This window comes from Symphodus melops, assembly GCF_947650265.1.
Source record: "Symphodus melops genome assembly, chromosome: 8".
NCBI classification, from domain to species: Eukaryota; Metazoa; Chordata; class Actinopteri; order Labriformes; family Labridae; genus Symphodus; species Symphodus melops.
Window position 1 is genome coordinate 3,576,838 of NC_136698.1, and position 70,955 is coordinate 3,647,792.

General features: G+C 40.5%; 6 protein-coding genes and 1 long non-coding RNA gene across 9 annotated transcripts in view; 5 read left to right on the top strand and 2 right to left on the bottom strand.

Annotated features, from left to right (window-relative positions):
- Positions 1-8,111, top strand: part of LOC306827661 (regulator of G-protein signaling 5-like) — a 12,084-nt gene extending 3,973 nt beyond the window's left edge. Inside the window, exons 3-5 of the mRNA XM_079349615.1 lie at positions 1-44; positions 4,400-4,566; positions 5,874-8,111. The exon at positions 1-44 is cut by the window's left edge and continues 18 nt beyond it. Coding sequence (XP_079205741.1) covers positions 1-44; positions 4,400-4,566; positions 5,874-6,038 — 376 coding nt within the window. The 3' untranslated portion in view covers positions 6,039-8,111. The remainder of the gene's footprint in view (positions 45-4,399; positions 4,567-5,873) is intronic.
- An 11,818-nt stretch (positions 8,112-19,929) lies between these two features.
- On the bottom strand, positions 19,930-27,219 carry LOC306828336 (regulator of G-protein signaling 5-like). The gene is made up of 5 exons (XM_079350717.1): positions 27,078-27,219; positions 26,702-26,824; positions 25,150-25,214; positions 22,394-22,557; positions 19,930-21,745 (listed from the first exon to the last, which is right to left on the bottom strand). Exons 1-5 carry the CDS (start codon positions 27,119-27,121, stop codon positions 21,497-21,499), a joined length of 645 nt encoding a protein of 214 aa, XP_079206843.1. The 5' UTR covers positions 27,122-27,219; the 3' UTR covers positions 19,930-21,496.
- A 9,421-nt stretch (positions 27,220-36,640) lies between these two features.
- On the top strand, positions 36,641-41,509 carry LOC306828785 (fetuin-B-like). Of its 2 annotated transcripts, none has more exons than XM_079351439.1 (7): positions 36,641-36,959; positions 37,618-37,731; positions 37,926-38,013; positions 38,102-38,285; positions 38,685-38,775; positions 39,151-39,237; positions 40,148-41,509. In XM_079351439.1, exons 1-7 carry the CDS (start codon positions 36,744-36,746, stop codon positions 40,817-40,819), a joined length of 1,452 nt encoding a protein of 483 aa, XP_079207565.1. In that variant the 5' UTR covers positions 36,641-36,743; the 3' UTR covers positions 40,820-41,509. The 2 variants fall into 2 exon arrangements, with proteins under 2 accessions (XP_079207565.1, XP_079207566.1); XM_079351440.1 differs by having other exon boundaries at positions 38,102-38,268; positions 38,671-38,775.
- A 3,294-nt stretch (positions 41,510-44,803) lies between these two features.
- On the bottom strand, positions 44,804-45,469 carry LOC306828312. Its single transcript, XR_013779721.1, has 2 exons — positions 45,321-45,469; positions 44,804-45,109 (listed from the first exon to the last, which is right to left on the bottom strand). It is a non-coding gene; the product is annotated as an uncharacterized lncRNA (long non-coding RNA).
- Positions 45,470-45,743: 274 nt separating this feature from the next.
- LOC306828201 (fetuin-B-like) lies at positions 45,744-50,596 on the top strand. The gene is made up of 7 exons (XM_079350503.1): positions 45,744-45,982; positions 46,610-46,723; positions 46,893-46,980; positions 47,060-47,226; positions 47,629-47,733; positions 48,118-48,204; positions 49,116-50,596. The coding sequence occupies exons 1-7, from the start codon at positions 45,767-45,769 to the stop codon at positions 49,803-49,805; spliced, it is 1,467 nt and encodes a 488-aa protein (XP_079206629.1). The 5' UTR covers positions 45,744-45,766; the 3' UTR covers positions 49,806-50,596.
- Positions 50,597-52,083: 1,487 nt separating this feature from the next.
- Positions 52,084-55,949, top strand: LOC306828601 (fetuin-B). Its single transcript, XM_079351123.1, has 7 exons — positions 52,084-52,432; positions 52,932-53,045; positions 53,447-53,525; positions 53,721-53,887; positions 54,301-54,414; positions 54,766-54,894; positions 55,184-55,949. Exons 1-7 carry the CDS (start codon positions 52,235-52,237, stop codon positions 55,439-55,441), a joined length of 1,059 nt encoding a protein of 352 aa, XP_079207249.1. The 5' UTR covers positions 52,084-52,234; the 3' UTR covers positions 55,442-55,949.
- Positions 55,950-64,360: 8,411 nt separating this feature from the next.
- The window catches only part of LOC306828782 (carboxyl-terminal PDZ ligand of neuronal nitric oxide synthase protein-like), a 155,103-nt gene continuing 148,508 nt past the window's right edge, over positions 64,361-70,955 (top strand). For both annotated transcript variants that reach the window (XM_079351435.1, XM_079351436.1), the window contains exons 1-2: positions 64,361-64,833; positions 65,157-65,228. In XM_079351435.1, coding sequence (XP_079207561.1) covers positions 64,729-64,833; positions 65,157-65,228 — 177 coding nt within the window. In that variant the 5' untranslated portion in view covers positions 64,361-64,728. The remainder of the gene's footprint in view (positions 64,834-65,156; positions 65,229-70,955) is intronic.

Genomic DNA, 70,955 nt, shown 5'->3' on the forward strand with positions numbered 1-70,955 from the left:
AGCTCAGTGGCGTGAGAGTCTGGACCGAGTCCTGAACAATGGCTGTAAGTCTGCCCTTTCTTCTTTCCTTTCTCCTACTCACTACATCTTAACACATCACTTTTTATCTAAGGGGCCTTTTTTTTTTTTTTTTTTTTTAAAGTGCAACACAAAGTTCACTTAAGGTGAAGGTGGGGACGATCGATCCAACAAGTCTTCTAAGTGAACTGCATTGTCAAGTCGTTGTTGCCAAAGTTAAGTTAGGTTACATAACAGAGTTCATGGAGCTCCTGAGAGAATTTCTGTTTCAATCTTTACAACCTCGTTGATGGCGCTCGGTTGGTAGAGATCGGTTAGTGACAGTTTTTAGGCCTTAAAACTACAGCTCAGAAAAAAACATCTGTGGTTTTTTTTCAGTTTGACCAAGCGGACCTCAGGTGAATGAAGCTAATGCTGAAGTGCAAAAATATACATCATCGAGTGTCCACATGAGGCTGGCTGCAGAAGACATGGCGGTCACATATGCGACCATTCCAAAATGCAAATTTTTTAATGCGGAAATCAACATGTTTACAGCCTGGTTGTTTTTTTCTAACTTATCTGTTTCGATTTTATGAAGGATAACAGTTATTCATATGGTAATTGACTGCTCGGCTGACAGTAGAATTAAAACCCGCCTCATCTCCAGCTCTTAGCCTGTCATTATTTTTGATTGAAAGTTAGGGGGAGACAACATTTCCAGCATGTGCAACACCATCAACGGGCTTCTAAAGCCCCCTCTCACTCAGGCTTCACCAGTGATGATCTACAGTCCATGTCTTTTATCTACAACAATTATATGGTGTACATACATACATGTACAAAACATATTGTAAACCTATCAAGAAACCTCCCTGAACAAAAAAATGTGCTCACCGTGACAACCAAGGTCAGGATAGAAGGTCATCTGACACGTCTTTTCCTGCACGTCTCAATTCTTTCCTGCATACCAGAAGTCGTAAGAAGCATCCTGATCCGATGAGGAAAACATTTAGCAGATATCAATTGTTTCACTCAACCTACTCCTCGGTGAATAAAATAACAGAGGAGACATTTTTTGTTTTGTTTTATAGCCTGCTATCTTGTGTTACAGATGGCCTTTTTCCATCTCAGTATTAGTGAAGTTTAAAAACATTTTCCGTTTCTGAAGGTCCACATTAGTTCCACCAACGTTTTCCCCTCACTGAAATCTAAATACAGGACATCTTTCACATGTTAGTGAGGGCCACGTTGAAACTGTGCAGTGTCTGCACTGTTTGGATCGTCACAACCAGAGAGCGAGAGCACCGCTTCGTCATACTCAGAGCTCTTGTCTCTGTTATGTAGCACTTTCACTGTAAGTGTACCAAAAGGAGAACACAAGTCTTCCCTGAGCTCTGCACTCTGCACAGATTAGCTTGCAGGGTCTGGTTTCCATAATAACAGCTCAGTTTGTTGTATTCACAAAGGACATCATTTCATCAACTAAAGCCTGGAATACAGCAGAACATAAGCTCACACCGTGCGACTGAATCGTTTATGACACAACCTAACTTTACACACTCTATGACCCGATTGTCAACCTGAGAGCTCACACTATACGAGTACAATTGTGGACAGTGCATTCACAAATTCGCACAGACTGAGGTTGATTTGTTTGTGTCTCATATGCACAGCCCTATACTGGGCAAAACTCTTCCCCCTCGCTCCCTCTCACGTCACACGTGCACACACAAAATCAGCATCATCAATAAACAAGAAGATATTCTAAATCACATTTCTACAAAGAAAAAAAAAAGAAACTGATACATGATCATATTTTGACTTCAGCTGTAAAGTGAGAAAAATATAGTGTTTCCTATAGTGTAGTGCAGTTCTAAGTCATCCAGGTCATGGTGAATTCAAAGCTTGATCCAAATGCAACTGTACTGGTTTAAGATTTCACCTCAAGCCTCATAGTGAGAAAAATGTAAATGTGAAGTGAAACACATTTCAAACACAACACAAAGCAGACAGCGGCTCCTGGCTCCACTGTTTACTTCACTGAGAGCACGGAGAGGCTGAAGACTGATGATTAACTCTAACTGTTGATGCTTGTTCAGCCGTATGTTTAAACTCCAATGCTAACGAGTCACTTCAGTTTCCCTTTTGCATCAAAAGTAAAGCACGTACGGATGTTACTGACCTGCTGCTACATGTGTGCAGAGAAACATTTTCCTCTGCACAGCTCAGTGGGTGGCTTCGTTAAGAAGCTCCGTCAGCTCAGGCACATATACAATTCTAATGTAAGCACGCCTGTATGATTGTGTGTGTGTGTTTGTACTGGACCTTAGAGGTCACTATACTGTATGTGTGTTATGTTTACATCTCCAGGGAGACGTGGAAATGACTCCACTTGCATTGATTTATAGTATAGTCCTGTAAGTGCTGCAGCATAATCATTTCTCTACATGAACATTATTCTTTGGAGCAGCTCCCTGGTTCATTCCCAAAGGGTTCTCACTGAGTTATTGCCTCGTAGATGTTAATATTAGCCCCGACTTCAACCCTTGTTTGTCATGATGTTAAAGAATTGCATCATGTTAATGTATATTATGCAACAGGAAAGACAACAGTGCTTTCTTTCTCGATAAGAAGATTGCACTTCCACTGCAGAAAGTCAGCTCTTTCTTTCTGGGCAGCTTGTTCTGAATGTCAGATACAGTAAGATGAATTAAAAACTTGTGAAACTAAGTTAATTATAAAGGCAGATTTAGCTTGTTGCAATTTGAAAACGCAAAGGTAAAAAATGTCATGGAAACTAAACGGCTTCAGTTTGATGTGTTTTTGCATCTCTAACACACCCACAGCTTGTAATCAGTGCATGGCTGAGCAACTGTTTTTGTGTCCTTGTGCTGCACAAAAAAAAAGCTGCAGCTTGATTGCGTCTCAGTGCTATTTTGAACCAAACCAGCCGTTCAGATTGTAGATAAAAACCTGAGTGCTTATCAACTGCAGCACAGGCTCCCTCGGACAATGGGAGTCCTTACAGCCTTTATGTTTGATTACAATAGTCCTCACTGAAATGACTGGTTCTTTTATCAAACCTTGTTTTTAGGATCCTTATCTTCGGGGGATTTCTGAGCTTAAACACATTTTTAACTTGTAAAATATAATCAGTTTAACACTTTATTGGCATTTTCTTTTTAAAAAGTTACATACCTGTGCACCAAGGTCTGGTTCTATTAGTCTCTTTAATTGCATTCATACAAACATATTTGAGGTATTACTATACAGCTTTGAGTCAGTGGTAGAGTTGGTCATCTCTTCGAGAAAGGTCGAGGGTTCGATTCCCAGCTTACGCAGCCATTTGGGAAATACACTTAACGCCAAGTTGAGTGGGTCAGTTAACTCCGAGAATCTCTGCCGTCAGCGTGTGAATGTGTAGGTGTGACATGCGGTGTAAAAGTGCTTTAAGTATTCAGATCACAAGAAAAAAGCTGAAGTCCATTGAACTATTTCCAGATAAGTTACGTTGGTTTTAACTTTCCCTATTTCCTGATCTGACATCACAGATATACACTCCACAAAAATCAATGAAAAGGACTTCAAATATAACATGATCTCATTATGCTTTCATCAATGCACACATCAACCTCTTTGTAGTACATCACCGTTTTAGAATGGTAATTTGACTTTCTATTTATTCCGCAATACGTCACTTTTTCAAATGATGGCATAACGAGCTTTTAGACACGGAGCCATATCAATTCCCCCTTCTCTGTTAAAATGATTACTCTTCAATTATTTAATGATCCGTAATGATATTCAGACGAAATGGCATCGTTATTTTAAGAGCTGTGATGCTGATGCTGTTTTTGACATTTGGTACACAAGAGACTGCTTTGTCCCAGATTTAGAAATAGGTATGACGTGGAAATGATGCTTAAGAAGTGTGAGTGTTCCCCCAGTTCTCCATCAGGCTGATGTGTTTCAAACTTAATGTGTCCCCGTCATCTATGGTTCAGGAGAGATACGGGCAGAGATGAAAAAAGAACAATCATGTAACTGTGGCTGATTATTTCTTCCATTTTGCTTCTGTGCTGGACATTAAGCTTGTGCTGTGTAATTTCTGGCTGGTGCGGATGAAAGCAGTTAATTAAGACCTGATGGCTCAGAGTTTCTTTAATAAGCTCTCAAAATCAATTTCCTCTGTCATCATGACATCAGAATAGGCTGAAAATGAGAAATACGACATCTTGACTACTTTGTAAATGACTAATACACTGTGGTTTGTCACTAATATTTGGGGGGGTCTCTTGAGGTCAGGGGTTCAACCCTTAGATCCTGAAGCCACATGTCTAATGTGTCCTTACTTGGTTAAGGACACGTCTGACAGTCTCTGTCCTTCTCCCTCCTTTAGATGGTCTGAACGCTTTCCGCAGCTTCCTGCAGTCTGAGTTCAGCGATGAGAATATCGAGTTCTGGATGGCCTGCGAGGACTTCAAGAAGACCAAGAACCCAGTGAAGATGTCTGCCAAGGCCAAGAAGATCTATGAGGACTTCATCCAGTCTGAGGGGCCCAGAGAGGTTAGTGACATTAACTCATGCAGCAGGCTTTGCGTAATGGATACCTCAGGTTTCAATTAGGAGCTTACAGGAGCTTCAGTGCAAGATACTCTTAAATTCAGAGTCGAATTCAAACAGTAAGAAAAGGGTTTAATGTATTCATAAATGTGGCTGCCCTGATAGTTTACGTCTGTGAAGAGTTTTACTGACTTAAACTTAAACCACAAAATGTTTGCAATGCATGAAAGCAGCAATTATGTTAGGAATAGATAAATAAAATACATAATACACTTCACTATACCATGTTTTTGTATCGCTAATATTTGGCACTATCTGTCTACAAACCCCCCAGTGAAGAGAAAATTCCATTAAGTTGACCTTAAGTTGTTAAGTTAAGCTCTATTAATTTTTTACATAGCCCAAGAATACACCACAAACAATACTTCGGATCGCACCTTGATTGACCAATACTTCACATTTTACTCCTACAAAATGTTTTCTTTTACTTCAGTTAAAAGTTGGGATGAAAGTCTGGTTCATCCCCATCAGCATTTTCTTGCTATTTGGATCCGCCTCTCTTTGTAAACATCAGGTCTCAAGTTTGTGTTTTTCTTGGAATGAGCTTGATCTGCATGGGACTTAGCTGTTTATGTTTATAACTCATTTTGAATAAACACAGTGTCTTACATAAGCACAGAATAAGTGCTAATAAATAACATAATTATTTCAAGCCTAAAATGGTCCTACAATAATGTGGAATCATTTAAGTCCTTTTCCCTTGCCCAATACCGGTCTCCACAGATGAACCAACACGTGTGTGATACAGACTTTAACGTGACTCCACTTTTCTACAGACTTTCCAAACAGATCAGTGAAGAATTGGTCTTGTAAAGGACCAGAAAAAAAACTGCAAATAATTTACTTTAAAATTCAACTCGTCATGTTTTTATAGAGATGTTTGTGTTTTTTAGTGAAATATTTACTAAAAGGTAAAAATTAGTGCCTAACGGACTTTTGATTTTTTACTAAAATACATGTGACACACGAATATATACTGTGGGTGTCATCTAGTTTCTTAGTTTGGAAATGATGTAATCATAGTGTCCCATTCTTCAGTTTTATACCATCTTAAGTCCTTGCAGACTTCCAAACTCACTCACTATATGACGCCATTTAAATCTGCTAAGGCTTCAGTGCCAGGCTTCTATGGGGGAGATTGGGATTGGCCAACTGAGTCTTGTGTAACAGGCATTATCACATCTCTGCATTTACATTAATTCCATTTTTTTGTTTAATTGTAAGTATCAACACTATATTTTCTTTCATAGGTGAACATTGACCACTTCACCAAGGACGTCACCCTGAGGAACCTGGTGGACCTCTCCCCTGCCACCTTCGACCTGGCTCAGAAGAGAATCTTCGCCCTGATGGAGAAAGACTCCTTCGGCCGTTTCCTGCGCTCCGAGCAGTACCAGGAGCTCCTGGTCAACTAAGCAGGAAGAGCAGGAATCTGAGGGTTGGGGAGGTGGGGATGTTTCAAACAGCAGTTACGAAATATGACCACAACAGCTTCTTAAATTAAATATTTCTAATAAACGACTTTTTGTGTAAGATCGCTTGCAAAGAAAAGACTTGTTTTTCTCCAAAAAAAATCCAAAACAAGAAGGTAAAATATTGTTTTTTAACTTCAATTGGAGATTTGCTAAAATAAAAGACTGCCTATGACACAGCCCCGCCTCCCCAACAGCAACAACACACATCCACAGAAACGTACAAAAATGCTCACGCTAGTGAGGACCTAATATTGACAACAATCAATAATATTCATTATCAAAATGATTTAAGGGTCTCCTAAAATGACCCTACTAAGCTGAAATTTCCTCAAATTGATTGGCTCGCACACCTGCAGACTCAAAATCCAACTCCAACAGGTGCCAACGTGTTTCTATAAAGAACAAAGGATGTAATTGACAAAACAGCCAAAAACTCAACTTTATGACGTATTCAAAACGACAAATGTCGTAAATGTAGTCTTGTGTGAAATCGTTTTTAAAACAGTTCACTTAGGCTCCCTGTATTCTGTCTCAGACAGGGTGACCTATGACTGCTTTGTGGTCTTTTTAGGAACATTTAAAGATATGCAGCTATTCCGAGTGCCGAAAAGGCGATGACATTTTACAATTTCTGTCTATGGAGACACCCGAAGAGAAAGACTGAATAGAACAACAGTCATAGTCACCAGTGATTGAAAGATTGTCTACAAGAAGCAATGATTTGTATTTGTAATAAAAGATAACATATAGCCTTGATAACCCTTTTCTAGTATCAACACATGATACATGATTATCACACATTACCATTTGCTCTTCCATGTTCTCACACTCACATAGAGTTAAGTCTGGATTCCACCAAACTGCCACTTTTTTTAGGAAGCATCCTGCATGTGAGAGTCATCCCTGAGAACAGTGCTGGCTGGTTGGCTCAGTGGTCGAGCTCCTTGGCTACCACTTAACTGCAAGTTGCTAAGATGGGAAAACCGAGTAGGAGGGAATCTTATAAACAGAAAGGAAAAAGCAAAGGATTAAACAGAGAGAGGTCTTTCTTTCCATGTGATTAATACTCAAGTTGGATGCAGGCATGCAGACAGATATATATACACTGCTAAAGCCATGGGAGACAGCAGGCAATGCTAATAGTAGCTTTAGATAATTAGTTATTGTGTTCATTTTATGACCAGCCAATGAGAAAGTCTAATGTTGAATCTGAAAAAGAGCTCAAAGCCAAAAGGGAAATTTAAGGAATATGCAATCATATAGTTGTAGTCATTATAGACCTTATTCTTAGAAGTACTGTTTTACTGCTCAACAAGAATTATTTTTTCACTACAACACACTGAAATGAAAACTGGTATTTACATGATTTACACCAAGCGGGCATAACGTTTAGCACCAATGTGTTGGTGGAGTTTGTGATGGTGTGCAAGTACATAACCTTAAGCTGAATGTAGCAACCATAACGTGTGATAATATTTACTTTTTAACTGCTTATTTTTTTTATATCAAACACAAGCTGAAATGTCTTACACAACAAATGAGTATTGTTATATAGATATTCAGCACTTTAGAAGTCCTTATTGTTCACTCGAGTGAAATGACACCAAGCAAATCCAAACTGAAATTAGCAAATTATAAAATCAAGAATATTTCCTTATTAAGCAACATTGACCAGGGTTTCTAATGACACAGATTGGCCAGTCTGCTGTCAGGACCTTGAAATGACAAATTAACCATCGACTTACTGAACAATCAATGAAGGCTTTATCAGTGCTGAGTACGCATGGTTTGATGTAGCCTTGCATGTAAGTGTTGGGAGTGGTCACATAAAAATATATATGCATACAAGTCCTGAAGATGTATTTATTTTTACTTGTAAATATCAACCACTTACAAACAACTGTGTCTGAAGATATTCTTAAATTGACTATGGAGCTCGTGTTTCTTTGGGAGGACTCGTTGCCAGATCTCCATTCAGTGTTTTAACTATTATAAAAGAGGAAATAATTTCAATTGTCACCTTGTGTTTCTTTGATAATTCACAAGATATGTTTCTGTTGTAAATGTAAAGAAAAAAAAAACTAGACAGTACTCCAAGGAATATATGGAAACACCAGCAACAACGGCCTAATGAAGTTGTTTTTAAATTAAGTGTATGAAGTTTTGTTCTGTTCACCGTTTAGCTGTAGCAACTATACCAAATGCATTTCATTCCACTTACAGCCACTTGATTTTTAGACTTTTTTTTAAATCCTGCACTTTATTCCAGCATTTGATTTTCTTTAAACATTCTTCTTCTCCATCAGTAGCTCTTTTCAGAGTAAGCTCAGCAGTCATTATGTTTTTACATATTTGCATATTATTGGTGTCTTAGTTGGTGCCTTGGTCTGTTAATTAATATTGGGTTACAACGTTTTGTAAGGACGACATTCAGAGGGAGCTCCACATACACACCCGGACATGCACAAACACACAGTGCTGCTCACCCACTGCTGGCTCCGGCGATCCTTTCTACCCTCCGATGCTCTTCTCTAACGCCTCGTCTGTTTCACTTCTTCCCCCCATTACACCTCCTCGATGGTCTCTGTTCATGTGAACCATCACTTTATTGTACATATAGCACCTTACACAGGAAGTCTGAATAGTGCCATTAATGGGGGGTATCCTATTTTATATGTCTCCATCATGCTTTTTAAATGTCTTCAGGTCGATTTCTTCATTTAGGTACAATATTGATAAAATTGGTTTAACCAAAGGTTTTGTTGGCCTTGTGTAATATTTACCAAGTTATTTCCGCTTTTCCTGGAATTATCTTTGAAACTATCACAACAGATAAAGATAAGGCAATATCCCTCAGACTCTCAGGGGAAAAGTTTGTAAAGAACAGGACTTACGAGATAAATCAGTTTCCTCTTTTGGGAATTTGCCTCAAAGTTAATTTCATTTAACAACAAAGCATTGTGCAAGGATTACGGCACTAAAACAGGTCATTGAAAAATGAGAGAAAAACAGAACGGAAACAGATGCAGCTGAGGAACGGGCTGCCAACACAAACAGTGTCATGAGGCTCGCTCGGACGCATCCATTACGGCAGTTTCCTTGAAATGGATGGAAAAAGGTCAGATTCCTCTGGTCCCAGAAGGAGGATGGTGACATTTCTGAAAAATGTTTTGTTGAGTTTAAGTCGCTGTTTGCGCAAGTTTGGTACACTATCACATTTTCAGAGGCCTCGGAGTAACTCCTGAGACAACTGTGCATGTCGGAAGTGTGAATTATGTCATACCATAAAGTTTAAACGTTTCCCAGAAAGACGGTCATATTTTTTGTTTACATATTGAAACCATCTGCAAACCAAAAACCACAAGATGTAAGCTGATAAAACCCTGACTATATACCAGAACTAAAAAGATTATTCTTCTGATTACAACCAAGAGGTCGTCCTTTAGTACTTTTCTGATACATTACCTTACTCTCCTCCAAACTTGCCAAAAAGATGAGGTAGAATTATCCCCTATACGACTGCATGATAAGAGTGTCATAAAAATGTTTCACAGAATGATTAATCTCTGCCGCTCAGCCTCGGTGGGAGATTAGTCCTCTAATGACAAACATCTGCAGAGGTTTTCAATCCGTCTGACAGAGCCAAAACAGTAATCAGACTCGATAACAAACTGCAGATTGTGTCTGAAAGTAAGTTTACTGGGGTTTGCTATTTTTTGGGGTCAGAGTTTTCAGATGCCTTTCATACGACAACTTCTACTTTCGAATAATACTTTCAAAACATCACGTCCGACTTCAGCTGGTAAGCACAGAAGTTGGAAGAACAAGGCAGAAAGCGGTGTAACTGTGGATATGGAGGAACAGGATTTTAAAAGTGTAATGTTGAAGTCACATCAAGGAAAAGAGAAGGGGAAGAGAAAAGCTCAAGCCTGAGACAGCTGGTGGTGCCGCTCAGGTAACTGGACAGATGAAAACTGACGCACAGATGAAATGACTTCCAGTTATCTAAAACACATTGATTGCTGGACACCACATTTACAGCCAGGAGTGAAATGACGACATGCAGCTTCACATATCATCACTGGTTGGAACACTTCTGAGTCCAACATCGTCTTATCAAATGCACACAGACTCCACATTAAATTTAGTGACTTCTGACTCCAGGGATACACTTCAGTATGCCCGCTGACTTTGTTAAGTCTTCTCTAGAAATGTGAGATGGTTGGTGGGGAACCTTCTATACCTCAACTTGCAGTAACTCAGTCGCTGCCTCCCAGCTACACGTGAGCTCCCAGGGGAGAATCAAAGCTATGTCAGCCCACACGCCCACAGCAAACAAGAGACGCAAATGTTTGTTTTGGTTCTGTGGTAATTATAATATAGATAGATAGATAGATAGATAGATAGATAGATAGATAGATAGATAGATAGATAGATAGATAGATAGATAGATAGATAGATAGATAGATAGATAGATAGATAGATAGATAGATAGATAGATAGATAGATAGATAGATAGATAGATAGATACTTTATTGATCCCGAGGGAAATTCAATTTTTTTTTGTTTTTTTTTGACGATGGTAAACATATTATTATGAGTTGAAGTAAGTGCTAAGCTATGTGTATAAGAAGATGAAAATATAGTAGATGAGCCACTAAAACAAGAGTAAGAGAGTTTGGAGATAACAAAAGTACTTCTGAAAGAACAACAGTAGAAGAACAGCAGGGATGAAAAATCTGTAGCAGCAGAAAACAGGAAGTGATGCTATACGCTCGCTATACGTACCAAGTTATCCCAACTGTTCTCTCACAGGTCAACACATAAAAAACTTTTTTTATTTATTCAAGCCTATCTTACAGAGACAGAGAGGTTATTGGAAGGTAATGAAACACGTGCATTCTGGGTGTTGAAGTATGTGACCCTCTTTACATTGAATGGAAAAGCACAGCCATTTAGAAGGGAATTGTTCTGGCATAGACAGTCTTGTTTTATCTATTATCCTTGTGGCACATGTCCCCTTTAAAAACAATCTTAGCGTTGTATGAAATACTTTATTTCCTAGGTTAAATATGACCACGATCACAAAGCTTATTCTATTTGCTCATTATTCTTCATTTCCATCAAGCTAGCCAACCAAAAAGTCCATCGATGAGAAATACATAGATCCCCCAGGAGAATAATGTACTAATTTCGACCTGTTGAGCAGGATCTACACTGAACATTATGCTGACACGTTGCCATCTAGACCTGGGAAAACAAAGATACAATCTACCCAGGGTCTGAAACAGTTGATGGATTAAGACCATAAAACTATAAAGTGTTGTATGTTTACTGAACGCGTCATCAAAAGGCAGAGGGCGTGGGTAGTGCAGGATCTGAGGCCACTTAGGGAGCTGATTACTGACTTGGTTCCTCATAAAAGACAACAAAGCTGCACCAGTCTCTGATGACATTATAGAAGAAAACAAGCTCTCTTTGGCATCTGGGCTTTTAATACACGTTTGAGAAAAAGTTTGATCTTCCTGTATGTGGGTGAAAATATAAGAACATTCTCTTATTTCCCACTGGTGATGTCTGTGGCTGGCAGTAGAGTCTAGCGCTGACAAAGCTACACCCCAGGGTTTCCATCCACCCAAAGTTGGTCAGGGACTGAGCGGTTTGAGTTTTCAACACAGCTGAAAACATGTTTACTTATCAGGCGAAGGTAAATCGCTGCTCTGGAGGCTGCCAACTCTTTCCTCAGCACAATCAAGCTGCCCTCCAGTGATGATGTTTTCTTGAAATGAGAACGTTATGTTTGGCATTTGGTAGTTTAAGCTGTGGGAACACTGTTAGTTGGTGATTGACAACAAAACTGGACTTTAAAGATCTTCTTGGAGAATGAAAAATGTGTATCAATGCGTGTGTATGAGAGAATGTGTTAAGTTAGTGAGATCATTTAAGGTTCATATATTTGGTGAATGTTTAATTGAGTCATTTTGTGGCCAAATGTCGATATGGTAGCGCTTCACGTTTGCTTTTCAAAGCAAAAGCCCAATGTTTGTCTTTTCTTTGACGCAACTATCCAGGTGGTAACTCAATGCTTTTATTCTTCAGTTATCTAATATATGACAGCACTTGCAAAGCTCTTGAGTACTTTATTGGGCTCCCTACGGAATGTTATTGTCACATCCCCGGGTTAAGGGTTTAGTTTATTTCTGTTTCTTCTTGTATCATGTCCTGTGTTTGAGTTTTACTTTGTTCTTGTCCTCAGTTTCTGGTCTTGTGCTTTTTGTTCCTTGTTTCCCTCCTGATGTGTCTCACCTGTGTCTTAACTTCACCTCCCTCTTCTGTCAGGTCTGTTGGCCACATGTCCTTCTCCCCAGTGTTTTTCCACTCTGCTGATTACCTGATGTGTCTCACCTGTGTCTTGTTAACTCCACCCCCTTTCAGTATATAGGTGTCTGTGTTTCCCCTCACTCCTTGCCAGTTCGTCTTGTCTTCTTTAGTAGCGATACCAGCACTTTTGTATTGCCTTCTGATTCTGATCCTGGTTGTTTTTTGACCCCGAGTTTGCCCGCCGTCTTTGTACTTCTGCCTGGAACTACTGACCTTTATGTACCGAACCCTGCCTGCCGTTTTTTTGTACTTCTGCCTGAAACTGACTGACTACCCGTGTACCGAACCCTACCTTTAATAAATGGACATTGATTCTGCTTCTACCCCAGAGTCGTGCGTTTGGGTCTCCTCCTCTGTTGTGACGCTGCACCCGTGACAGTTATTGCTAAAAAGTGTAGTCATTAATCACTAAGCTTGTCATAGATACACTCCATGTGTTAATAATGTAAACATCCTGTATTTGATCTTGTTTGATCTCCTTGTCGCTCCCTCTGCATACAGTGGTTTTTCTACCTTCATGGTAAATAAGCATCTGTCTTGAATCCACTCAGATGACACAGTCGTCATCACAAACAGTTATTGAAGTGATAAGTTATTAATGTCTATCTTTTTGATGCCTATTCATGATAATTCATAGTCAAGCACACAAATGTACTCTTTGCCATCTATAATTTCTCCTCCCAACATATATATCACAAAGACATTTTTATAGTCCATATGATTGATGGTTTAATTAACTTTTGGGTCATGCACACAAAGTGTCCAACCCCTCTTGGTTTTTTATAAGACAGCAGAAATTCAGTTGGAGTGGTTTACAGTAACATTTCATGACATTGCAAAGTTGCACACTACAGTGACACAGTAATAATAATAATGGCCGATGTTTTGGTAGAAGTTGTGAATGATGACTTCACATGGGGGATGGAAACATTGGTGGCTTTACTGAAAAGGAAACGTGGCAAAGGAGTAAACTGAGCTTTGAAGCTCTTTAATAATTATAATAATAATAATAATAATAACTTCATTTATATAGCACCTTTAAAAACACAACTTTACAAAGTGATTTACAATAATCAAAAACAAGAACAAATCAAACATAAACAACAGCTGGAACATGACAAATGTGAAAAATGAAAACCCACCGACCCAACCCGACCATTAGACACTAAAAAGCCAAGTAAGGCTCACTGACAGGTTGAAATGACACTTTCTTTCTTTAAATATAAAAATCCAAACAACCTTTCACTATCTCTGATGGCGAGACAATAAGTGAGCACAAAGCACTCAAGTCCAAGAGTAGCCTATTCATCATCGTCTCACACCTGGTCTTAATCAAGGCCATTCAGCCACACTTTACCTGCCTCTGCACCCTCTCTCTAAGGTAATCAGTCAGTCACCAACCTCAGGGTGAGTGCCCTCACATTATGTTCCTACAGCAAATGATTGGAGTCCAACTTCTCTTTCCTGGTTAATTTAGGCCTTCTTATGTATTTATATAATACTATCAATATTTTGACATATGTGTGGCCTGGGTTCAGTGTCATTCTGTGGGAAACACGTGGGTGGGTGAAAACTGCAAAGTGACTGGTTGGCAGACACAGTACTCCAAATCCCTTCATGAAAACCACATTTTAAGTTATGCTACACTGAATTACACTCTTGGTTTATTGTCTCTCACTTATTGTCAAGCTTGTTCATCCAGCTATCTGTGAAGCGTTCGTGTTAGTGAGATCTGTGTATGATAACAACTTTGTACTCAAGCTGCCCCGCTGAGCTGGTTGGGGTTTCGGTGCCTTACTCAAGGGCACCTGGGCAGTGATCAAGAAGTGGTCTGGCACCTCTCCAGCTACGAGACCAACTTCCATTCTTTGGTCGCCATTGGGACTTGAACCCTTCAACCCAACAATCCGGGGATCCGGTTCCCAACCCAAGTCCCCACAGACTGAGCTACTGTACTCCCGCCGTAAATGTTGTCTCGCTGTCTTAAATTGATAATTGCACAAAAGGTCAAACTGGTGTTTTCTTTAAATGTTAAATGTAATTTACTGCATTTTGAAGAAGGTTCCTCCGATAACCCTCCCAACCTTGTTTTTACCAAAGATCCATTCTAAGATAGCCCAGATTGCATAATTGGAAGTTGCCTAATCCATTGCTTTAACCCAGTTTCTCTTAAACCTGATTAACCCTCTGCTTTGAAAGTCAACAAATGACTCAACCATTCAATAAATCAGACAGAAAGTGACATAATGAGGGTAAAAAGACTATGAGTCTGAGGCATCTACTGAATCAAGAATGAAGTACAAAAAGAGCGTACGTTCAAATTTTCATCAGGAACCAGAGTGGTTTATATTCTTTGGCAAACCTTTCAGTTTTCCCTCAAACTTCAGGTTAGAGAAGATAGGCTGTCCTCCCTTTAGCTCGAACAGCGTGGACGAAAAACAAAAACGCATTTATTGCAAAAAGTGCACATTATATTGTGTGACCGAGGTGAAAAGAGATGTCCTTGCAAATAATATTTGGACCAAGCTTCTTCTTAAATGTGGTAATTTAGTTCTCTGTAAAATCACATCCATCTCTTTAATAGAAATATTCTCTTTGTTTTGTAAATTGTAAAAGATTCTGCAAAAAGGACTCTGATCCCCACTAAAACCAACCTCAACACTTTTTACATGATTGTAAAAAATGTTGAGGTTTGTTTTAGTGTTGTCATTGTTGCAAAACATACAACAATGCAAATTGGCAATTGACAGGGAGACCCAAAGACACAATCCTTTGATCAGGATGGCCATGCCTCAGTGGTAGAGTTGACCATTGTTCAACCAGAAGGTGTAAAAGCGCTTTGATAAGTCTAAAGACTACAAAAAATCTTAAAAATTCAGTTTTTATTTTTCTTAGACCATAATCAACACTTTTTGTTTTGCCGGTCAGCAGTGTTCCTTGGGACGTTACTAAAGCCATTTACATCAGAAAAGTGAGTCACAAAATATATCTAAACAGCCAAATTGAGCAGCCTGTATCACTTTGTGAAATCGTTAAGTGGTTCAGAGGGACTATCAGACAACTGTTAAAGATGTTGAAATAAAGGAATGGAAAGTTAGCTCACAGATGAGCTCACTGTTTTGTGTTTGATCATTGTTATTCTTCTGATTATAGATTGCCCTGCTGGAGGATTTTTTATTTAGATTCTTTATGAATACCAGCAAAGATGTCCAAGCATCTTTGTGGTAAATATGATGCTCTTTAAAGGAATTGTTGGTATTTTTGAGGTAGGGTTTTATGAGGTCATTTTGGGGAGTACTGTATGTCTCTTAGCCTAAAATTCACAATACTTTATTTCCCCAGTAGCCACTTTGTTTCAGCACTATGTTAGCATGCCACATGTTCCTGTCTCCAGCGCACTGATCAGCACTGCAGCTGTTTGAGTCTTCATTGACAGCTGTTATGACTTATTTGCGGGATTCAAAAAAACCTAGATATCCCTCTAACATTGAGGAAATGTTCCTCGTAGTAAAAATTGACTTTTATATGTTGAAGTATCAATTTTCCAACTGCTTACTCCCTGAAGGAAGCGAGCAAGTTTATTTTATTTAATACTTACTATATCAACTGTTTACACCTCCTCCAGCTCTTCCGGTGGGAATTACGTTTAATTACAGCACAGCAACAGCTATAGTGTCGATATCATATTAAGGGTAAATGGCCCCTAAATAAACCTTTGGATATCCATTCAGAGAAGGTGACTAAAACTCTGCCTCATTACGTTCTTTTTCTACCCACGTGATTTACAGAGGTCACTTCCTGGTTAGGCAAAAGGGGTCTTTCTCAAACCCCTCCCTCCACCCTCTTCCTATCTTCTTGCACTTAGTCTGCACGCTTACATGGAGGGTCTGCTGTCCAAAACCTCGGACTGTGGAGTTAGAGTGCGTTATCAATATTCAAAAAACGTCATTGTTTATGAAACAGTGACAGAAAATGACCTTTGTTTAGAGGCTCAAGGAACATAGAAACATTGACATCCATTAGAGTCTTTTAAATCATCAATAGGCAAAAGCACGTTCAAAGCATGTTAAAAAGTAATGTTTCTCAAGCCTTGTGTGTATTAAATGTGTATTACAGAGGGAATAAAACGTCACCCTCCTACAGCAGATCTGCACTGATGCTGGTTCACTGTTCTTTCATGCACATTTTGTGTGTTTTTTTTTATTATTCTTTCTACCATTTAATTTTATTTAAGTATTTGTTATTTTAGCCTTATTTCCCATGCTAACTGTTTTTTTTTTTTTTTTTTGCACCAATACACCAAGACAATTCATATGTAAATGTACTTGGTAATAAAAAACAGTTAATTTGACTGTGAAGTGTCTGCGAATATGGAACTTTCTGAAACAACAAGAAGTTAAAGAAAGACATGTCAGTGTTTTTCCTCACATTGTGGATTGTTTCTAAAGAGTCTGCCAGACTTTATTTTATTTGGACTGACACTATATTTGATAACTAATATATGAGAAGATGACTCTCTTAATGGCTCAGTGAATGATGAATCATCACTGTGATAAAACATGTCCTCATTGTTAAATGTGTATGGTGGAGGATGTAATGTATGTCTTTATGTATCTTGAGGTCTGTCTGTTTATGTGTCCCTCGTACGAGGGTGAAAGCAAATTTCCTGGAAAGGACGATCAATCTGAATCTGAATCTGAATTGCTTCAACATTAGCAACAGAGCCAACAAATCCAAGGCAATAAGAGAATAAAACAGACACCACAGTTAGATGAATCCCTTCAGCCCGGCACTCATTATTATCCAAAGTCATCAAGATGATAAACCAGGGATCCAGACGTGCAGCCCTGGGGATGTATGTACTGGGCTAATGGGAGTGGTTGTATGGTCACGTGTTAGCATTAGGTAGCTTTAACCAGTACATGTGTTAGTGTGTACGTGCTTCCCTGCACGCATGATTACATTAGATCACCAGAACGTCCTGTCAGGTTTTAATTATCAGGCCTCTGAGCGGCTCTGTGTTGGAAAGGCAGGAGAGAACATTGGGCTGTAAGCAGGTTAATATCAAATAAAGACCCTGGAGCATGAGTCTGAACAGAGTCTGGCTAAGATCACAGATTGTGGGCAAAGGCTAGCACACAAACACACAAGGCTTGTATTTTACCTTTAGAGCCTTTAGAAGATGCTGTGGATGGTTTTCTCTTCTACAAAGTGAAATGCTGTGCACACAGTCACAAGTTAGATTTTAAAGACCTTTTTAAGTTAGCCTACTAATCGAGAATAATGTCTGATAAAAAGATGTAAATTCTCCACAAAAGGAGAAACCACACTGATGAGTGAAAGCATGGATACCACAGCAGGATGCTCAAGTGGCTTTCCCAAACCTGTGTCGAGAGCTGAAGATGAATGAAAACTCCGACCAGCCAATCAGAGAGATTTCTCTCACCGACGCCGATTCCACATGTCGAATCAGTGAAAAAAAAAAGGCATAAAGGGGCCGAGGGGTAGCAAGGACGTTGACTGACGTTCTGACTCAAACTGATGGCGAATAATCTCCTTGGTGTGTCAGGGCCTTTAGTCACGACTTCAATGCATCATGTGTTCATAGAGCATTGGTTCCGAACCTTGAGCCCAGCAAAAGATCTCAGGAGGGCGAACAGCTCTCCCTGCCCTGAGGTTTAGAAATTCAATTTGGCTACTTAGTCAGCCACACATGTAATTCTGTTTTATTTGTTTGATTTCATGTGGGCAGCCTTACTTTCCTTATATTCAAGTAGAGGAAACCTCAAGGAAAAAGGTTAGGTTCCCTTGGTACAGCCAACAGCTCAACTGTACCTTACAATTATTTATGCAGGGGTCACACTTTATAAACACCATCATTGCCCAATACAGCAGATGTGTTGGGTTTATATATAGAGAGTCTGCATAGTAAAATACTGGTGTTATAGCTTCTATTCAAAGTTAACAGGTTTTGTCCCACATTGTAGCTGCTGGCCCGCTCACAAAGTTTTATTTTAGATGACAGATTAGAATTTACTTAAGCACACTTGATCTTCATATGCATGATTTTTTTCTGCAGGCTGTTGTGTTTTAGCTGCAGAATGAAATCATACTGATGATCAGATTCAGTATGTGAGAGACTATGCGCAAAAGATGTCCAAGTTTCTGCTTTTTTAAAACATGATTCAGGTGTCCTTTCAACTATATTTTAAACTTGTTCTGTGCAGCAGAGCGGATTAAACAAAAAAAAAAAAATGAAATATCGGCTTTTCCAACCTCAGTAAATCTAGGTGTGCTGATGAATAAATCCAAACTTTTCATTTACTTACTGTGCGTCATAGTCCTAAATGTGTGTCCTTAAATAGGCATAGTGTCAGGCTGTGAGCACGAATAAGCTGCAATAAAAAGCCTTTTGTCCTTTTTCCTCAAGTCCAAATAAATCACATAACAAGCTATGTTAGTCTGCTTGTAAAAAAAGAAGATAGGATCTTTGAAACTACACAAAGAAATATGGGTCGGTGGGAATAAACCAGATAAACTGTATGTGTGCGATGCTGTATTAAAGATCAGTTTTCATCAAGTATTCTGATTAGACCAGAGGGATTCCATCCGACCCCATATGGAAAACAACTTCACTGAGATTTTTCACTTTGTGTGTCACTCTGCCTCAGCACTTCACCTCGACAGTTTGTCCTGATTAATGGAGCTGGTTTATTTATTTTTTTTAGAATCACCAAACAGACTAGTGGCTGGCTTGTGGTAACTATGGACACAAACAACGTAGAAATTAGTGGAGCAAAAATACTAACCTGTGAGAACCCTTTCAGATAGGATTTGGCTCAAAAACACGACAGAGTATCTGTGTCAAGGTCTCACTTGCTGTCCTTGAGCCCGAGGTCAAAACACTTTCAACTTGGCTGAGGCGCTCCGTGGCGACACCTCGGTGCAACGAATTCCTACTTTCCTGAGCTCTAGTTTTAAGATCTACTGGGACATCGGCAACAGTGCTCTTCAATCAATCAATCAGTGTTGTTTGAAAAGACATGTTGAACAGTTTGTTTTAAAAAAAAAAATATATATATATATATATATATATATATATATATATATATATAGTTTTTTTATGAATTAATTGCAAAATGAAGGAAACACCTTACTCTGTGTCCCTTCACTGATGCATGTTGTCCTGTTTATCCATCTTTATCAGAGTATGGTGTTTCACATTAAGAGTGATGGATTTACGACAAAAATGTTAAAATTTTCACCCAACACTTCACTCAAATGTTTACCAGCCGCCCTTCAAAATTCCTTGTTCATACTCAAAATGTACTAAGCTATCTTTTTTTTGTCCTTCTCTTAAGTCTCAACCCATCGCTTTGGCTGCTTCTGTGTTATGAAATTATTTCTAGTTCTTTCTGTTCAAATTCACACAACTGATGAACCAACAAGGTTCAGATTATCCAAAACATCACTTTATTCATGAATAGTCACAGAAATGATATGACATCACATGATAAATATCTACATGTAATATCTTGTTTGGTCTTCAGGATACATTTTGATGCAACACATCAGAGTACAAGGCCATTTAAACATACTCAATGAAGAAATGTTAACATTCTACTGAAGTTGTATTGCATTCACATGAGGAAACACACTCTGCTCAATTTTTCTGAATTGACAAAAGAATTACCTCAGAATAATAAATTAAGGTCTCAAGGTCCAGTGTTTCCTGTCTGCGTTAACACTGCAGGCCTCAATACACCATTCAGATTGTTTTGCTCTTTTCAAATGTGGCCTGTATTAGACTCCTGAAAGTGTCCAAATCTGATAAATTCAGATTCCATGGGACTTGTTCTGTCCACAACGTCATAAATTAAAAAATAAATAAATAAAACTGAAAAAAATTGATTCTGTTCACTTTTGGCTGCCATGTGAACGCCGCCAAAGGGCGCACTCACACTATATAATCTGTACCGTGACCAAGTGTGCTTCACCCCTTAAGTCAAGTTCATCGGACGAGTGAGCGCTCCGATCCTTGCTCAAGTACATGGTACACTGCTTTGGCGTGCTTCAGCACGGTACAGTAAACGCCCTAAAACAAAGGACGCCCGTAGTGTCTCTTGAGTCATCACATAGCCAACCTGCATGGATTTCAGTGAAGCATATTGTATTTGCACATCTAGTCCCGACAGACAAAATCACATATGTTCCCCCAAAAACATGACAATCCCCCCCCACGTGTGAAAACTCAAGGGTCTGGGAACGTTAGCAACATGATGCGGTCTAAATGAGAGCTCATGGTGGGAGGAAAAACAGAGCACATGTTTATAGTGTCATAAAAGACGTAACTTGTCATTCAGAGGTAATGATGGCGTTGATTCTGAAAAACAGAGCAGATTATATTTTCTTATGTGAATGCAAAGTGCTTATGTCTTCTCCTGCATGACTAACAGAGAGAGAGAGAGAAGTTGATGTTTAACTTCATGTAGGACACTTTTACAGTCTCTCAAAACAGGTGGCACTCCCATGAGGGTTGTTTTGATGGACGGATCCAGCGGCTTTAAATAGATTTTTGTTGTAAGCATAAAGATAACCTGGCCATGCCTCCACAGGCAGCTTGTGTATAAATAACAATAAATAGATGGTAGGCAAAGCTGACATTTCAACATGTTCTGTATCTTGAAGGTTTGATATTTAAGTTTCAACCACTCACTTTTAACATTTTGCGAAATACTTGACTTCATGTTGACGCAATACTGACTTACATGAAAGTGTAATTCACTACTCACTATAGTAAGCAGACATTTATTTTTCACGTCAAACCTCAAATGACTTCTGGGAATCAAGGGCACATTAAAAAGGTAGTAAATAAAGTCTCAATCACATTTCACATTGACCTTTTCAGTCACCTTCATAACAACAAGTGCTTCTTTTCTAATAACGCTGGACACAAACACTCGTCTATCATCTTCATCTTTGGCACCTTCGTCCAGTCGTCTCTGTTCACTTCCACTTTAGGCACCTTCTGTTGCGGCCTGCCTACTCTCCGCAGAGTCACATTTTTTCTCTGTCTTCTTCTCCTCAGCAGCAGCAGCTTTCCGTGTCTGACACAGATCTTTCATCAGTTTAGAGTTTAGGAAGCGCCTGTACGAGTCTTTCTCCATCAAGGTGTAGATCATCTTCTGAGCTTCGTCGAAACAAGACGGACAGGCGTTCTCCACGTTCTGCTTCGTTACGTCTCTGGTGGCCGCGTCCAAATTGACCTTTGATTAAAAAGAATGAAAGTGTACGTAAGTTAACACCCTGAAACAATATTGATTCTCATTATACAATATATTAGCGTGGCATTTTCTTTCACCTGAAAGCTCAGTGACTTTTGTGTCTGAATGTTAATAATGTATGGGAAATTAAAAAGCAGCTCAAAACGGCTCCAGCAGGTCGCACCAGGGCAGCAATCAAGTGTATGCACTAAACGTTCTTGTTTTGTTGTCAAACACAGCCTTTAGTAAGTGTTAGTTTTATTTACAAGTCAAGTTGAAAGTTCACTTTAAGATCTAATAAAACTCAACTGAAATGTTTTTACTTACAACACGACACAATCTTCCAGTATCCAACAAATGAAGAAGTGGAATTTACATGCACGGACATTTTCAAAGTTTTTGTCCAAGCTATATGTTGAATGTCTTTTTTTTTTTTTGCATTTATATCTCCAGTGCAATCGCATGTTTCCAATTCAATCAAACCTTTATTCATTCTCAAAAGGACATTTATGTTTCTCTCATTTCCAATGCTTTCAATCAAAATCAACAAAAAAAAACTTAAAATCAGTTACAGAAGAGATTAATTCAAAACCCCAACAATTTGAAACAACGCGGCGAGAAATCAAATTCCTAAATCCAGTCGAACATTACCTGATTGGGAGCGTCTGTCTTGACATACTCCTGATAGATCTGCTTGGCTCTTTTTGTAAACTTGGAAGGATTAGTGTTCCTGTAGTCCTCGCAGGCGACCCAGAAGTCCATGTTCTCCTGACTGAACTCTGACCTCAGGAAGCTGCTGAAGACTGAACGACCCACTAAGACACAGAAGAAGAAAACGTTTCTGTTGAATTTAAAATGCACTTTACAAACTCATATCTGAAAGTCTGAAGCTTATGGAACCACACAGTGACGAGGCTGCATTAAATACTGCAAAAGAAATAAGTCAGTCAACGTATTGGTCTTTGATTGATAATGTGATGTCAATTCTTAGATAATGAATAAACTGTTTAGATCCTAAGAATTTGTGCAGCCTGTGGTGATTCTAGAGTCTGTGCGGGCGCAAAGTAAAAACTCAGCGTGCCACAAATTGGCTAAAATTGGTTTTAAAAAAGATTAGGAAATTGTTAGAAATGGCTGAAAGTGAAAGCACTATTTTCTTTCTTATGCATGAAAACCACTTGAATATACTGAATTATTACATTTTAACTAAACTAATGGAAAAAACACTAAGCAGCAGTGATTAAAAATCCCATCCTGTACTTTAGGATTTTTTAATTTTATTAAATAACCGCAGCTTAATCAAAGAGCAGATGTGAGCCTCTATGGACGTTATATAAATGCATCTACGTAATTAACTTCTGCAGAAGACATATGCAACCAAAATAAACAAGAGAAGATCAGACCAATGAGAAGTGACAGATGAAGACGGGAAAGCAGAAAGAAGACATGACAGAGGATGGACTTCAGTGCAGGAGGTCATGGAACGGAGCGGGTCAAAACTCAACTGCTTCCCTCAAGGCCATTGCTCCCATTCAGCGTCCCTGACTCACACAGTGCGACTCTCAAAGGGCTTATATATATAAATTCATACACACACTCTCACACACAAACACACACTCTCTGCACTGGTCAGAGCGCCCTGAGGGGCCGATGAGTAGTGCCTTGAGACACGTAGCAGAGGACCAGACCCTGAGAATGCCTCAAAGGGCTTGTTGCTTTGTATATAGAGTGACATTTCCATCCAAACTGCATGAGTTCATCATACACGAGAAAAGACTTTAATCCTGATTAATCGTTGAGGTTTTGATATTTAATGGTGATTAATTACAATGTTCATTACATTTGAATGTTTATTACTTTGTGTTTAAAACAGTTTCTGTTCTGCTTTTATTTTGAACTTTGTCTTAAACTTGGGGTTCTTTATTTTCTTTTTGGATACAAACCCGCTTCTATTTGAAAAAAAAAAATAACTTAAGCATTGAAAAAGTAACTCATAACAGATCGAAAAGGAAATAAAAGCAGTGAAAGTAAAATCAACTGGTGTCATTCTTTTTGAATCGCTGACTACAGGAAGATGCTTCGATGGCTTATCTACAGTGCACGAAATCAAACAAAATAATAATGCCATTAACAAAACCAATGCATCCGGTGCATCGTGCTTAGCGAGTTAACACTGATAGTCCTAATTTGAATAATTTTGTTCATGTATTTTTGAAAATCAATGTCAATTGCATTAATAGAACTACGTCCTTCTTTTGAATATTTTTCCACCCATTAATGAGCTACCGGTGGACAAACAGGGAAGGTAAAGGTGCAGAGTAAACATTGGAGTCCAATGATTGGTCAACAGAATCCTCTTTTTTTACCAATAAGGAACTCCATACTCAAACACATCATTGTAAAATGTACTTAAAGACCCATTGTCTTTGACAGAGTAGTTTATCCATCCATCCATTATCTTTAGCTCTTTTCCCGTTTGAGGTCGAAACGGGGGCTGGAGCCGATCCTAGCTGTCTTTGGGCGAGACTGTTCACCAGTCAATCACAGGGTTGACATACAGAGACACACAAGCAGCCACACTCACATTCACACTTACTGGCAGTGTATAGTCTAACTAGCATGTCTTTGGACTTTGAGAGGAAACTTGGAAAGAACCCATGCTAGCCCGGGGAGAAGATGAAAACTGCACACAGAGAGGCTCCTGTGCGGTGGGGAGTCAAACGAGGATCCATTTCGCTCTGAGGCAACAGCACTAACCACCGCACCACTGTGCAGCCAAAGTAGTGAATCACTCCTGGCAAACTTTTACAGTTGAACCATGGAGGATTAACAAAGAGCACACATGTCTTTGCATCACAGACATTTTGTAAGATATGATGTCCAGCTATGGTTTACCGTGCGGTATCAACACTGTACTCTCAAGAGTAAATGCTGCATGTTGAAATGAACCAGGCTCTTCGAACATGGAGGCTTTGCGGAGACAACAAAGTGAGGCTTATTTTCCACACAAATGTTCCCTCAGTGAGTAAACATATAATGAATTCATCAAGGGACAAGGGCAGAAAGATTCATCTTCATCAGAACATCCGTTTTACAAGTTTTATATTGATTTTATTTTGTGCTAGGCATCACTTCCAAGATTTCCAAATCTTTCCCGGCAGCCACTTAGCCAGGAATGTGGAGTTCAGGGGATCGCCTGAAAATATTCCCATGATTGCAGCGCATCTCACATGAGGATAATAATATTACGTCTCAAGTGTCTCAATTTTAATAAATCACCGGAGAGACTCTGCTGGGGAACTGATGATCCTCATTCTGACAAAGTCCTTTGGGTTTAATATTGATCTTGGACACAAGCGTGTCCTCGTTCTACTCTAATGGGTTTATTATTGGAAACGGACACTCACGTTCACTGCTCATTACGTGGCTGAAGGATTCCTTCCATTTCTCCTCTTCAGCTGCAGAAGGAACCCTGAAACATAGAAAGAAAAAAAGGTTTAACTTAAGTGAATAGAATTTTTAAGAGGCGGACAAAATGTGCATTCAAGATGTTTGAGAGTTTTACACCATTTGTAACTCGAGCATGAAACCTTTAAAGGAGCAAGACTTCTCTTACACCCGTTCCTTCAGGAGAGTTGGTCGAAGGTTATCCTTTTGTTCTAAAACTGCACAGCTAATGCAGACCCCGGCTTCATCAATTCACCGATCAATAATAATGGCAGCAAATCACACGCACACGATTTGGGTCATCAGACATTTACACAGAAATAGGCTGCTGTTATTAAAGGTCTCGTCAGCTGAGAACGTCACTCATGAACATTATGAATAGCAGTGCAGAATTGGTTAGGTAGTTGCTTTTGTTGTCTCTCATGGGAGACATTTGCTTTGGACACAAGAGAATGTTACATATAGCACAACACAAAGAAACACAGCACAACACAAACGTCTGTATACATGTTACACAAACTCCCTAACAGCACAGAACACTCACATCATGTCATTTGCACTTTTTGCACACGCTTTTTCTATGGCACATATACCCATATAACATCATTATTGTATTGCACTGATTTTATTTAATCCCTATAATTCTATTGCACTTCCCTATACCATTGATTTTATTGCACAGTCCCTTTATGAATCTCTCTCTCACACACTCACACACACTCTCTTGCACGATTTAACTAATTTACTGCAGGTAGGGATTAGAAATGTAGGTAATTAGAAAAGAGTATAGACACTCTTCAGTGCGTCAGGCTGTGCAACATATTTAAATCGGAAGGCATCATCATTAAAGGGATACTTCACCCATTTACATGAAGCTGTGTATCATTAGAAACATGGTAGTAGTGTTGAATGGTCATGAATCCAGCCCTCATTTTGCCCCGAGATGAGAAAAACGTGTTTTTCTTTGCTTGAAAGTTTTCTTCATGTGATGCAAAAATCGTCATATTGCATCACATGAAGAAAACTTTCAGGCAAAGAAAAACATATTGTTCTCGTCTCAGGGCAAAATGAGGGTTGTATTCACGACCATTCAACACTACTACCATGTTTCTAATGATACACAGCTTCATGCAAATGGGTGAAGTATCCCTTTAAAGCTGGAGTTAACCCCACACAAGACACATGGTGTAGTTTTTTTCTGAATGCTGATACGAATGGAAATAGTAAAAAAAAGTAACAACAACAGAGGTGAATAAGTGCCAGTAGCCTAGTGGTTAGTGTGTTGACCCTATGTATGGCGGCTGCAGTTGGTGGCCTGGGTTCAAATCTGACCTGTGGCTCATTTTTCTGTCATTCCCCACTCTCTCTCAAGGTGACAAAACCTTCCTTATCTGATTTTCTCATAAATATTCTTCAAATAACAAGCTCTCTAAAGTGACATGCAAGATGACTCCACTTCAACCATAATTCTCCTCCGTGCAGGATGTGAAAAATACATCCACTTTCTCTGACCTCTTCTCAGCAGAAGCATGAGCAGCGCCATTGGACGTCTTCTCCTTCGTCTGTTTCTGCTCCGTTGTCTGGGGTTCAGGCTTCTGGAGCAAGAAGCTGATTTTGTGCTTGATGTCTTTGGCACTGCGAGGAGGAAGAAGATGAGGGGACAGTGAGTGAGAATGCCTCAGAGAACATCGCAGTTTCTTTGGTGTTAAAATATGGGCACAAAGACGCGCTTGTAAGACGATCTGTTTCATGTAAACAACATATTACTGTTTAAAGCTCCGTGACTGCTTTGAAATGAGAGATTGACAAGGCTAACCTTCTTTAATCTGTCACGTATAAAAGTTCAATGAAGCAGGAATACAACACTCCTTTTATCTACATCTCTTACCTTTTTAAGCATGTTGCAGGAAGTGTGGCGAGTCCTTTACACATGGTTCAAGGTTAAAGATCCAAAGTCAGCTTTAAAGCTTTAAAAGATGACAGAGAGGTTGTGGTGTGCTTTCAAGCAGCAGGGCTTTTATAGCAGTTTTATGCTGTAAGAAACAGCAGGCTGTGAATGTCTCCACCCCCCAGCAGCGATTACAATGACACAGAACGGACCAATCACACCAGAGAGGGAGAGAGAGAAAAGAACAGAACAGAAAGGGAGGGAGGGAGAAAAGCCAGGAAAATGTTTCAGCAGATTGATCAATGTAACCAAAACAGAAGGTGTTTTCGTCTGAAGGAGGTGGCGTGGCATATGGATTTGAAGATCTATGAAGTCCCCCCACTGCAGGAAGGACCAAGGTCCCTTATATTAAGCAACTTAAACTATACAAACAAGCATTATTAACAGCCTGGAGCCTCATCCAGCACATTCTAGAAAAAAATGTAATTGTAGTTTACCTTCTTCCTGTGTCCATGCTTGTGTGTATTGACACATCTTGGCGTCTTTCATTTTGCTATGAACTGAAGAAAAGTACCTTTAGGAAGAGAGTTCAAAGGTGCTGACTCACTGAAAGAGAGAACCTGGATTAAAGTATGCGAGCCATTGTTTTCCTTACTATAGATGAAGGACAACTAGAAAAACTTAGAAAACGTTATAATGGGAAAGCAATGACAGACATCCTGTTAAATTTGTTAAGTTGAAGGAGTTGTTGTCGTGCAGTACGTTGCAGTGGACACCTCACTGCAGGAAGGTTCAGAGGCTCGACTGTCATTGCACTTCACTCTGCTGTTTTACGTTATTATATTTTTATCAAATTTAATTTTGCACTGTGTGATTTTTTTTTCTGCTGTCCTGCTTTAAAGGATTATCTTATCTTATAGTTTGTGCATCTGTTGGGTGATGTTGCATGCTGCAGTGCAGACCATAATTCACTTAAGACCAACAACACATTGAAGTCACACACATTATTCAGGTTCACCACAGTCGAAGGACGTGCTTCGTAGGGTAACTGGTTACCCTAAATGGCCAGTAGCCCTGTGAATAGCAATAGCCAAACGGGATGAACGGTACAGATAATGGAGGTGTAATTAAAACACTCTCTGGAGAGTATAGGTGACTGCTCTCACACAGGATCCAGCTCCCATTTGTTAGTAAGAGCCAGCACATAGAGCCAGAGCTTCACATGGACAAAGAACGGCTGTGTACGTCGATTGGTTCTTCTCCTTCATCTTGACTTTTAAGGACAAACAGATATAACACCTGCCTCGCCCTCCGGGTAATAAATGCGTGAGGCCAAGCTGTGCAAGCAAGCAGATGAAACATTAAAAGTTTGACAAACCTGTGATGAATGCATGCCTGAAGTAAAACATCTCCTCCTCCGTTCCTTCTCTCTGTCTCCCTTCGGCTACTTTCTTAACACATGACCTCATACCTTAATCTGCAGTTCTGAACATATTTTCTTTATCTGAAGCCTAAAAGCAGCTTGGATTCTCTCCCTGATAGTCTGAGAGCAGCTGGAGCAAAAACATACCGTTGTGATTTGTAACCAGCATGTGTGGACATTTAAGAGTCAGAGGTCTGCCAGTGGTTCCCTTTATGAAGGAAAGGATGATTGTAAACAGTTTGGCATGAATTGACTGCAATCAAAGCTGAGGTCATAATGGTTGTTTTGTGATTTTGACAAATGCTCCGTCTGCAGATAAATGTGTTGGCTCCCTATCATCATCTGCCATCACAGAAATGCTCTTTCACACAAAAACAACTCCACATCTAAAATAACAACATACAGCCCATGTTCTTTTACAGAGGGCTCTCAAAGCGAAATGTTGTGCATTAGCAAAACAATATATATTTCTAGACAGTGTGGATGACATTCAGACTCTTCTTTTAATAGAAGAGAAATTGTTTGTGCTGCAAATGTTCAAAGCTGTTTCGTACAACTTCAGAAACGTAAATAGTTCAAATGTTAAGACGTTTGTCTTCACCACATCTTCACTCCTAACTTGTCAACTCAGCAGCTTGGTTTGTGGGCCCCAAGCTTCATAATATGACACTCTGGGCACCATTCAACAGTTGTTTCGCAACGTTATGGTTATGCCTTTATTTCAGAGGATAGGACAGTGGATAGAGAACAAAGTCTGGGAAGAGAGTGGGGAGGAAAGGAGCCCTAGGTTACCTGCTTCAAGAACCACAACTTCTGTGAATTGGGGGGAAGAAAGCTAACCGCTGGTCCAACTGGTGCCACAGTCCAAATTCATGTCCAAGTCAGTGATAATAAACAGATTTTTTAAATGGCAACAAATGTTTCATGTCCAAAAATAGATACTGTCTCAGCACAAATTCGGCTATAGATCAGACCAAGTGCAGATGATAATCCTGGCAACCCAAACATTATCCTGCACTCTTTCTGCTTTGTGTCCATGGTTACCAATGACCAACTACTGACACTCTATTTGCACAGGTTTAATATTACCTTGGGACCTTTGGTCATTTGGGAAATACCCGCCAACGTTATTGTTTGGTGTGGTTTATTCGCACGTGATGAGCAAAGTTCGTATATCACTAGACTTCAGTGACATGTGTGACTGAATATGTGGAGGGGCTGCATGACATACACCGTGAAGTGCACCTCAACTGGCAGGCAACAATGCTGTTTCTGTTAGCACTGGGCTATGGGTACAATTATTTTTTTGACCTATATTGTGATTTCTGTCGTTAGTTTGATGTGACTCATTAGACAGGATGAAAGTGTTACTTGGTGTGTTCCTGCAAAACAAAGGCATGCCATCATGTCCAAACAATGTACGCACACATTTTTATTTTTCAAACATTGAATTAGTTTAAATAGAATTACCATAGTATTGAAAAGCTGATGCGTATGCTGCTTTGTGTACTTGCTCTCTGTTTCTGTCATCAAGGGGTTGATTATGAATATTAAATCACAGTCACCTATAGCTCACCAACCTTCACTCAAACAGCAGGATATGATTACAGCGCCAGAGGCTGTGCTTATGCAGCAGCATGGTGATGATGGCTCTGCGTGTTCCTGGTTCATACACATCCCAGCTGAGAGGCCAACATTGTCTCTCAGCAGGCCTTTTCATCCAGAACTGTATCTAATCAGGAGCCTCAGCAGCTATACACACACAGATGAAGGCATTGGGTAAGACTTGTTGACAGAACTGACTTGGCAGATGCTAAACAACAGAGATTAAAGACAGAAATAACAACCAGGGAAGAATAGAAGTTTGTATTAGAAATGTCATGGCCACTGCGACTTCACCTATTGCCTAATTGTTATTTTTATTGTTTTGGATCCCTGTATGTCCATTTCTAGCGTTCAGTCATGCGACTGATACAAAGTACTGGAGGGCAAAAAGGGCTTAACAAAACGCACATTTCCTTCTTTTGTGTTAAGATCACATAACTTTGGTGATGTTTGATGATGGAGCTAAGGCGGGCCTTAAGCCTCCTGGCAAATACGTAGCTATACCACACCCACCTGTCAGTCAACTCAACCCCAATCTGCATAACTCTGGACCTAAATGTTGATATTAACAGAAAAATGTAATACCCTGTATGAGGTGTGCAGATAAATGAATGAGCTGTAAATAAACCATGCTGTAAACATCTTTAATTCTGCTGGTAAAAATGGACAGTTTAACGTGGGTATGTATTGGACTTCTGGGGCTATTGCAGCAACCTCAAGTGAGCACTGAATGCATTTTTTTTTTTTTTTTGCACTTCAACATTTTATTAGATCACCACTTTCTGCTCATGATGAAAACTAGAAGTGTGTTCTACTTTGTATAGATAAAGAAAGAGAGAGTTTTTTTTTGGGGGGGGGGGGGGGGGGGATTTGCTAGAGGTTTTCAGCATATTGTGTTTCAAGTGCAAAAAAACACAGCTTGCCAAAACAAGACTGAGACTAGTCACATTGCAAGTGACATGTGAGGAGAAAGCCAACCATTAGTGTGTGTATTTAATGACATTTACTTTAACACTGATGGCTCCAAAGGTTAAGAGAAGCCATGGCAGCATTATGGGTGGTGGATATAGACCCTCGTAAACCACAACAGATGACAGCGAATGGCTTTGTTAAGTGGCGTAATCACTATAATTTATCCCTTTAACACCTCTCCTCATCCCCACTGATCTCACGTCTCCTCGGAGGAGGGACGATTGTCGCCCTTCATTGGTCTTCACAGACGGTTAGAGAAGAATAATTACATCTCTCCAGTTATAGCTGTCAGGCATGACTCTGCTATGAAAGGAGCGTCGAGTTTTAATCGTTTACTCCTGTCAGACTTGGCTTGTTTACTGCTTCGTTTACAATGAACTTTTGTTAAAAAACAACAACAGATGATGTATGGAGAGTTCGCCATCTTATTCTGAATTGCAGTTGATATAGGGTGGTTGCAGGGGAGCATGTTACAATTTATAAAACAACCTGGGCTATGCCATGACAACGTGGCCATTAAAACTCCCATTTCACCTTCACCCCGTGGATGATAAAAGAAAAAGACGAGCATGAATGAGAGAAGAGGCTGTAAGTCCCAGAGGAGATCTCAAGATTAAAGGATGTGTCTGAGTGTGAAAGCTATTTTTAGGTACACGAGTGTGATGTCATTTGTATGACATGCTGCAGCTTTAACTCTAACGCCTCTGGACGCTGTCTATTACTCAGATTTATAACTGGTTAGAGATCGGGCACTCGTTATTGTGTCCTGTATGAAAAGGTCTGTTGGCATTACTTTGAAAAGAGAGAAATTACAAAATCAGCCTACTATCACCTGAAGAACATATCAAGAATTAGAGGACTTATGTCCCAGCAGGACGAAGAAAAACTTGTCCCTGCTTTTATCTTCAGTCGTCTTGATTACTCTAACAGCGTCTGTAGAGGTCTGCCTGAAACGTCAGTCAGACAACTGCAGCTGATCCAGAACGCTGCTGCTAGAGTCCTCTCCAAAACCAAGAAAATGGATCACATCAGTCCAGTTCTGAGGTCTTTACACTGGCTGCTAGTCTGTCAGAGGATAGGATTTTAATGGATGGATGGATGGATGGATGGATGGATGGATGGATGGATAGATAGCACTTCTTGCTGCACTCTTATGTTCCTCTTATCTGTACTTTCCCTGATCTAATCATCTCACCACTTTAAGCAGAAAAGACAGACAAAGATAAAAATTCACAGTCACACCATACTCTTCAAATGAGGACACTCACAGGATCAGATAAGTCACTTTGTATGAAAGTCACAGCCGGAGACTCTGAGGAGGTTGTCAGAGATTGCCTCTGTGAATAAGGGGTTACACAAGCTGAAGACAGCTTTCATTATGCACCCTCAGTCATGACAATTAGCATATCAAACCCAAACAAGGACCTTCACTGTTCCAGCTTCCGCTTAATGGCCCGTAGCACTGAACTCAAGGACTCAAAGGAAGAGAAACGCCTGCTGCTGTGATTGTTTATAGTCCTGGTCACTAAGTCAGCCATGGCGGCCCATAATAAGCTGTGATGAGGCTACGTGTGGAACAGCATGCAGGTTAAGATACCAATCAGAGCCGCTGTGAACGCCTGCTGCATTTCAGAGCTTTGATCTAATGTGGAGACAACAATGATAGATGAGTGTAGGCTTTAACCTGTGTCGTGTTTATGGGATGTGTGTGTGAGAACATTTGCTGTGTGTGTGTGTGTGTGTGTGTGTGTGTGTGTGTGTGTGTGTGTGTGTGTGTGTGAGAGAGAGTTTGCTGTGTGACTGCCTGCATGTAGGACAGCCTCACACTATATGTAATCTGTACTGGGAATAAGCACACTTTACCCAAAGCCCAGTTTATTTGACTTGTGTGAGTGCTGCGTTCCTTGGCTTTGAAGAGGTGTGCTTCAGCACGGTAAAGTTCATGCACAGGTCCACAATGTGGACAATCTTGATTATGGAGAAATCCCAGAGTGTCAGTCACGGTTGCTGTCGAGTTCTCTGTAATGTTCTCCAAGATGATTGAGTTGTCCTGTCTTGTAAACCAAGCATACTTCATAATTACGTAAAGAAATGCATGTGTCGTATGATGCCGTTATGTACAAGAGGTCATTGTCCTCTGTCCCAGTTGGTCTTGGAGCAGTGAGAGAACAGGCCAGCAAGAATTGAAGAGGAGGGGAAATCATGCTTAAGCACCGTACGGAGCAACTACTCCTAGTGTGAGTGAGCCCTGAGGGCACGAGTGTATGGAGGGAGATGTACCGTCAAAATCCATTTCAGTTCACTAAATACTTAAACTACCTTTTAAATAACATGTTTAATCTCAACAACCTAAACATCCCTCTACTTCTACCAAACATGCCACCTGCCACCTGGGACACCCCCATATGAACCCAAGGCTGGGTTCAGCTCTGACACTTCCTGGTGGAGCAACAAGTGACTAACAAGATGTATTTGAATAAAAGGTTTTAATGTAAAAATAATCAATGTGTGTTTTCTTTTGGCTGAAAATGCAATGTTTGAAGTCATTTGTCAATGAGTTCTTAAGATTTATCAATCTAAAGCTTGTCATTGAGTTAATTCATTGATTGTGATGCTGTATGAAGGTCTTCTCAACTTTAAAGAAGTTGTGAAAGCCATGAGTGTTCCTCCTTTTGTCCATTCTTCATTCTGATTCTTCCAGACAAGTCTCTGACCATCAAAATAAATCAACTAAAAGAAGTCAGAGATCTGTCTCTGCTCTGCTTTGCTTGGTAGAGTTTTCTGTATAGAGACGTATATAAAGTTACAACTTAGTCCTATTCCAAATATTCAGTTGCATCTGTAGTATGATTCTCCTCGCTTTTTCTCCTTACGATGATTTTACCACAGACTCATCGTGAACATACGTAGTTCTGTGTGTTAAACCATGTTGTCAGTTGTTGTGCAGATGTTTTAAAATGCTGTGGCACCATCTTGTGGTTTTATGAGGAAGTGTTTAAGTAAAAGGCTGATGACTGACTGTACTTTTCATATGATGTCATAGTAATAAATCTTAATCCTGATGATTCCTCTGAAGCTGTTTGGGTTTCTAGCGAACTCCTTCTTTTGTTTTCTTTTTGAGAAGATGTTACAGGTTCAGGAGCAAATCTCATGTTCTGACTGGGAACTAACATGCTATCGATAGCATGTTTAGAATGCATTGTTTATAGCTTGCTAATGCTAAAAATGCAGCAGACCACAAGGCTGCTACATATCATATATAGCCTATGTAAACTTATATATATAGCTCTGTCCGTCCCATAGAACCAGCTCACTTTAATGTAAGCGAGGAGCAGAGGGAGCCACGGCACGTTATTGGACTCTGTGTGTGAGTCTACACGGTACCTTTTTTTGTTTTGTTTTTCACAGATTCAGAAAACATTTTAGGAAATTATTTGTTTTTGTACATGGCTCCATGTTTCAGCGTGTGTGTTGTTATAATTTGGTACATGATATAGGAGTATTACGTAGCATCAGACCTCTACATGGGAGTCTCCAAACTGCACTTTTCAGTGTGCATTGTTGTAAAGTGACTGAAGGGTATGATAGAATATTAGGCCTCTTTCTGCTTATAATCAAAGTGTTTACTGCCATAATGTATTGTTGACTAAAGGTTTGATCACCAAATACAAAGGAATGATTAGATATCCATTGTATGAATGATTGTTGCTCACATTTATATTATATCATGTTTTACTCTAAGTGTTTTAATCCAATTGCTTGAGATTTTAGTTCAGAGGTTTAAGGTATTCTGTGAAGAGGGCTTGCAGAAGTGAGTGCACATTCCAACATGTGTTTGATGTGGCCCTTTAAACTGAATCACTCACCACCAAATCAAACATAGGTTTAGTTTAAGGCCCTGAATAGTTAATCACTCACCCACAATGATAGGCTCAGTGGACCTTGATAGTTAATCACTTAAATGGTTTGTTGCTTAAAAGGAAATGATTATTAGACTAGATGTCAGGTTGTGAAAAGAAACAGGTAGGATGTGTCTTCCCCTACAGAAGGACAAAGGATTCGGGAGTATGATGCACCAATGAGAGAAGCGGAACCAAACATCAGGAGGCGCAACATTTGGAAAGCTGCCCAATCGGAGGAAGGAAACCGCACATTCTCAAATGCATAATTTGGTTAGATAATCTCTGTCTAATGTATAAAAGGGTTCAGGGAAAGATAGTCGTGGTTCAGACTTCGCAAACTGACCAGGTATCTGTCTGTTGTCAGGGACACGTAGCGTTGAACCCAGAGACTCTGTAACTTCTATTCTTGATTCATCAGATTAATAAACTCTGTTAACCTGAAAGAGACGCCTCCAGTCATTCCTCTCATCCCATCAAAAGAATGCGCAGAGAGATTCAAGGTAATTATTTAGAGGAGTCAGATTTCTAAGAACAACATTTAGGAAAAGGATTAAACTTTTATCCTTCCGGTAACAGATAGATGATCACAACTATACACTTAAACCAGCGGGAGGGAGGGGGCGCCCTCTATAACATATACATTGAAACAATTTTCATAGAGCCTGTGTCTCTGCTTGTAGCTTCATAAATAACTCTTCCAGCAACAGCACATTGTCCTTAAGAGTCTTTTACGATACTAATGTCCACACGTAGAGCTTAGCTTTACTCATTATGGTTTCTAAACCTCAACGTTTAAGTTTAAAAAATGTACTCATTTATTGTTACCATAAACAAGCATGTTATTACATTTTTTACATGTTCTTTTATTTTGAAAAAGCATAAACATTCACAAAATATGACCCAAATAAAACCACAATCATGGTCTCTATAAGTCTCTCTCTGTACTTTGCCTACAGTTGTTAAAACCTAATTTTAATAGCGTGTGCGTGTTTCTATCTTACGTAAATGTACCAGATAGAGACTTTCAGTGCACGAGAAATATTGATTTGTAGCCTGGTGATTCCATGGGTTGTTTATTTTGTTCAGACAAAGGTCAGATGGTTCAGTATCCCCGCAGAGTGCAGATCTCACAGTGCAGCTGCAGATCTGTGAGGACAAAAAAAAGGTTTTGGGTCAAAGTTCATGATTGTGCTAAAGCCTGAAATGCACTCTACACCATAAAGGTTTAATCTTTGATACTTTAGTCATATATGAGTTCTTCTTTTGACCTCAGAAACGACTGCATTAAGCTAAAGTTGAGAAACTCAAAGAACCGGATGATATGATGGTCTGGCAAATGTGTTGTTGAATACTTACCTCCATTTGATGACTTTACAACTTTCTTGAAGTTTGAAATGATCACTTCTGTGTTATCACAGTAAGTAAAGACAACGTTTCTGTACTTCAAGCTGCCTTCAGAGTAGATTAAACAGAGCATTGGTCCTAAAGAAGAGAGTATGGCTGCAGGGCTGATCTGTCGCCGATTGATTGGCTGATAGATGAACTGATGCGCCATTAAAACAGAGGACAATGGGGTTTCAGAGGGGGTGGGGGTCAATGGCTATATTTGCCTGAGATTACAGGAAGGGCAGTGATTGTGTGAGTGTGTGTGTTACAGAGAGAGAGAGAGGAAAAAATAGAGTGGGTGTGCTTACAGTGGCGAGATATAAAAGTTCGCCCCCATCCCTCTCTGGGCATCTCAGAGTGTTTGAGAGAGTCGTCACCATGAAGCACTGTGCACTGTTGTCGCTGTTGTTGGCGTTGGGATGCGTGCACGTCCACAGTGCACCGGTGGAGCAAGGCGCTGTGGAGCAGGGCTCATGTGAAGACGCACAGGCCAAGTTTGCAGCCCAGCTGGCTCTCACCAAGATCAACCAGGACCGTCAGGAGGGCTACATCCTTAGCCTGCACCGCCTGTCCAACGTCCACATGAAGACACATGTGAGTTTAATGTCATATAGAGCCAGCTGTCAAGACAAACAGCAAATCATATTATAGACATGTACTTCGCTACCTGTAAAACAAAAGTTTACTTTCTATGATATGTTGTTTTATACCGTCTGAGGTCCCACACAGCACGATTTTATTGTATCAAATAAGTTTGATTGGTTGAAAATGATCCAAAACTCGGGCTGGGATTTATCAGATTTGCGCTGGTGACGGCTCATTAGTGTAAACCATTTGAGAAACCCATGTTTACATTTCTTGCTTGCCATTTTTGGTGACCAATCAGATTTCAAAGGCCTCATGCCACTCCTTTGGCCACGCCCTTACTTGGCGGCAAACCCCTTTGTTTTTTCAACTACTGGAAAGCCCAATTATATAACCATGGATGTTGTTATTAATAGTGGTAAAGGTCACCTCTGGAAGAATGGATTGTATATATATATATATATGTTTAACTGAGTCATAAAAGTGTCCAAACTTGATCATCAGAACTCATTTCTGGGCTTGAATCTTGCAATCGAACTTACAAATCATTTCCATCAAGAAATTGTTGAAGGTAATTTCAAGTGAGATATTTTCATGTTGAGAGTTTACCCTGAGTGTGTGTGTGTGTGTGTGTGTGTGTGTGTGTGTGTGTGTGTGTGTGTCACAGGCAGAAACTGGCGTGGTTTTCTACCTGACCATGGATGTCGTAGAGACCAACTGCAGCGTCCTCAGCAGGAAGGACTGGAAGACCTGCAAGCCTCGTTACATATACACCATACCAGTAAGACAAACACACTCACTCACTCTTTCACACACATACAAAAATGTTTTCAAACGCTACACACATGCACATTTTGATTAATTTCTGGCTACAGGAAACACAGGTTTTATTCTTTTAGTCCTTTTAAGTTCTTGTCAAGGAATTTGCTTGACTAACTTACGTGTATTTGTTATTGTGCTGTTTTTCTTCTTCAGGTTTATGGTCAGTGCAAAGTTGCTATTTACACCAACAGGCCACACAGAGTGGTGCGTCTCTACAAATACGACTGCACTATCAGACCAGGTAAAAAATTATAAACAACAACATATTACTTTCAACTGGGTCATAACACTCTTATAATCTGTGCACATTAAAAAATCCCTCTGCTTAGTTCCGTCAGCTCGTGTTGCCGAGGAATGTCCTCAATGTCCGACTCTTACTTCCATCGACGGCGCTGAGGTTCAGAAAGCTGCCGCTCTGTCCCTGGAGAAGTTCAATAAGGAGAGCGGGCTGGACAAGCGCTTCGCTCTGCTGAAAATCAGCCGCGCTACCTCCGGAGTAAGATTTCATACTATGTATTACATCATGCATATCATATATTCAGAACAGGCAAGGCTCCGAATTCTACTGAATAATTCCCACAGACAGTCAAGCCGATGGAGGATGGATGCTCTTCAGGCTTCTTCATCAATGAACCAGAAGCAATATAAAGACATTAATAGAATTTTTTCAACTTGGGATTAAATTTTTTATTATATGAGTCGCTTATCAAAATCATCGAAGGCAAATACTGGATATGCAATACATCCTGGCATAATGATTTTAACCCATATCTTCTGTGCAACCTCTTCTGCTCCTCCATCAGTCTGAAACCATGATACGTATGCAACTCCTACACAAAGATATAACTGTGCCTGCTCCTTTGTCAAAGTGTCTTTCTGTGTCTGTGTGTGCATCCAGATGGCCATGGCCAGGTACTACCTCGTGCAGTACGGCATCCAGGAGACCACCTGCACCAAGAGCGCACCTGCTGATAACTGCCCCCTCATGACCTGCGAGTTTTCTGTGAGTCTTGAGAAACTTATTTTATCACAGTATGCTGGAACTGCTTATTATTAATGGATTCTTGAGTTTAAATGATAAGTTTTTTTTCCCGTCCTTTAAATACGCATTGAGTAGGTTTATTAACCTCAGGTTTGTTTTTCTTGCACTTTTAGGGAAAGGCAGCAACTTAAAGGAATTTTGAAAACAATTTTATCTTGGGTTTTTTTCATGTAAAGTGGTAGTTTTCTTCATGCATTTCTCTTATTGTGTTTTTTGGTCATATCAGAAAGTGTGTTTTCACTCACAGTAAAGGATAACTCTCAACTATTGAACTGTAGTTTATCAAACAAATTCTACCTAAATAAAACCCTAATTCCTTTCTTCTTCTCTCCCCAGCACAAGGGCTTCTGTAAGGGATCCCTCGTCTACTCTCCCACTGGTGACGCTGAAACCTCTGTGTGGTGTGAGATCTATGAGCCTGAGGTAAGACTCACTGTTTTCAGATAAAACGTAAACTGACTGTTTTCTGTCATCAATAAGAAATGCACGTTAACTATTCTGTCTTGATAAATCACAAGGATTAGCTTGATGAGTAATAATGAAATCTAGAGCTGAAGACATGTGACTCACGGAAGAAAAAAAGATGACTTGAACCCTTTCAAACTTTAGGAACATTAAGCCTCCAGCTTTCATGCATTAAAAACACCATAAGATCATTATGGGATGGCTTTTCCTGGATTTTTCAGCAGTAGTCATGGAGGATCCAGTGAGGCATAAACTGGTCATCCCCAATGCCACCCCATGATTTTATACATTGATTGGACTTAATTAGCATTAACTATCAGGGCTAGGTTGCTACAGGTTGCTAGTAGACTTCTTTGCGCTTCAATTTTACACACTTTAAACTGTGGCAGTGAAAACATTTCATTATTAGTCATTTAAGAAATCATCTTGGAAGTTGTATGTGTTGAAATAAAGAGCATAAATAAATGCTCTTTATTTGTTGTATTGTTGTTTGTAATTTTTTCAGTGTCTCCTTGTATGTAAGGTGACCTTGGGTTTTCTGAAAGGCACCCTCAAATAAAATGTATTATTATTATTATTATTATTATTATTATTATTATTATTATTATTGTTATTATTTGTCTTTAAAAGGATGATTCACATGTAAGTTAGTACGGTTGATGAAACACAGCCCTTCATCCTTCACGTCTTTATTTGCAAATGTGAATAAAAACAGAAAAATATGTCACTCCTCATCTTTAGTTAACCCTTCACTGTGCTGCGTATCTTGAAGAGTTTCGATTGTCGCCATTTATTCGTTTTAATTCTGCTGCTTCGTAAAGAAAACAGAGTTTAAATACCCAATGTTGAAATTGCTTGTGTCCTGCAGACCGCTGATAGAGAGAAGAAACTGCACACAATGGCCGATGTGACTGACCACACTCACGGTGACGCAGCAGCAACACACGACCACGACCACACACATGGGGGCAGCAGCCACGGACACTCCCACCCCCACGATCACGGACATGGCCACGGCCACAGCCACGGCCACGGACATGGCCATGACCACGGACATGGCCAAGGCCATGACCATGTGCACGCTCACCATGACAAGGCACACGACCACACCACTGATTTCCCCAACCAGCACCACAACTACAAGCATGCTGACGGCACTCACACCCATGAGCACGACCACGAGATCGCTCTAGACCACGACCACAAGCATGCCCACCTGCACGAGCACGAACACCACCATCATCACCACGATCACACTCATGAACAAGCTGGCCACGACCACCCAGAGGGTATGGTTAGAGTGTTGCCCTCCATTGACCAGCCCATGACCCTGCCTTCTTTCCCCGATGTCCCCGCTGCTGGTCCTGAGGTTGGAGTCACTCTGCCCCTAAAGCCTGACCCCCAGATCCCAGGAGGGATGGAGCCCTCTATTGAGGCCTTCCCCACCGCAGTCTCCGCCCAGTGCACGCCCCCTGCTGTAGGAGAATCTGTGGTGGAGAAACTCTTCGCTGAGGACCCCATGTTCAAAGCAGCTGCATGAAGTGATCACGGGATTCACTTAAGAACTCAGCAGAAAAAAAACACTCACAGACTGAAAAGTAGTCAAAGGGAAAACATCTTTAACCTCTTGACTTCTTCTCTGAGTCACATTTTGGCATGATGATGGACACTCACAGGATCAGATAAGTCACTTTGTATGAAAGTCACAGCCAATAACTCTGAGGAGGTTGTCAGAGATTGCCTCTGAGAATAAGGGGTTACACAAGGACTAGCGTGAAGACAGCTTTCATTATGCACCCTCAGTCATGACAATTAGCATATGAAACCCAAACTAGGACCTTCACTGTTCCAGCTTCCGCTTAATGGCCCGTAGCACTGAACTCAAGGACTCAAAGGAAGAGAAACGCCTGCTGCATTTCAGAGCTTTGATCTAATGTGGAGACAACAATGATAGATGAGTGTAGGCTTTAACCTGTGCCGTGTTTATGGGATGTGTGTGTGTGTGTGTGTGTGTGAGAACATTTGCTGTGTGTGTGTGTGTGTGTGTGTGTGTGAGAGAGAGTTTGCTGTGTGACTGCCTGCATATAGGACAGCCTCACACTATATGTAATCTGTACTGGGAATAAGCACACTTTACCCAAAGCCCAGTTTATTTGACTTGTGTGAGTGCTGCGTTCACCTCCTTGGCTTTGAAGAGGTGTGCTTCAGCACGGTAAAGTTCATGCACAAGCACAGGTCCACAATGTGGACAATCTTGATTATGGAGAAATCCCAGAGTGTCAGTCACGGTTGCTGTCGAGTTCTCTGTAATGTTCTCCAATGTTGATTGAGTTGTCCGGTCTAGTAAACCAAGCGTACTTCATAATTACGTAGAAATGCATGTGTCGTATGATGCCGTTATGTACAAGAGGTCATTGTCCTCTGGCCCAGTTGGTCTTGGAGCAGTGAGAGAACAGGCCAGCAAGAATTGAAGAGGAGGGGAAATCATGCTTAAGCACCGTACGGAGCAGCTAAATCCTAAAAGTTTTTTTAAAAGCATGTCAAAATCCATTTCAGTTCAGTAAATACTTAAACTACCATTTAAATAAGATGTTTAATCTCAACAACCTAAACATCCCTCTACTTCTACCAAACATGCCACCTGCCACCTGGGACACCCCCATATGAACCCAAGGCTGGGTTCAGCTCTGACACTTCCTGGTGGAGCAACAGGTGACTAACAAGATGTATTTGAATAAAAGGTTTTAATGTAAAAATAATCAATGTGTGTTTTCTTTTGGCTGAAAATGCAATGTTTGAAGTCATTTGTCAATGAGTTCTTAAGATTTATCAATCTAAAGCTTGTCATTGAGTTAATTCATTGATTGTGATGCTGTATGAAGGTCTTCTCAACTTTAAAGAAGTTGTGAAAGCCATGAGTGTTCCTCCTTTTGTCCATTCTTCATTCTGATTCTTCCAGACAAGTCTCTGACCATCAAAATAAATCAACTAAAAGAAGTCAGAGATCTGTCTCTGCTCTGCTTTGCTTGGTAGAGTGTTCTGTATAGACACGTATATAAAGTTAAAACTTAGTCCTATTCCAAATATTCAGTTGCATCTGTAGTATGATTCTCCTCGCCTTTTCTCCTTACGGTGATTTTACCACAGACTCATCATGAACATACGTACTGTAGTTCTGTGTGTTGTAAAACCATGTTGTCAGTTGTTGTGCAGATGTTTTAAAATGCTGTGGCACCATCTTGTGGTTTTATGAGGAAGTGTTTAAGTAAAAGGCTGATGACTGACTGTACTTTTCATATAATGTCATAGTAATAAATCTTATTCCTGATGATTCATCTGAAGCTGTTTGGGTTTCAAGCGAACTCCTTCTTTTGTTTTCTTTTTGAGAAGATGTTACAGGTTCAGGAGCAAATCTCATTTTCTGACTGGGAACTAACATGCTATCGATAGCATGTTTGGAATGCATTGTTTATAGCTTGCTAATGCTAAAAATGCAGCAGACCACAAGGCTGCTACATATCATATATAGCAGGGTTTCTTAACCTTTTTGACCTTGGGGCCCAACATTTTCAGGGCAAGGTAGTCTGGGGCCCAATCGAGTGAATGGTTCTGATTTAACTTTTGCGGTCATTTTTATTTAATAGCTATTTGTGTCACTATGTTGTAATAATGAATACTGTTCTTAATTTGTATGTTTTTAATCAATATATCTAACCTATACGTCGGCTAATTATGCATAAAACCTTGCACAAGTTCAGATCATTTAATTAATTTTGCTCATATAAAACCATGTTTTAGTGCATGTTTGTCAAATAAGTAACCCAATATAAACTTAGCAACAAAAGCAATAAAATTAGGTGCTCAATGAAGTTAGGTAGATTTGGTGAAATTAAAAAGAGCATTCCGTTTTGTGTAGCGCTGCCCCCGTTGCCGTCATTATTTTTTCGTTTTAAGAACCTCTCCATTACGTTTCCATTCAGATTCAGGCCCCGTTTACACGGAGACGCTGTGAAAGTAAGACGAAACATTTGGACATGCGCAGTAGTTGAGAACAAACAACAATGGCGGCGGCTATGTGCTTCAGCAGCTATTGGCATTGTATCGTCTTTTAAAACAGAACCTTGATATGATACATTGTGTGTCGCCGCCGAAAGAGCAACGAATACTTGCGGCAAATAGTTCAACCTTTACCCAAGCACAGGGCGACCATACGCAGCATTTGGGTAAGACTTGGGAGAACTGGCCGCTGAGGAGGATGTTGTGGAGGAAGTGGTTATACTGCTGAGTGTCGCGCGTGTCGCGTTGTAAAGTTCCACTGCCCACTACTGGCCGGGCGCGAGAACAACATCGTTTTCACTCGGGCAAGACCTGCAGTGTAGACGGTCTGTACTTCGAATCAGGAGTGCGGTCTTTTCGATGCGTTTCTTTCATAGCGTCTCCGTGTAAACGGGGCCTCAGGGTAGTCACCTAGCAGAGTTGAGACTTCTCCATAGACGTTAAGCTAAATATTCTTCTCCTCGTGATGTAGGCCTACTTCTAACTGATGATACTGCCTCTGGTTGTCGGAGAGTATATTGCAGGCCAACGATCACGGCCCTTACGGCCCACAGATGCAAACATATTATCCCCTCGCGGCCCTGCAGGTGGCGCTCGCGGCCCTTCGAAGGTGGTTTGAGAAACCCTGATATATAGCCTATGTAAACTTATATATATAGCTCTGTCCGTCCCATAGAACCAGCTCACTTTAATGTAAGCGAGGAGCAGAGGGAGCCACGGTACGTTGTTGGACTCTGTGTGTGAGTCTACACGGTACCATTCTTTTTTTTGTTTGTTTTTCACAGATTCAGAAAACATTTTAGGAAATTATTTGTTTTTGTACATGGCTCCATGTTTCAGCGTGTGTGTTGTTATAATTTGGTACATGATATAGGAGTATTACGTAGCATCAGACCTCTACATGGGAGTCTCCAAACTGCACTTTTCAGTGTACATTGTTGTATGAAGTTTCTTCTAATAAAGTTGAGATCTGGATAAAGTGACTGAAGGATAACAATCTGTCTGTATGATCACAACTATACACTTAAACCAGCGGGAGGGAGGGGGCGCCCTCTATAACATTTACATTGAAACCATTTTCACAGAGCCTGTGTGTGTGCATGTGTGTGTGTGCGTGTGTGTGTGTAAACAAGCTGTGCCTGCATGTAGCCATCTTATGAAAACAGTTCTCTGAAATCCTCTGATGCTCTGTGTCAATGCCCCCCCAGTTAGAACCAAAGACATCTGATCCCTTTACCCTTTGTCAACGCTTCACATTTACAGTTGATTTTTTTTTTACACTACTCATGAGTTCTGTCTCTGCTTGTAGCTTCATAAATAACTCTTCCAGCAACAGCACATTGTCCTTAAGAGTCTTTTATGACACTAATGTCTACACTTAGAGCTTAGCTTTACTCATTATGGTTTCTAAACCTCAACGTTTAAGTTTAAAAAATTTACTCATTTATTGTTACCATAAACAAGCATGTTATTACATTTTTACATGTTCTTTTATTTTGAAAAAGCATAAACATTCACAAAATATGACCCAAATAAAACCACAATCATGGTCTCTATAAGTCTCTCTCTGTACTTTGCCTACAGTTGTTAAAACCTAATTTTAATAGCGTGTGCGTGTTTCTGTCTTACGTAAATGTACCAGATAGAGACTCTCAGTGCACGAGAAATATTGATTTGTAGCCTGGTGATTCCATGGGTTGTTTATTTTGTTCAGACAAAGGTCAGATGGTTCAGTATCCCCGCAGAGTGCAGATCTCACAGTGCAGCTGCAGATCTGTGAGGACAAAAAAAAAGGTTTTGGGTCAAAGTTCATGATTGTGCTAAAGCCTGAAATGCACTCTACACCATAAAGGTTTAATCTTTGATACTTTAGTCATATATGAGTTCTTCTTTTGACCTCAGAAACGACTGCATTAAGCTAAAGTTGAGAAACTCAAAGAACCGGATGATATGATGGTCTGGTAAATGTGTTGTTGAATACTTACCTCCATTTGATGACTTTACAACTTTCTTGAAGTTTGAAATGATCACTTCTGTGTTATCACAGTAAGTAAAGACAACGTTTCTGTACTTCAAGCTGCCTTCAGAGTAGATTAAACAGAGCATTGATCCTAAAGAAGAGAGTATGGCTGCAGGGCTGATCATCTCCTCACTGATAAGCTCCATTATGCAAGGCTGAACTGTAGCCGATTGATTGGCTGATAGATGAACCGATGCACCAGTAAAACAGAGGACAATGGGGTTTCAGAGGGGGTGGGGGTCAATGGTTATATTTGCCTGAGATTACAGGAAGGGCAGTGATTGTGTGAGTGTGTGTGTTACAGAGAGAGAGAGAGGAAAAAATAGAGTGGGTGTGCTTACGGTGGCGAGATATAAAAGTTCGCCCCCATCCCTCTCTGGTCATCTCAGAGTGTTTGAGAGAGTCGTCACCATGAAGCACTGTGCACTGTTGTCGCTGTTGTTGGCGTTGGGATGCGTGCACGTCCACAGTGCACCGGTGGAGCAAGGCGCTGTGGAGCAGGGCTCATGTGAAGACGCACAGGCCAAGTTTGCAGCCCAGCTGGCTCTCACCAAGATCAACCAGGACCGTCAGGAGGGCTACATCCTTAGCCTGCACCGCCTGTCCAACGTCCACATGAAGACACATGTGAGTTTAATGTCATATAGAGCCAGCTGTCAAGACAAACAGTAAATCATATTATAGACATGTACTTCTCTTCCTGTAAAACAAAAGTTTATTTTCTATGGTATGTTGTTTTATACTGAGGTCCCACACAGCACGATTTTATTGTATCAAATAAGTTTGATTGGTTGAAAATGATCCAAAACTCGGGCTGGGATTTATCAGATTTGCGCTGGTGACGGTTCATTAGTGTAAACCATTTGAGAAACCCATGTTTACATTTCTTGCTTGCCATTTTTGGTGACCAATCAGATTTCAAAGGCCTCATGCCACCCCTTTGGCCACGCCCTTACCTTGGCGGCAAACCCCTTCGTTTTTTCAACTACTGGAAAGCCCAATTATATAATCATGGATGTTGTTATTAATAGTGGTAAAGGTCACCTCTGGAAGAATGGATTGTATATATATATATATATGTTTAACTGAGTCATAAAAGTGTCCAAACTTGATCATCAGAACTCATTTCTGGGCTTGAATCTTGCAATCGAACTTACAAATCATTTCCATCAAGATATTGTTGAAGGTAATTTCAAGTGAGATATTTTCATGTTGAGAGTTTACCCTGAGTGTGTGTGTGTGTGTGTGTCACAGGCAGAGACTGGCGTGGTTTTCTACCTGACCATGGATGTCGTAGAGACCAACTGCAGCGTCCTCAGCAGGAAGGACTGGAAGACCTGCGAGGCTCGTCCCACACACAACGTACCAGTAAGACAAACACACTCACTCACTCTTTCACTCACATAAAAAAATTGTGGCTACAGGAAACACAGGTTTTATTCTTTTAGTCCTTTTAAGTATTTTCAGTTCTTGTCAAGGAATTTACTTGACTAACTTATGTGTATGTATTTGTTATTGTGCTGTTTTTCTTCTTCAGGTTTATGGTCAGTGCAAAGTTGCTATTTACACCAACAGGCCACACAGAGTGGTGCGTCTCTACAAATACGACTGTACTATCAGACCAGGTAAAAAATTATAACCACATCATATTACTTTCAACTGGGTCATAACAATCTGTGCACATAAAAAAATCCCTCTGTTTAGTTCCTTCAGCTCGTGTCGTCGAGGTCTGTCCTGACTGTCCGACTCTTATTTCCATGGACGGCGCTGAGGTTCAGAAGGCTGTCACTCTGTCCCTGGAGAAGTTCAATAAGGAGAGCGGGCTGGACAAGCGCTTCGCTCTGCTGAAAATCAGCCGCGCTACCTCCGGAGTAAGATTTCATACTATGTATTACATCATGCATATAATATATTCAGAACAGGCAAGGCTCCGAATTCTACTGAATAATTCCCACAGACAGTCAAGCCGATGGAGGATGGATGCTCTTCAGGCTTCTTCATCAATGAACCAGAAGCAATATAAAGACATTAATAGAATTTTTTCAACTTGGGATTAAAATTTTTATTATGTGAGTCGCTTATCAAAATCATCGAAGGCAAATACTGGATATGCAATACATCCTGGCATAATGATTTTAACCCATATCTTCTGTGCAACCTCTTCTGCTCCTCCATCAGTCTGAAACCATGATACGTATGCAACTCCTACACAAAGATATAACTGTGCCTGCTCCTTTGTTAAAGTGTCTTTCTGTGTCTGTGTGTGCATCCAGATGGCCATGGCCATGTACTACAACGTGGAGTACGCCATCCAGGAGACCACCTGCACCAAGAGCGCACCTGCTGATAACTGCCCCCTCATGACCTGCGAGTTTTCTGTGAGTCATGAGAAACTTATTTTATCACAGTATGCTGGAACTGCTTATTAATAATGGTTTCTTGAGTTTAAATGATACGTTTTTTTTCCGGTCCTTTAAATACGCATTGAGTAGGTTTATTAACCTCAGGTGAGATGTGCTTGTTTTTCTTGCACTTTTAGGGAAAGGCAGCAACTTAAAGGAATTTTGAAAACAATTTTATCTTGGGTTTTTTTCATGTAAAGTGGTAGCTTTCTTCATGCATTTCTCTTATTGTGTTTTTTGGTCATATCAGAAAGTGTGTTTTCACACACAGTATAGGACTACTCTCAACTATTGAACTGTAGTTTATCAAACAAATTCTACGTAAATAAAACCCTAATTCCTTTCTTCTTCTCTCCCCAGCACAAGGGCTTCTGTAAGGCTTCCCTCTTCTACTCTCCCACTGGTGACGCTGAAACCTCTGTGGAGTGTGAGATCTATGAGCCTGAGGTAAGACTCACTGTTTTCAGATAAAACGTAAACTGACTGTTTTCTGTCATCAATAAGAAATGCACGTTAACTATTCTGTCTTGATAAATCACAAGGATTAGCTTGATGAGTAATAATGAAATCTAGAGCTGAAGACATGAGACTCACGGAAGAAAAAAAGATGACTTGAACCCTTTCAAACTTTAGGAACTTTTAAGCCTCCAGCTTTCATGCATTAAAAACACCATAAGATCATTATGGGATGGCTTTTCCTGGATTTTTCAGCAGTAGTCATGGAGGATCCAGTGAGGCATGAACTGGTCATCCCTCATGCCACCCCATGATCTTATACATTGATTGGACTTAATTAGCATTAACTATCAGGGCTAGGTTGCTACAGGTTGCTAGTAGACTTCTTTGCGCTTCAATTTTACACACTTTAAACTGTGGCAGTGAAAACATTTCATTATTAGTCGTTTAAGAAATCATCTTAGAAGTTGTATGTGTTGAAATAAAGAGCATAAATAAATGCTCTTTATTTGTTGTATTGTTGTTTGTAATTTTTTCAGTGTCTCCTTGTATGTAAGGTGACCTTGGGTTTTCTGAAAGGCACCCTCAAATAAAATTTATTATTATTATTATTATTATTATTATTATTATTATTATTATTATTATTATTATTTGTCTTTAAAAGGATGATTCACATGTAAGTTAGTACGGTTGATGAAACACAGCCCTTCATCCTTCACGTCTTTATTTGCAAATGTGAATAAAAACAGAAAAATATGTCATTCCTCATCTTTAGTTAACCCTTCACTGTGCTGCGTATCTTGAAGAGTTTCGATTGTCGACATTTATTCGTTTTAATTCTGCTGCTTCGTAAAGAAAACAGAGTTTAAATACCCAATGTTGAAATTGCTTGTGTCCTGCAGACCGCTGATAGAGAGAAGAAACTGCACACAATGGCCGATGTGACTGACCACACTCACGGTGACGCAGCAGCAACACACGACCACGACCACACACATGGGGGCAGCAGCCACGGACACTCCCACCCCCACGATCACGGACATGGCCACGGCCACAGCCACGGCCACGGACATGGCCATGACCACGGACATGGCCATGACCACGGACATGGCCAAGGCCATGACCATGTGCACGCTCACCATGACAAGGCACACGACCACACCACTGATTTCCCCAACCAGCACCACAACTACAAGCATACTGACGGCACTCACACCCATGAGCACGACCACGAGATCGCTCTAGACCATGACCACAAGCATTCCCACCTGCACGAGCACGAACACCACCATCATCACCACGATCACACTCATGAACAAGCTGGCCACGACCACCCAGAGGGTATGGTTAGAGTGTTGCCCTCCATTGACCAGCCCATGACCCTGCCTTCTTTCCCCGATGTCCCCGCTGCTGGTCCTGAGGTTGGAGTCACTCTGCCCCTAAAGCCTGACCCCCAGATCCCAGGAGGGATGGAGCCCTCTATTGAGGCCTTCCCCACCGCAGTCTCCGCCCAGTGCACGCCCCCTGCTGTAGGAGAATCTCTGGTGGAGAAAGTCTTCGCTGAGGACCCCCTGTTCAAAGCAGCTGCATGAAGTGATCACGGGATTCACTTAAGAACTCAGCAGATCTTTAAAAAAAAAAAAAAACACTCACAGACTGAAAAGTAGTCAAAGGGAAAACATCTTTAACCTCTTGACTTCTTCTCTGAGTCACATTTTGGCATGATGATGGTTTTCTATAAGCACAAAACGTGTGCACCCCCCCCCCCCCCCCCCCCCACACACACACACACACACTGCCCATTCACATCCTATGATCTTTAAAACAAACTTAACATCATCTACTTTTCCATCATTATTTACCACTGGTAGAGTCTGCAACCAGTTGTTTTCTTTTTGCAGCTGACCCTAATATGTTTGCGTCTTTCACATTTCTCCATACTTACACACTGTACAATCAAGTTAGCTAACAGTTGTCCATGTTTGTATGTCATCGATGCTTGGCTCTATAAATTAATAAACGGCACCACAAATACTCATCCAGTGTTTTCTTTTATTGGTCAAGACCAACATGATTCATCTTTTGGTGATTCAATGCACTCATCTAAAATCAGCACAATGAACTTGCTTCCCACTTTGTCTTTTTTTTTTTTTTTTTTTTGACATGCCAGACATTACAGAGTAATAGGAGTAATATATGCATCCAACCAGTAGGTGGCGCCAAAGTGGCACTCTTCCTATGTTCTCTAGTATGTTGTTCTGGTCACATAACACGAGGTGGTTTTAGAAGCAGACACAACATGATGCTGTATGTTTGTTGCTGGCTTGCTGCATGATGCACAAAAATATCACTGAATATTCAATTAAAATGAACTGGAAACACACGGCTGAATCCCTTATCCATCTTTAAAAAAACAGTCGAAGTCTTTTCATTACTTCTTTAATAGTATTTAAACATATCAAGAACTACAACAAATGGTTGCATTCTTGGCGGTCCAAGATACAGTAAGCTATAAGGAAATAAACGTCCTTATCAGCGCCCATGAACAAAAGCAGTGATAGATGCTAACTTAATTAGAACTAAAAAAAACAACATTTAGACTGTAATACACTTGTTGCTGAACCAGAAGACCAGAAAATAAATGTATTGATCTGGGTCTGTGTCAGAATTCATAAAGTAAAAGACTTTAGTGCAGATTACATTTTTGACTGGTGTCACCTGGGGATAAATTATTTTTACACAAGGCTTTGTACATTTTATGAAAGCTCTGTGGTATGTTAACGATTTTGTCACTGATAATGCATATTGCTTCCGTTCAGAACCTCAGAGGCTGTCAGACCAGACACAATAACTACAAAACTGCACTTTGTGAACATTTAATGGTTGTATGAGCTCAAGAGACTCAGCAAACAACTCTTATCTGCTGTCTTATGGACACAAATATCAACCCACACATATTTGACAAGCTCTAACTCTAACTAGTTGCATAAGTAAAGAAAAACAATTTCAACACAATGATACAATTAGACATTTCAGTGTATAGATTGTATTAAATAGGAACAGGGTGATGCAGCTACAAGAAGAGGACATTTACCTAAAAAGAATACGCAACCAACTTCATTTTAAACCACTCCAGCAACACATTAATCAACGTTAATTTTTACTCCCGTCTGTAGTAAGGACCTTTAAACCAGTTGGTTTGGCCCACAGAGCATTTTGGCTTAGACATAAGATGTGCAATAATCTTTGGTGAAAGCTTGTCTCCGAATATTCTGATTTAGGTGGCTAATGGTCCAATTCAAGCAACATCATTTTGCCTATTGCCAGGGTGATCAGAAGTTAGGTTAAGATGGCATGTCCAATATGGCAACCGCCATTATAACACTTCAAAACTCTGTTGCAGAAACCAATGAATGACATCACTGACACTATGTCCTTGTTTTATACAGACTATAGTGAAAGGTCTATTGGTCTAGACTTTGGTTAATAACAAAATGTGCACACTCACCATGCCTTGTTTTGCTGTTCACACATATTCTATATATCCTTCCATTTTCTAAATAGGTGCAGCCAATCAGAATTCAGCATTCACATAGCATAGCCCAAGATATAAGGAGTGACAAAATAAGTGACAACACAATAAGAAGAGCATTAGATGGAGTGTTGCTGAAAGTTGATCAAATATATGTATATCTCAATTGATATCATGTTCCCTGTACCCTAGTGAACTATGACCCCTCAGTCAGTTCGAGCCAGCCATTGGCCTGGAGAGCAGAAGATAGTGTCTGTTTACTCGTCTTTTAGGAAAGAGGAGAAAGTCCAGCCTATCATGTGTCTTTTCAAAACCCTGTCTGGAGAAATTTGGATTACAGCTCCACAAAGGAAGATTAACAGGCCAGGGTCGGTGTTGTTCTTAATGTTGGATTTTTTGCAGGATAAGCTTTGGTAATTTTTATTGATTAAAATTAAGGGGTTTATTTAGCCCATTGTATGTGAGAGTGTGTGTTTATGTGTTGAGAGAATGAGTGTGCACCTGCTGGTCCTGTGTCTGGCTTTGCTGCAGCAGCAGGGAAGAGCCCAGCCAGACACTCCAGGATGTTTGAATCCTGAGGTGGTGAGAGTGGCTGAAGAGGCCCTGGACCAGATCAACCAGGACCGGACAGAAGGTTACGTCCTGAGCCTCAACAGACTGTACGACCTCTCTCACACTCCTGAAAAGGTGAGGGAAAACACTTGTGCACATACACAGATGCATGCATGCATGCATGCAAAACAACTTTAATGGTCATATACAGTACTGTCCTGCGCTGTGAAAGAGGCCGTTTTGATGGACTGGAAGCAGCGCTTGCAGAGTCTTGGTGGGAGTAAAAGTGAGAAAAAAAACGTAATCCATTTTCTAATATGCACTCCTGAAAATTTCTTGCAAGCGGCCCCTGAGATCTTCCTGCAGTAATATATTATATTCATATACATATTCCGCTAACAGTGGGAAACTATCCCTGTTGGGGGGGGGGGGGGGGGGGGGGGTCTCAGGATGCAGGACCTGATGTAAATAGAAACTCGGAAATGGACAAACAAAGTCTGACAAGATGATGACAGCCTGTGCCTTCATACTTCATCATATTAACAACAGATGCATCTCAACCTGAACATGTTGTTATATTTTTCAGATGTTTTGTGTATGTGTGAAAACCCTGTTGGCATTTGTGTGTCTCCAGGATAATGGCGGGTCTCTCTACAAACTGACCATTGATGTGATGGAGACCAGATGCCACATCACCAGCAGGAAACCATGGAAACAATGTGAGGCTAGAAATATTGGTGAAATTCCAGTAAGTACCACATGATGGGGTATTATCTCTCGTAGCCACATCATCATCTCATTCAACATCAGACTTATAAGGCTGAAGGCTTCAAGATCCAGATCTCATTGGACTAAGTTGCAAACTTAGACTTTTTGTATCTCTAAGTTGAATTCATGAAGACTTCGAGAGAGCTCCTTTCCATGGACACAAAATTAGTCTATGATTACAGGAAAAAAAATATTTAACTTTAATGAGGTAACAAATATTATTTTGATCAAATAATTCAGGTAACAGAAGTCTTGACAGAAGCCTGAATGCAAGGTGTTAGTTTGTATTCATCAATTTAAAATGTTTTAATAATTGATTATTTTCTATACTTTGTTAAACCCCTACTCCTTTGTTTGCGTTATTGTGTTTGTGTCCTTTAGGTGTATGGAGAGTGTGCCGTGTCGGCCTCCATCGACACTATAGTCAAGCTCCAAAGTTACTCCTGTGCACTTCGTGAAGGTAGATGAATGGAGTCTTTCGGACTTCATTTGATATCACAAAAAACACATTTAGACAGCGATAGTCTGTTTTGATTTGGAAATGTGACTGAGCATTCAAAGGTAAAGAGCACATGAAATCACAAAGTGTCCTGATTAGGCTCCATTTCTAATCTCTTCCCCACATCCTATGACCCTCGTCCATTCTTGTGTTTAGTTCCTGCCACTGCTGTAATCGAAGTGTGTCCAGACTGCCCCACAGCTGAAAACTTAAACGAGCCTGTGGTGACGGAGACGGCCAATCTCTCCCTGCAGAGGTTCAATGGAGAAAGCAGCCTGGCCAACTACTTCACTCTGGAGAACATAACCAGAGCCTCCTCGCAGGTGAAGCAAATAAATGATAATCAAGTCATTAATATCAAAACCCTGTAGGGTGTATTGGGGTCCTGCTTACCCTTAACTGATCCTTAACATGCAGTAGAAATATCCATAAGCAAAGAAACAGACATCACAAAATGTGGCTAACGTTTAGCTTTTCAGGAGAGGGAGGTGAAGATCTAGATTCTTTTATCCTTTAAGCCCGGGATCTTTATGAGGCCTCACCTTTGGGTCAGCGCTTCTCAGGTCTTAACTGTAGCATCCCTTGTGTTGATGTTCTGTGTGTACCTCTGTGATCAGGTTGATAGTATTCTTAAACAGAGCTGAGAGATATTAGAAGCCTCCTCTGAGTTTGGGTCATATAGTTTACAGGTGTGTTGCTTATTTTGTTACATCGTGTCTTTTGTGTGCTCTGTCAGTGGGTTTCTGGTCCATCATACTTTGTGGAGTACACCATTGTGGAGACGGCGTGTTCAAAGAAAACCGATCCGAGTGAACTGAGTGGCTGCACACCCATGGACTGTCCGTTCGCTGTGAGTTAAACACAGTTTTTCTTTTTGTTTGTCATTTAAAGCTGAATACATTCAAATGATCATCAAATGGCTGATTCAAAAGTGAAATTGCAACTAAATCCGGTTTAATATTCACTTTTAAAAACGTAATGACGCATTTAACAATTTAATGTAAAATATACTGGGAGAAAAACAGCCCAAACCTGTGTTGGTTTAAAAACATGTTTTTGACTGTTTTCGTGACGGCTGTCACTCAAAGAGACCGCCTGAGTTCCAACCAAACAACAACAATGCTGAGTGACCTCTGCCTACAAACAGCACAAACTGTAGCTCGAGGTTAAGCCTGTGTTGTTGTTTTTTTTGCCTCTGCAGCACAGAGGCTTCTGTGTGGGCTCTCACATCTATCGCGAGGAGGTTTATGTTACATTCTCTTCTGGAAAGATGCAGAAGCTTCCGAGCCCAAACCCAGTGGAAGTGAAGTGTGAGATCTTCGAACCTCAGGTAATGACTTGGACTGCACAGATGTCTCGAACGGGCATTTGATAGGTTGTGTCTTTGATACACAAAACACAGATTTATGCTGCCTTCACATGCTCCTTGAAAACATCATGCTCCCCAGTCATGCAGTCACAATGACGACACACTCATATTCATACCTGGCATGCTTTATAGTTTAAAGGTTTGCTTGGTGAACCTTTGTTTCATTATGTTTGTCTTTTCATTTTCCTAAAGTCAGAAGAAGATGACCAAATGCACCATGCTGTAATTTCCTTTTTTTTTCATCCCTCAGACTGCAGCTGTAAAGGATCAGGCCCATGATAAAGCAGACAGTGGACACACAAGTCATCAACACTGCAACCACACACACCTGCACCCCCACGAGCACATGCACTCAGTCACACCAAGCTCAGACCCCGTCCCCTCCAAGCCACGGGGCTCCCTGGGGACCGTGGTGTATCTGCCCGCACCTATCAGAGCTTCCCCTGCAGCCAGCTCCTGCCCCGGCCCACACAGACACCGCCTGGGTATCCAGAGACTCCGGCTCTGATTGGCTGGACCAGGAGGCTTGTTCTTTGATCTGTAATTCAGCGACATATTTCTGCATGTTGTAACTTGATGAAATAAATTATAACCTTGAGAAAACATAGCCAGTAATAGCAGCTGTAATCATTGTAAATCATCTGATTACACTGATTGTTCATTCAAGCATTTCTGTGCTAAACATGTATACTTTGCAGTCAGCATCATTGTTACTGCTGATCAAAATGAAAGAATAAACTTTAACTTTAAACCATAGCAGGGCGTGTATAATTTGCATAACAGACATATTTTAAAAATCATGCAAATGTATCTGAAAAAGTATTTCATAAAACCATTTTCCAGTTTGAATTATAAATTAAGAAATGTAAGATTTAAAACCATTTTCCAGTTTGAATTATAAATTAAGAAATATAAGACTTAAACGTGTGATTGCTCCATTAACTTTCTTTATATTGTACCAATGTATAAAATATAAGCGTACTATGGGACTAATAAACGCTGCTTGGTTAAAAACACCCCTAATCACTGGGTTCATTTAACCAGTTATGGATAGAATAGGTTCCTGTTGAACCCAGCGACAAGGGTCAAATATTTTACATTTTTTGAAGGATAGCCCCTGGAGATGCATCATCTCGTATTCAAGGGGGTCCAAAAACAAATACAAAGTAATACACAAGCAAACTTAACCGAAAAAGATACACAAATACACACAGCTCTCCTTCAAACCAATCCCACCCCAACCAAGTCCAGGTCAACATATGAAGTACAACATGTACAAGAGCAACAGTAGATCACGTTTTCATTCTACCTGATCACCAATGTAAAGGAGCTATTAAATGTATATATTCAACAGCTTTTTAATTTAAATAATGTGGAATCATTTCTCTTGTTTCTCTTGGGCAGATTAAGAAAATAATCTCAAACCACTTGACCACAGTGTGTCTCTTCACCGTCACTCTGCTACAGTGCCGTGAACGCGCACAGCTGATCCTGTGGAGTTCCTGACCACACGAGTCCGCGGACAGCTCGCCGTGATCGTATAGTGGTTAGTACTCTGCGTTGTGGCCGCAGCAACCCCGGTTCGAATCCGGGTCACGGCAGTCTTTTGAGCAACATTGTTGACCCTGATATTTAACGCGATGAAGGGCAACAAAAAAGAAGTTATACAGAAAGCAAGCGAACATCGAGGCTGCCATTTAGTCAGGTGAGCCGGAGAAGGTGTACAGTGCCTTGCTCATTTCCCCGGAGAGGGAGAGAGAGACCGTATGTGTATCACTGCACCATCATCTGCATTATAATACATCTCTGCACTCTGCAGAGATTATCTTTATTTATTTCTATATTTTTGTGTTTCTTAGTTAAACACAAACTCTGTTCATGTGTACAGACTTTATAAAACGGTAATCCTGCCCAGCTTTATTTCTTTTTTTGTTATTTTAATGTTCTTCATTGTGTGTTTAATTTTCATTTTAGCTTTTAGCTTTAGGGGTTTCCCATGACAATGAAGCCCTTTGAAAAGATTTGAATTGAAAGAGAGAGAGAGAAATACTTTCCTTTGTTAATATAATGAAAGTAAAGATGTGGACAGTTATAGTAATGCTTCTTTGACAAAACAATTTCAATAGTTTCACCCCATGGAGTGTGCCTGACGTATAATCAAATGTTAAAGCATATGTTGGAGATGAAAGGAATTAAACAAACAGCAGCAGCTCGAACGTGTGTGTTGTCCTGTTTTCTTCTTGTTGTTCTTCACGATGTACATTTTATTTAACAATCCAACTTCTTTTCAGGTACTGTATCTCGTCTCTATCTGATCTACATCTATCCATCTACTTTCTATCCTAGAGTTGTTGTGTGTTTGTCTTCATCGATCTCTATTTGCTTGAAGACAGGTCTCATCCAAACTTTTCTTCAAAACTAAAAATGAGTTATACCTCTGGCCCCCTTGTAGGTTTACTGCAGTATGTGTGTGTGTGTGTGTGTTGGGCACTGGACCGAGTCAATAGGCCCAGAACAGAGCAGCAGTGCTGCTGTGATTTGTGGCGACAGCTTCATGGGCCTGTTGGGGTCGAAGTGAACAATGTGCCCTGACGACTGTGAGAGAATGTGAAAGAGTTCAGGAGGAGAACAAGTAGGACTCAAGGGAGAGCCGGCTGAATACAAACTCATTTACTCATTGAAAAAAGAAAGAGTCCTCGAGCTGCCAAGTAACAAAGTGACTGACGTGCACTGTAACACAATACAGTGCCATACAAAGGAAAAGAAAGTCACTTATGAAGACGCAGTAGCTCATACTTTGTTGACTTTGTTCTCTAAATGTGAAGAATAAAAGCCCATTTCTCTTTAGGTTATGAAATTACCAAGCGGCAACCTCTGCCGCTGAAGAATAAAGTCATTGAAGTCATGCAGTTTGTTCATGGTACAGTGTGCTTGAGGGAGGCTGCAGAGGCACAGGAAGTCACATGCAACTTTTACAGCAGAAATTGAGCATGTTTACAGCCTGGTTCATTAAAAAAAATTATTTCTGATTAGCACATGGCTCAATCTGCACACACTTTTCAGGGGTGATTTTTTTTTTTTAATAACTTGTCTGTTGCTGAACTGACTGACAGGAGGCACTCGCCTCAGCTGCAGCTCGTTAGGTTGACTGAAAGTTAAGGTGACAACATTTCAGCATGACAAACATGGTTTGGGAAGTTGAGGTGACCTGCACTTCATAATATGTCCACATGGTGTCATCATGAACTTGTTTCGTCTACTTTACAGCTGTTCAGTCTGCAGCAAAGAGTCATCATGGAAACACGTTGATGTGTTTTAAATGTAATAATACAAAAAGGAAAAAAAGCAGAGCAACGAAAGTCAATGTAAAGTAAATTTAAAAGCTTTGCATTGTTCTCACTCTGAAATTATTATCCATGGTGTTTGATGGCTACTTGATTGAGCATCAATTAACAGAACTCAGTCGTAGTTGTCCACCATGCTCAACTCAAATAGTCATGCACATGTGAAAAGTCGACATATTGCCAATCGACACGATGATGAAGACGTTGCTGTTTTCAAAAGTTTGCACCGTAGAACCAGAAGTTTAAATGATCTTATCAATAAAACCAGTCGTTTAGGTATCATTTAACATCCGTCTTTAAAACATTTTCATTGAATCGTGGGTCATTTAAGCCTAATTTAACCAAGCATCAGTGAGGACGACTCTTTGTCAAACAAGTACTGCAAACATCAGCGCCATAACTTACTTATTGGCAGAAATTAAACTAATCCTGTGTTTAAAATTGTATTGTAAAACGTTTTATTTGTTGACTACATTAGGAAGTGATTTGAAGTGCACATCTCTTGATTTACAGATTGATTCATTGATATATTTGGTTAATTAAACAGAAGATGAGATGAGAAATTTTGAAAGAGTAACCTGGACGACGTCGGCATCAAAGTCAACACAAAGCAAACAATGCAGCACAAAGACGTCGAGGCAGAGGGAGGAAAACATCCAGGTCTCGCCAAACAGCACTTTAACATCTAATGGATTAATTCAAACCAAACTGAAGTGAAGTAATTAGAATTATGTAGGAAGACAGGATGGCTTAAAGTCATTTTTTCAACGTGTATCATACAGGGAAATATGCATAATAATCATATTTGCTGCACATAAACAGCTTCTCTAATCTTTAAAGTTAAGACGACCTTCATACAGCGATACACAACAATGAATTAACTCGATGACAAGCTTGCACATCTTATTATAATAATGCAATGATCATACGGCTCTGGCTTTAACAATATCCTTAAATAGGTAGAGTATAAACATTGAGAGTCAAAGAGTTAAAGACAGCCTAAGCTTGGAACAATGAATAATTATACATAAATATAACTGATGTGCTTAAGTGGAGAAGTGAAGCCTGTTGTAACAGTCCTCCCTATGTGTTTAACGTACATAGTTCGACACTCAGCCAAACTCTTGATAAGGCACAGATTACTGAGATACCAAAGGCTGATGTTAAATCATTTAGAGTAACAGTATATTGCTGGCATCTTTGCTGCCAGTAGAAATACAAAAATATACAATAATTCTGATTTACAGCGCACTGCTGTAAAGTTCTTTGCATTATTTATACCGTAAAATCACAGTATATTGCTGGAGTCTCTGCTGCCAGCTCTTTACTGTTATTTTACAGAAAAAACTATTGACAGTGTACACACTGCAGCATTGTAGGAGCATAGAAAGATACTCGATTTTGACGTCTTTGTCTTTGCCGTCAGAGCAAGATTATGTATATCTTTATTAATCTACCCCTGAGTGTGAGCTGATATGTTCTCTGCTCCTCTTGTTTTGCATGTTGTTGTACAGCTTCAGGCACAGTCAGAATTCTATTGTTATCATTTTCCCACTGCTTCCCTTCTTCTTCTTCTTCTTCTTCTTTACTGAAACTCTCTTGGGAGAAGTGGAGCTCCTCGTGTTGTGTGCCCCACATTCTTTAAAAATGTCCATTATTAATTCAGCTTAAGAGGCCCTCAAGATGTGTGAGGCTCTGTGTCTGTGCGCATTGATGTGTGTGCATGCAGTCTTTTACACACACACACACACACACACACACACACACACACAGCTTGCGGTTGCTTGTGGTTGAGCGCGATGCCAGAGAGACTGTCTCCAAGCTTCAGGGCTCCCGCTGACACACTGACCTCACACTTAATGGAGTCGGTACCAGAAGAAAAAGCACTGTTTCTTACTGAAACAAGAGGCTGGTGGGTTAAGATTATTCCACTCAAGTGAGCAAAAATGAAAGTTTGAGTTTTTAGGAGGTAAGAAACTACCAGTTTAATGTGGCCGGCTGAAAAGATGAGCCAGAATGACGTGACAGGCTTCAGGCAAATATCCAGCCCGTTTTGATGTAATGGACCTCAAAGTCTGATTTATACTTCTGCAGTGAATATGTAAACGGTGCTGCTCAAGAAGCCCTGTACCTGTACAGAAGCCATCGAATGTAGCCTGGCATGCACCTCCTTAAAACCTAACTATCCATCGAAATGATGCAGATTGCAAGCCCAAGATTAGCATTGTATTTTTAGCATTTACAACATTTGTCCAAATTCTGCAGAGGGAAAAAATGTTTGAACACTCTTTATCAGCTCTGAAGCTTACATTTTAAGATGGGTCTCAGTCGCCATGGTTACCTGTTCTGAAGCAAAACTGTGGCATTAAAAGAAACTGCTGTTTCAGGCATCTGCACATGCTCCCATTCATGCACAAATAAACAATATCCCAGCTCCTGCATCAACAATTCCTATGTGTCCTTGGGCAAGACACCTAAACTGTAGTTGCAAACACTGCTTCAGTGGTGGTGTGTGAATGTGTACCATAAATGGGATAAATGAACACAGATGGACACTTTACATGGTTGCCTCTGCCGTCCGTGTGTGAATGTGTAGGTGTGATCAATCATCAATTCATCAATTCATGCTAACGAAATAACCAAAAGTTACACTCGCCAACCTAAAATCTTTTGTCAGATTCCGTCCTCAACCTTTTGACTCCAGTATTTCAGTTAATCATAGAAACCTCTCTAGATGTGAACACTGTTGGAAACTGGCTTGAAGTACGTGCTTGATAAAAACCTGCTAAATGCAGAAGGAAGCAAAAGGCAGAACAGAGCGAACAGCAAGACTGAGCACCAACATATTCATGTATTCTTTTTTTAATACACTTTAATGCAGATCTGTTATAATACTTTGACTTGATATCAAGTAAAACATTTCAGCCCTGCCACTCTGAATTTAGGCTTTTGTACTCTCTGATGATGTGTTTACAAGGATTATAGTCCTTAACAAGGATTATAGTCCTTGTAAAGCCAAGCATGATGCTCCTTGAGAACAGAGAAATATGTCAACATTAAACCACCACCAACCATTCATCTTCTTAATCTCTTGTTCTGCTCAGTCGTTTGTGTCTCTGGACTCTTTCCCAGCATGCATTGAACAGCATTACCTGTTAAAAGGTCACCTCTAACAGTTATAAGTTAACCATGAGCTCACCTCAGGGCAAATCTCACTTGGCTAATTCGTATAACACTGCCTGTCTTATGTGGGATTACTGGTGTTGTGTAGAAATATGACGCATTATCCCGAAGTGGTCAAGCTTTGTGTTACAGCTCTCCACAGAATGAGGCTACAATATTACTGAGGGTTTTTTTTGTTGTTGTTGAATGCGGCTGTGAAAGCCTTACATGCTGCTTTTTTTGGCTTTTGAGTGGAACCACGCTGTTAATGTGCATTGATCTCCAAAACCCACTTCCTGTGGGGAGCATATGCTTTAAAAGCCGAAGCCCTAATCAACAGATCAACATGTATTTGAAGACCTGGCGGGGATTAGGTTGCTATATCCTTTTTTTTTTTTAAAGAGCCTTAAAACCACACGAGCTCCCTCCGAGTGTATTAATTCAGTAATAATTCTTAGTGCAGAGACAACAGCTGATCCTGTCTAACGTCTCACTGTTTGTGCTGTTTTGAGATTAAGGTGGCCATGACCTTGGGGACTTTTAAAGAAAGTTTTTGTGTCTCAGCAGTTTTTATCCTTCAAAATACTGCATTTAAGAAACATGGGAGCTAACACACAGTGTGCTGTGTGGATGCTTATTAATGTGAACATGTGTTTGAGGCTTAGTCATTTAAAGCTGGGATACTGTGTCATGTTTAGCTTGTAGAGATGAGTCACCATGTGGATTTAAAATCAACAAAGTGGCCAAACGAAGGACTTAAATTTATAAATTACTAAAGAAAGAGGACTGAGATGTGTAAAAGTATAAAGTCTTTGCTTTTGTACAAAGAAAAGGTTTATTCTTCAATTTTACCTCCTCAACTTTTACACAAACATTTTGTTTATTCCCCTCAATCTTTGAATCACTGCACAAGTTCTTACCACCAACATCAATCCATCACTCACTCTATTTCTCTTATATATGCCAAAAAGAATATGTGCCTCTTCTTGATTCTATTATTTCAAGGGACTCGAATCTCGAGACCTGAATCTACTAATAAGCAGGCGCTGGGCTACAGTGTCAGGGAAAAACTTCCTTGAACAGACAGAAATCTCAAGCAGAGCTAGACCAGTCCAGTTTCTTTGACCAGTATGAGCTCATCAAGCAAACGACAGCTAGGAAGGGAATAAATATTAAGTGACAGAATTTGGTAGCATATTTTAATGTCTTTGAACCCATAACTCCTCCAATGGTTCAATCATCCCGCTGCAGTAAAAAGCCCTCAGGACGCCATTAGCAGCAGTGCTTTGTATATTTCCAAAGAGGATGTGTGAGTGTGAATTACTGCTGCCCCACTTCCCCTCCCCCTCCCCTGCCTGAGACCACCTTTAGGGTAGGCGCTGCATCTTTCCTCCCAGGGTGACACAGATGGTTTGTGCATTATACAACATGAGAAAACCTGCATGAAACATGAACACACGCTCGACTGCATCCACTGACCACATATCATCGAGGTTTACTGGAGATGCTTTTATTCCAGATGCTTGAACAGAAGGTGTGGAGGATGCTTGGTGTTAAGGATCTCTCTCAGATTACAAACAGCACCTGCAAATTGTCACTGCACAAGATTTAAAGTGGGAGGACTCCATTAACGTCAGGCATTAATCCTTTTTCTTTTGCGTTCAGTATGTTGGGAATTGTGTCAAAAATTGAATGAACATATTAAAATATAATCCCTTTTCTGTGGCATTGTTCAGCAGCAACATTCTTAAAAGTCCCATTTTAATGTTACTGGACCTGCAAGTGTTTAAAAACCATCCTCTCAAAATCGTCTTGATTTTTATTAAAGAAAATGTGTTTCAACCAATGGGATGTTTAGAGCTTTTTAGCACCGTCTTCTCCTTTGGTTTATTTCAAACTTCATCAACTGAGTGATATCTGTCATTAAACAGAGTACTCAATATTTTGCTAATTATAGCCAAACTGATCTTGACCGAAGGCCAATTAAAGTGCATGTAACAAGAATTTAGAAATAAACTATAAAACTGCGTCCGGTTCTTTTAAATTGGAGCTTAGGATGGATATTATGAGATTTCAGTAACTTGAAGTTTATGTTGCGCATCAAGGAGTAATATTTCTTCAAATCAAAAGTTGATTAGATTTGCTTTGAAAAACTCAGTGGAATATGCCTTTGTTTCAATGTTAAAGCCAAGAAGCATCACTTCATCACTTTTTCTTGATCAGCATTGTTTATGGTTGCTCTGCAGGTGCTAGCCAAAGTGACCACTAGTTGGTAGCCTTGTCCTTTTTATTGTTGTCAGGACAGCGAGAGATCACTTCTGCCCCATCTGAGAAAAGTCCTACTTTTTGATTCTCATTAGACTAGACTGGATTATATTTTACTTTTTAGGTTGTAAATAACCATCTGTCTCATTTGTTTTTTCATCAATCATCTAGACATTTTAGCATTTACACAAACAGGTCATTTGTCTCCCTTAGTGTCTATTTAGTTCTAAAAAAGTTTCAAAATTTGCCTTTAATTAGAACACTATTCTAAAAGGCTCAACTACAAAGGGAAATGGAAAATTAGCATGTTTTTGTTGACAATGTTAAATTGCATCGCCCTTATCAAATAAAATAAAAAAAAATTCATAATGTTTTTATTGTATTCCTAACACAGTCAGTGTTTGCAGAGAAGCCTCAAGGCTGCACCACACCTTAGTTTACATGTGTCCCACAGGTTCTGTGTGTGTGGTTTATTTATTAGCGCGTGCAGGGGGTGGGGTGGGGGGGGAGAGGGGGCAGGTACCAGACTTCGGGCCCCTCCTCCGTGGAGCCACGGTGCGCTTGTGTTCCAATGGAAACAGGTGGGATCCCCAGACTCCTCCAATCACACCCTCCCTCCATGGCAGGGGGGGGGGGAGGAGAAGACTCCGGGGCAGGAGGCAGGACCAGACCGAACAACTTCCACACCCACCACAGAAAAAGTCGGGAAAATACATCTGTCCGCGCGCATGACGCTGTTCCTTGTATCCTGTGTGTGTTTCTAAAGCTGTTAGAGGGAATATCAGGAGGGCGGTAATTCACCGGAGCGCTTGCGGAGTACTTGTCGCCACTTGGCCGCTGTTGAGGACCGTGGAGCTGGGTTGCAAAGCTGGGACGCTTCGCAGCGATGGAGAGAACGCACTAACCGGATTTGAAATTGGATTATCCTTTTTTTTTTTGTTTCAAACCGACCCGGGTTGTTTTCGGTTGATATTTTTTTTTCTTGATCACCTCATTGTAGTGTGGAGTAGGACACACTTTGAAAATGCCTGCGAAAACCAAGTATAACCTCGTTGATGATGGGCATGATTTGAGGATCCCGTTGCACAACGAGGAAGCGTTCCAGCATGGGATCAACTTCGAGGCAAAGGTAAACTACAAGCCACTCAAAAAGTGTCCACACCAAATACAGAAAGTGTGGTGTGTTTCTAAGTGTTGTCTTCTGTGGGAAAGCTGTCGAAAACAACCAGCCGTATTCACTGTGTTTTTTTATAAAAGGGGAATTAAAGGTGTTCATAACATGGACTGTAAATGACTTAATTAAGTCGACTTTTGGGAGACTTGATTACGCACTCAGCTTGTTATTGACTCCTAAGCATTTTTGTTTAATGCAATAAAGTGAAAACAAACTATTGTATAATTAATGTCTCGTACCTGTCACCCCCCCCCCCCCCCCCCCCCCCTTGACAACAGTATATCGGAAGCCTGGACGTGACGCGTCCGAGCAGCCGAGTGGAGATTGTGGCTGCGATGAGAAGAATACGGGTGAGTGGACTCGCTTTCTGATGAAGCCTTTCTTTGCCTTTTCTCCATTATCGCCCACTATGTATGTGTTGTGGAAGGCGACATGGTGTGTTTTAGCACAACTGTGGTCTGCTTTATTCGGCATATGAATTAACATCATCTTCAGTCACGGAAAGAATAAACTTTTTTAAAAGATTTCTTTTCATATAGGCTATGGTGGAGACTGTGGGGGAGAAAGTTTACAAGAACTTTTATAAAGTTGCTGCTTTCCAGCGCTGAATCGAAGAGAATACCTTGATTTTTTTTTTTGAGAACATTCCCCTTTTTAATGATGAGATCTGATGAGAATATCTCTATGATGATATTTAACTGCATGATTGTTGGACTTGGTGAATCTTCAGAGACATGGCTCGACAAATCATCAAAATAAGGCATTAACTAGTGTGAAGCTGATGATTGGACACACCAACTCTACTGTGTTATCACTGAGATACATTATACAGTGTCAATGTGAGATGTAAGATCCCGTTGACATCAAATTGTGCAGACTTTGTAGTGCCTGCCTGGGACTTGTCTTGCCTGGCCGGAGGTTGGGTCTCCCATGTGCTCCATCACTGCTCTGAAGTTTCCTTTGAAGCAGTGCACTGAAGTGTGAGCCCCTCCTCCCCTTCTCTCTCTCTCTCTCTCTCTCTCTCTCTCTCTCTTCTGCTGCGTAAACTTAAGATTTACAGCTTTTTCAGCCCCAGAAAGTCGACTTAATCTTCATCAGTGTGCCTGCCAGCTTGGCAGCAGTTGGCTTAACAACCTAATACAAGTTTGTGCCAGTGGTGTAGAGGTATTTGAGGATTATAGTGATGAAGTGGTAGGTGTGCTTGGATTTATGGATGATTCCTGTAAAAACACACTCACAGACAGAGAGAGAGAGAGAGAGAGAGAGAGAGAGAGAGAGAGAAAACAAAGGCATCCAAATTGTTTTGTATTTTATTACCTAATTATTTAATGAAGTTTGAGACCGTCAATTCCCTTTTTCTGGCATTTTAACGAACCACAAGTTTCTATGAATCGACTGGAAGCAAGGCCAGGATGTGCTAGACTTTATCTTCATGTGACGCATTCACACACACACACACACACACACACACACACACACACACACACACACACACACACAGCCGAGCATAAGGTGCAAAATGTTCTTCTTGCTCTTTTCAGAGGAGTGACCCGGTCCTATAAAGTGGACCTCCCAGTGTGCTGCCATGGCAGCTGTTGTTGTTGGCAGGAAGACAAACTTTGGTTTGGCTCCTTGCAGTGTGAAAATGGTTTGACACCGGTTTAACAACACAATAGAGGGAAACCGCAGGTATCCAGCATGGAGGGGAGGTCACACTGAAATATAGCATGCAAACCCAATGGGAACTAAATGTTCACTGTGTTTCGACATTTACACTTTAGTGTGTGTATTTGAAGTGGAGAGTTAGTCCTTTTGCATTATAGAATATCGGATTGAATATTTTGTATGTCACCATGTTACATTGAAGAAGGAGGATCCCAAATACTGTATTACACACGCACTCCTGAAAGTATCCAGATAATTTAAGGAGGACTGATCCAGATCCACACACTTACAACAGAAAACCTAATGCAGCCGTTGAAGTACGTGAACAGGAGATTGTAGCGGTTGCATCCATACACCTGATGCACCGTGCAGCAGCCACAGGATGTAATGAAAATCAGCCTCTGCTTCGTCAGATGAAGGCAGACATTGAACACAACGACACTGCTGATTCTGGCGAGATCATGGATGATGGTTTCGGCAGCTTAATTTCTAAACTTATTAACTTTTTAATAAAAATCTACCCTGACACTGCCTGAGACTACAACAAACACACTCTTTCTCGCCACTTTAAAAAGTTCTGCAGGGAGAATGAAACAACCACACGCTTGTCGAGTTTCTTGCTTTTGTGTAACTTTTGATTCCTTGCAGAGTTTCTGAGAGAAAGTTTTGTAAAACGATGCTCCCTACAGCGCCTTCTCTCTCTCTCTCTCTCTCTCTCTCTCTCTCTCTCTCTCTCTCTTAGATTCCTATCTGCCTCTCTTTCTGCACAGTCAGTCAGAACTATGCAGGTTGCCAGGCACCCAGTGGATGTATGGTGTCATTGTTCACTGTGTGCATGAGTCACCTGTAGGCCAGGAGCTGATAGCAGAGTAATGACACGACAAAGCAGGAAGTAGTCCCTGACAGTGGCGTGACATGTGCGGCGCTGCTGTTTCTGTTGTCATATTATTTTCAAACACACACATTCTGATACACAGAGAAACACAACTCTGTGCTGTGCATGTTTTTCTTGAAGGATAGAGAATAGACGGATGCAGATTGGAAAAGTTGGTGAAACTCCCCTGCTGTATGAAAAATGTATTGATTGAAAAGTGTTGTTTACATCGGGTATTCTCACTTCTGTGTCGGACTTCAACTCATATTGACTTAAATTCATCTTTTAACATTACAACACATTCACAGCTGACATCTCCTGGCTTTACTAATGCAAGTAAGGTTAGTTGCTCTTTAGAAAGTGTGTTGGGTGGGTGCTAAAAATGAGCTCCTTCCTGCTGCTTTGAGGGCGCACTCGCACAAGGCAATCTGTGCCGTACCTAAACACGCTTCACCTCTAAAGTCCAGTTCGTTTGACTAGCAGAAGTGCTCCGATCAGTGCCCAAGCATGCTACTCTTTCTTGGCCCGCTTGAAAGAGGTGTTCAGTTCATCCAGTGGGGGAATGTAGAGGGGGGACAGTGGTGATTAAGCACGCTACGGGACAATTTAGCCTCGTGTGAGTGTGTCAGAAATCACCACAGACTTTAGGCAAACTTTACACCTGTCTGTTGTTTGCTCATGGTCAGACACTTAACCCACCCTGACGATTACTGATGACCTTTTATTGTTGTGAACGCATGCCGCCATGCTCACATGGGACCTGTCAGAGAAGTGGTGTTTAACTACACCAAAATGAGTCTTTCCCAAGTTCTTAAACAAAAGATAGCTGTTTCACTTTGAGTTTCCTCCATCTTTGTTAACCCTCTGACATGAGTGAGCCTCACAAAGAGGCTTTTTTTCTCACTCTCAGATGAACATGCTCTCTGATAAAAAAGGGCGTCTTCGTTTACATGTATTATAATAATCATCATCTGGCCTTAGTCTGATAGGGGCTCATCTGGTTTAAAGAAGAGGAGACCTTTAGAGCGAATTAAACGGATTAATTTCTCATTAATCTGTCTGTGCTGGGTTAACTGACCATAGGAAGATTTAGACGCAGCATGGCACGAGGAGATTAGACGTGTCTGAGGGGAATGAGAGGGCACGGCAGAAGTGCCAGACAGAGGAGAGTAAAGACGTTCAATAATTTGTTCTTCTCTTCAGCTAACTGGTCGAACTGTGCGGACGGCATCTTTTAAACTTTAAGTAACGTTATCAGTAATGTTTCTTTAATATAGTACGGCCATTTTATGATTTCATTCCGTAAATATCTTACAGAATGGTCCTTTAAATCATTAAATAGAATTTACCAGCCAAAGTCTGCATGATGTGGGCTTAAATCCATATAAACCGAGTTCAATAAAGAGAGAGGTTGAACTGTGTTGATCATTTGGATGACATTGTAACCAGTGGAACCGTTCTGGCTATTTTCTAAAAAAAAAGAAGAAAAAAAATCACCTCCCACTTTTTAAAAAAAATTTTTTTTAATAGAATTCTTCAAGGAAACATTCACATGTGTTTTGTACTGATTTGAACTATACTGTCAAATCAATTGCAACCTCCTTCTAATTAGTGCAACTGGAGTTAACCTGCCTCGCTTTGATTGACGTTAACAAGACTCAGAAGCTCAACCCCGGGTCCAATTAATCCACCCTGATTAACGCGTGCAGAGATGGCTGGCATGGAAAAAAGGAAGGCCTGCGCGCTCTTATCATCGGTCGAATGCACCGTTTCTTCCTCTACTTTATGATGAATGCATTTCTCCCACACACTGCTCTTCTCTGCAGCCTTCGATCCACAGTAAGGACGTGAGTCAGAACTCCCGGTGTTTTTTGTTTTAGATAATGAAACCGTTTTTCATGATTTCATCCGACGTGACATAAATGAATGACATGCAGACGTTAAAAAACAATTTTCCTCTTAAACTCTCTGCAAAGTGGCTCCGTTTATTTGAAACGGTAGAAAAACTCTTTGGAGCTCCAGATTTGACTGGGAAATGTATCCGAAGCCACAATTCATGAGGCCAAACGCTATGGGAACTCAGCCAGTCCCAGTTTATTAACAGCTTAGCTAACTTGGCTGCCACTCTCCGTACATGCCTGTGTCCCCCCCCCCGTCCTCGCTCACCGCAGCGACAGCAGAGCAACAGATCTGTGTGTTGAACACATCAGAGGAACAGACGATGCTGAATCTCTCTCTCTGAGGAAGAAACACTGTCATGTCAGGTCAGGTCAGAGGGAAACACACTCACGTGGCTCTCAGGCTGCTGCTGTCTGCACCTGTCATCTGCCTCATATACACACTCACCTCTGGGCTCATCTAATCACATTATACACCTGGAGATCGAGTGGCTGCAGGAAAAAGGAGAGTGACGCTCGCACAACTTTTCAAGTGCTCTTTGTGTCGTTGTGTACCGGCCTTCTGCACCGCTCCCTCTCTCAGTGGATGGTACTTTGACTGAAGGTGCCCTTCACTCACAACAGGAAAACTTTTCATCCCCTGAATTGCGCCCTTCAGCATTGACTCTTTGTGCTCAGAATAAGATGATCTCATTTTGTTTTTTTCATTCGATTTTCCTCCAGTTGTTTCCAACTTTGTGAAACTCTAGAAAGATTCAAATCACTTTTGAAGAGAAGTTTTTTTTGCCATGATGAAATTGTGATTTTTCATCTATAAAACAAATAGTTCAGATAATTAATTTATCGGTTTAATCCTTTATTTTATTTTTTTTAGAAAGAACAGTAATCCTGATTCTGTGATTCCAGCATTTTCATGTTTAAAACTAGACATTTAACAACACAATATTTTGGTTAAAATCTGCCTCAGCTGCAGCTCTCAGCCTGTTGTATAGGTTGACTTAAAGCTGAGACAGGATCTCCAACATGGCCGCTGCTGCCGGTGGGCCTCCTGAGCCCCCTGCAGTCACAGATGGATGACCTCACATCTATTTTCCTTTGCTTGTTGAAGACCCACAGTTTTCCTCCAGACAAGTTGTCTTTATTTAAGTTTCATTTTGTATTTTCTTGATCTTACTAGTGAACACATCATGATGCTTTGAATATATCTACCACCCACTCAGTCATTTCTCTTCACGACTGGTCAAGGCTCCGACAAGCCCTGAGTGGCATGCTGTTCAGTGTTCACACACATCTTCACTCTCACTCTCTGTGTTACAGAAACAGCAAAGAGCTGTTGATGTCAAAACAGACAGAGTGAGAAAGTGGAGGAAAGGTCCCCCCCCCCCTTCTTCAAAATCACATTTTTTTAAATTTCTCGTTCCATAAAAGCGGTGATGCATTTACTTGCCCTCTACTTTGACTTGTGAGTCATCCTGTCCTGCCTTATTCAGATATTTTACCTTGAAAGAAACTTACAAAAAAGCAGGGAGGAAATCTCAGCATCTCTACCTCTGCATTACATTTTCTTTTTTTCATCCTCCTCTCTGCTGTTTCGAAGTAGATAAAGATCCAGGCTACACTTTTTTTTTTTTAATGAAGTG

Bases quoted from the DNA above. Each gene is read 5' to 3' on its own strand.
- LOC306828336 (XM_079350717.1), bottom strand. From the start codon at position 27,121: ATGTGTAAAGGACTCGCCACACTTCCTGCAACATGCTTAAAAAG. The intron at 25,215-26,701 runs GTCAGAGAAAGT...TCTATGTTTCAG, and splicing joins CATGCTTCTGCTGAGAAGAG to GGTTCCTTCTGCAGCTGAAG. The intron at 22,558-25,149 runs GTGAGTGTCCGT...TCTGTGTCTTAG, and splicing joins CCACGTAATGAGCAGTGAAC to TGGGTCGTTCAGTCTTCAGC.
- LOC306828785 (XM_079351439.1), top strand. From the start codon at position 36,744: ATGAAGCACTGTGCACTGTTGTCGCTGTTGTTGGCGTTGGGATGCGTG. The intron at 37,732-37,925 runs GTAAGACAAACA...TTTCTTCTTCAG, and splicing joins GTTACATATACACCATACCA to GTTTATGGTCAGTGCAAAGT. The intron at 38,014-38,101 runs GTAAAAAATTAT...CCCTCTGCTTAG, and splicing joins CGACTGCACTATCAGACCAG to TTCCGTCAGCTCGTGTTGCC.
- LOC306828201 (XM_079350503.1), top strand. From the start codon at position 45,767: ATGAAGCACTGTGCACTGTTGTCGCTGTTGTTGGCGTTGGGATGCGTG. The intron at 45,983-46,609 runs GTGAGTTTAATG...TGTGTGTCACAG, and splicing joins ACGTCCACATGAAGACACAT to GCAGAGACTGGCGTGGTTTT. The intron at 47,734-48,117 runs GTGAGTCATGAG...TTCTCTCCCCAG, and splicing joins TCATGACCTGCGAGTTTTCT to CACAAGGGCTTCTGTAAGGC.
- LOC306828601 (XM_079351123.1), top strand. From the start codon at position 52,235: ATGAGTGTGCACCTGCTGGTCCTGTGTCTGGCTTTGCTGCAGCAGCAG. The intron at 52,433-52,931 runs GTGAGGGAAAAC...GTGTGTCTCCAG, and splicing joins TCTCTCACACTCCTGAAAAG to GATAATGGCGGGTCTCTCTA. The intron at 53,888-54,300 runs GTGAAGCAAATA...GTGCTCTGTCAG, and splicing joins TAACCAGAGCCTCCTCGCAG to TGGGTTTCTGGTCCATCATA.